The sequence below is a fragment of the Mesocricetus auratus genome, unplaced genomic scaffold (genome assembly GCF_017639785.1).
Source record: "Mesocricetus auratus isolate SY011 unplaced genomic scaffold, BCM_Maur_2.0 Super-Scaffold_100011, whole genome shotgun sequence".
In the NCBI taxonomy this organism is placed as follows: domain Eukaryota; kingdom Metazoa; phylum Chordata; class Mammalia; order Rodentia; family Cricetidae; genus Mesocricetus; species Mesocricetus auratus.
This window is the reverse complement of record NW_024429195.1, coordinates 39,976,398-40,048,486: the sequence shown is the minus strand read 5'-3', so window position 1 is coordinate 40,048,486 and position 72,089 is coordinate 39,976,398. Positions and strand designations below refer to the sequence as shown.

Sequence of the window (72,089 nt, the reverse complement as noted above, 5' to 3'; positions counted from 1 at the left end):
CAGAGGTATAGAGTCCATCATGGAAAAAATGTAACATGATGGCAGGAACAGGAGGCTGACTGATCATATTGTCACCTGCACAAAGGAAACAGGAAGTGCAGTGAGGTTATAAACCCTCAAAGCCTGTCTCCCAGTGATGCACTTCCTCTAGCAAAGCTACACCTCCTAAAGGCTCCATAACCTTCCTAAACAGTGTTACCAACTGGGGACCAAGTTCGGATACATGAGTGTATGGGGGGCATTTTTCATTCAGACAACTGTAGCCTGTTTCTATAGCTTTAACACTGCTAATAATGGGTATAAGGTAATTAAAAACTATTTTACAAGTTTTCTGTGCTAGGCTGGATAGTTTTATGTCAACTAGACATAAACTAAAGTCACCTGAGAGGAAGGAGCTTCAGTTGAGAAGTGCCTCCTTGAGAGGCACCTTTAAGGCTTTTTCTCAATTTGTGATCAATGGGGAAGGGCCCAGACCATTGTGGGTGGTTCCATCCCTGAGCTGGTTGTCCTGGGTCCTGGGTTCTATTATAAAGCAGGCTAAACAAGACATGGAGAGCAAGTCAATAAGCATCGCTCCTCTATGGTCTCTACAACAGCTCCTGCCTCCAGGTTCCTGACCTGCTTGAGTTCCTGTTGTGATTTCCTTCAGTGATGGACCATGATGTAAGCCTAATACACCCTTTCCTTCCAAGGTTGCTTTGATCATGGTGTTTCATCATTGCAGTAGAAATGCTAAGACACCTGCTTAGTGAGTTTTTAATTACAAATCTTTGTTTTAGTGATCTAGATTCTTTTTAATGTAGGGGCTCTGCCCCCTGCAGTGGATTCTTCTTCCTGGCCCTCTTTCTCACCAGTGCTCCAGTCACCCCCTGGAGTTAATATGATAGGGAGAGAGGAGCATACAGACAGCAGGACTGGTGATTTCAACAGTGGGCAGACGGCTGGTGCTAGTACCAGTGACCTGGGCTAGGCTCATCTGAGTGTCCTGCAGGGAGACTGTGGGATTGTGGGGTGGTCATGTGGTGAAGAGTTTGTCTTCTTCTCTTTGAACTACTGGTTGACACTGGAGCCTTTAAGAGGTAGGAAAGACATGGAACAGAAAAGAGTCAGAGGTTGTGCCCTTGAAGAAGGTCAGATATCTGGCTCTTCCTTTCTATGTTTGTCATGACTTGAGGAGTCTTTCTCTGTCACATGCTCCTGTCCTATCTATCACAGGCCTCCAGCAACCGGGTCAAAAATGCAAAACAAAATGTTTGAAACCATGAGCTAAACAAATCTTTCTCTTAAAAATGTATTACATTTTGTGTATGTGTATGTATCAGTATGAGAGTATATGCATTTAAGTGTAGGTAGCCAGAAGAGGGCATCTAGATTCCTGGAGCTACAGATAGTTTTGGGTTGACTGGTGTGGGTGCTTACAGTGAAACTATGACCTTCTAATAGAATAGTTTGTGTTCTTAATTGCTGAGCCATCTCTCTAGTCCCATTTCCTTTATGTTATTTCAAGTATATTGTCACAATGGTGACTGACATGCCCCCATAATATGTATTGGCTTCCTGATCTTTGGTATTTGATATCTGCTGCAATTATGGTTTCAGGCTTTAAGTCACATATCAAATTGAATTTCTTGTCTAAAAATTCTGTAGTCTCTGCAGTCGGACATCTTGATCAGACTGGTCTGTCACCTTTGAGTGGCTGTGGACTGTAAGGAGAAGTTCAGCTGAGTGAGGAAAGAATGAGTGTGCCTCGATGGGAGTGAAGCCCCACATATCAGAGCATTGAAGAGCCCAGAACCCAAATGTGGCAAGCAGTGAGTGCAGAATCCAGTGAGTGCAGAATCCCTCCCAGGGACAGAGTAGAAATGCAGGAGTTGGAGAAGATTATGTGGGCAGCAAAGCCCAGTTAAGGAACACTTTTGAAAAGAACCTTCAAATATCCAGTGGTATGAAAAAAATACAACAATACCGAAAAGACATATTGGCCTAGAGGGAGGTGTTTAGAAAACTTTTTGTTTGTTTGTTGGAGAAAGTGGTCAAAAGTAAAGTCATGATTAAAAAAAATAACTGAAGGATTCTGTTTATTAGAAAAATGTATTCAGCATCGAGGAGATGGTTTAGCAAGTGTCTCAGTTAGGGTTTCTATTTCTGTGAAGAGACACAATGACCATGGCATGTAATTGAGGTGGTAGCTTACAGTTCAGTGGTTCAGTCTTTTATCATGCCAGGGAGTATGGTGGTGTGCAGGCAGACATGGTGCTGGCTATACAGTGATCAGAAGGCAACAGGAAGCAGACTGTGACTCTTGAAGTATCCTATGCATAAGAGACCTCCATGCCTCTCCCAAGAGTGATACACTTCCTCCAACAAGGCCATACCTGCTCCAACAAAGCCACACCTCCTAATAGTGCCACTCCGTTTGTGGGTCATTTTCTTTCAAACCACCAAAGTGGGTAAGAGAACTTTCTGAAAGTACGAGGGCCTTCGTTTGAATTCCTACCACCCAAATAAAAGGCCAGGCAAGGCTGTTTGCCCCAGTGACAACAGCATTAGTAGTGGAGACAGGAGGATCCTGACAGCTCACTGGCGGGCTAGCCAAGCTGATATGGCAAGCTTCTAGTTCAGTGAGAGACCCTGTCAGAAGACAATAAGGTTGAGAGTGATAGAAGATATGTGAGACTCTGCTCTGGCTTTCCCATTTATGTGCACAATTAAGCGAATGCTGCATACACCATACACACACACAGACACACAGACACACACACCCATCTAGAAAAGAATATGATAACATGGATAGTTACTCTTCTTGTCTCTGTGTCACACCACTTATCAGAAACAGCTCAGGGAAAGAAAGGTCTACTTTGGCTCACAGCTGAAGGTATAGTTCATCATGGTGAAGAGGACATGGTGGTAGGAGCATGAAGTAGCTGGTCCCATTGCACACATAGTCTGGAGTCAGAGAATGGTGAGTGCTGGGACTCCACTCACTTTCTCCTTTTTATTGAATTCAAAGCCAGGGAATGGTGCCAACTACAATCAAGGTGGGTCTGGTCTCCTCAGTTAAATATCATTGAAAGTGCCCTCAAAGATCTCCCAGATATGTGTCTCCTAGGTCATTCCAAACCTAGTAGAGTTGACAAAGATGATGAAACATCACATACACATACAATAAATTTTTCTTACAGAACTGTTCTTGGTCCTAAGTTGTTAGTACTATCAATAGCTAGCTACTATTATTTATCACATTATCTTGCCAATCCCTCTTTGGTTATTGGGAGAGAACTGTTTTATCTTGCTGTAAGAGAGTAACAAATATGTAGGAAATGCAGTCCAACAAAGCTGGTGAGTTGGGTTATTTTACAATGTTGAACATGAGCTCCTCAAGTTTCTGTGAAGACAATAAGGATAAGCATAAGGAGATCTAGGGAGATTTGATGGAGGTGTACTTGTTTAATGTGCTCTTGGAAATTTTGTCATGTTCAACTTAATTCCACAGCTTGTCACATTGTTTCATGGGAATTTGGTATTTCTAGTAAAGTGCAAGAACCTATGAGCTAAGCATCCTGTAGATCTTGTATCAGGGATGAAATGAATGGAATTTGATCAGAATATTCCACACACAGCCCTTAACCCATCAGGATCAGAATTCTAACTAGCCTCTTTAAATAAGATTGGTTGTTGATAGTTTATTTTAAAACTTTGAGTGGAGGTATCTGTCTGAAAGAAAGATATATACATATATTAAAGACAACATGCTGAAGAATTAAGTATCAGAAAATCCCTATTTCACACTTTAAGCCTTCTATTTACAGATAAACATGGTAGAAGTTTGTTTGCCCTCCTCCCTTATACTTACATCCCATGCTTTGGTAAATATCCCTAGGCTGAGAACAGTGGGTACCTGTTATGCAGTTTCTTGTCAAGGACATTTATTATTCAAATTATTACTGTGGCCCATTCTTCATCTGTTAGTTATGTTTGATATAAAAGGGGAAAAGTTCCTTGTCTCTCATTCTCTATCAATTCTTCTTTGCAATCTAACAAACATGCAAACAAGTTTGAGATTGAGTGAATGTATTACTAACAATAGGGGATGTCTGGTGATTAAAACATTTAGGATTTGTAGTTACATTCCCTAATTGTTCAGGGAATTGGTTAGGAGGATGAGTGACAAGTGATGATCTCAGAAGTCCTCTCTGTGGTTCTTTGCCCTAGTTATGGAGATGACTTGTTTCAAAGGAGACACAGGTCAGTAAGCAGGGAAGACAGCAGAAAAGGACTCATAGAAGAAAGCCAGAGTTGGTTTCTACATCCATTTCATGTATGTTAGTGGTCATCTTTGCTGGGCTTACAAAGATGTAGTTCCTATCTCCTGGATGCCTAGTCTAGAGAGGGATAATGCTATAAAAAGACAAAAAAATTTCCCCCAGATGAACGCAATTTTAATATCAGTTAATTAACTATAGTTACAGTGGTCTTTATTATGTTTTATTTTTGTTTATGTTTTGATGTGGTCAAACAGACCCTAACCATACCTCATTGATAAGGATGATCATGAATTTCTGATCTTATTGCTTCTACCCTTTACCTGGAGGGTTAGGTATTGAATCCAACACTTTGAGTATGCTAGGCAAACACTCTACCAACTGAACTACATCTCCAGATACCTTCTCCTCCTTTGTTTTTGAGACAATATTTCATGTAACTCAGGACAGCATTAAACTCACCATGTAGCTGAAACTGGCTTTGAATTCTTGACTCCCCTGCCTCCATCTTCCAAGTGTAGGGATTACTGGCAGGTGCTGCCATGTGTGCCTACATTCCAGCACTGAGGAGGTGGAGAAGGACATCTTCATCATCACAGCAAGCTGGAGGCTAGCCTGAACTATGTGAGACCCTATCTCAGAGTTCCTTTCATTTTCCCTCTTCCCTCTTGAATCACACAATGTCTTCAATTCTCTTGTGTTTCCCAGGGCCAATCATTATTGTGAAAAACTCAACCCAAGTGCTATGACCCTAAATTCTGAAATCTAGAAAGATTCAAATTCCTATGACTTAAAATCCTTAAATATTACAGTCATGAGAGTTGAAACTCCCCAAACCATAATTCCTGTGGGGGATTTAACAGAGTCAGTCATTCAAATGACAGTTGTAATCTGATAAGCAATTGGAAACAACAAAAGTTACAGTTCTATGTATGTCATTTGTCCAGATGGGTCTCTAGTACTGATGATACCTAAGCTGAATCCCTTTTGCACTTTGTTGGTGCTTCTGTAAGCATGCACCATTCATGGTTGCTGTGGTTCTAAGGTGCATGTTACCCTTGTGCCTCCTCTTAGGATATTTGCTTTTTTTCTAGACATGAAGAAGGCCAGCCTAGCCCAGTACCCGGCACTCTAGAGGTTGCTATTCAATACATTCTGTTTTTGTTTATTTGGGGTCATCTCCCATGAGTGGGAATGGTGTTTCTTTGGAATACTGTATACCCCTTAAATCTGATCTTATTGGTTGATGATGGTAATGGTAGCATTGTAAATGTCAGAAATGTCCCAGATTATTTCTGGATGCTTTCATTAGCCAAATACATTTCTGTATCCTTTTGCAACTTAGCACACAGAAAACAATTATTTTTCTTTAATAAACCAAGATGATAGCTGTTGGCTATGGGACTCAAGGGTATAGTTTACATAAAATCAGAGACAAACTTGAGTAGGATGTCTTTTTGAATGAGGGCTACATGATAGTTTCTCTACAGGAATGAGTTTCTTTTATTTTTTTCTCCTTTTTTGTAGTTGAAAAAATTTGCTCTGTCATTCTGAGAGAGCTTTTTTAAGTAGATGTAAAAAGCAAAGTTTCAGGTTGATTTTTTTCAAAAAAATTATCCTTCTCTCATACACTACACCCTGATCACTTTTCCCTCCCTGTGTTTCTCTCAGTCCCCCTTCCCACATCCCCCACATCTGCTCCTCCTCCATTTCCCTTTAGAAAAGACCGTCCCTCCCAGGAATATCAACAGAACAGTGTAAAACAAGATACAATAAGACTAGGCACAACCTTCATATCAGGACTGAATAAGGCAACCCAGTAGGAGGAAAAGGGTCCCAAGTGTAGGCAAGAGTCAATCACTCCCACTCCCACTGCTAGGAGTCACACAAGAACACCACACTAAACTATAGTAACATATATGCAGAGACTCTAGTGCAGACCCATTCAGGCTCCATAATTGCTGCTTGCTTCAGTCTCTGTGAGCCTCTATGAACCCTTCTTAGTTGATTCTGTGGGCCATTCTCATGGTGTCCTTGGCTCCTCTGGCTCCTACAATTCTTCCTCTCCCTCTTCTGTGGGCTTTCCTTAGCCCAAAGGGGAGAGACTCATGGAGATCTGTAATTTGAGCTCTCTCTCTACCTAATGTTTGGCTGTGGATTTCTATATCTGCTCCTATCAGTTGCCAGCAGAAGCTTTTTTGATGACTATTGGATTAGGCACTGATCTATGAGTATGTAATAATATCATTAGGGAGAAATGGACTCATACATGCTGTCCCAGGGTAGTTTGTCTGGGATGGAAAAGTTAAGGGTCTGCATATTGCTGGTAGTCAGGCACTGCTATGGGAGGGAGAGACAGGCAGAGGTTCAGGTCTGGATCCATGACTCTGCTGTAGCTTCTGTAGTGTTGATATCAATGGTTCCTGTTACCACCTAAGGCCTGAGGACATCAGAGTTTGGGCTACCACATGTGACTGTGTTGGTGTCCAATGGCCTTACCACTGTAGGGGCCATCCCAATTTGAGTGACCTGGGTTGCCATCCAGAGCTATGGAGATAATCAGACTTGAACTGTGGCCAAGGTCCATGCCTGCATCCTTGACCCTATTGTAGCCAGAGTCTGTGTTGATATCCAAGATGCCCTTCACCATTGGGGGTTGTATGGATGCCCAGAGTCTGGATCCCATCTGGAGCTTTGTTGGTATCTAAGGACCACCTTGCAGCCGGGGTGATGTTGATATGAGTGGTCTGTGCTGCAACCTGCAGCTATGCTGGAATCCATACCCAGTCTGTTGCTGAGGACCATGTCTGGGTCTGTGGTCCTACTGAAGCTGGGGTATGTCCATGTCATCACCAAAGGCCACACAGATATCCTGGCTCTGGGCTACCACATGTGGCCATGTTGGTGACTGAGGAACATACTGCATCTGGGACCTGAGCGGATTGCACTGCCACCTGTGGTCACCTGTAAGCTGCTACTGGGGGCCATGTCTGGATTCATATTCCTACTGCAGGCAGTGTCTGTGCTGATGTCATTGGCTCCTGTTATATGATGAACATTTTCAAGGAAAGCTGTTTGGACAAAAGGGTATATTGCATGATGCACAGCAACTAGCTCTCAGTGCCACTAAGACGAATGAAGAGGCCACGGAGAGGCAAAGATGGAAGAGAAGCAAAGTGTTTTTGTCTGTGTTTTGTTTTGTTTGCTTGCTTGTTTTTATTGTGGGTTGTTTTTAAATTAATATTAATATGGGGGAGGGGAGAGGGACCTTGGAGAAAGAGAAGGGGAGAAGTGGAGGGGAGAGGAGGACATGGGAAAGCAGGAAGGTTGAGTCAGGGTAAGAATAGAGGAGAGCAGGATGAGAAATACCATAATAGAGGGAGCCATTATAGGTTGGAGGGGAGATCTGGCACTAGTGAGATTCTCAGTGATCTACAAGGATGACATTAACTTGCATCAGAGGCTACCTTAAATGCCCTCCTCTGATAATAAGATTGATGACCACCTTATATGCCATCCTAGAGCCTTTATCTAGTTGCTGATGGAAGCAGAGGCAGACACCCACAGCTAAACATTGAAGTGAACTCCAGGAACTCAGTTGCAAAGAGGAATGATGAGCAAAGCAGTCGAGATCTGGCTGGTGAAATCCACAGAGACAGCTGACCTGAACAAGGGGAACTCATGGATCCCAAACTGGTGACTGAAAGGCCAGCAAGTGACTGATCCAGACCCCCTGAATGTGGGTGAGGAGGCCTCAGCAATCTATGGGGCCTCAGACAGTAGATCAGTTTTTATTCCTGGCATCTGAATGTACTTTGGCAGCCCTTTCCACATGGAGGGATGCTCTCTCAGTCTGGACACATGGGGAGGGCCTAGGCCCTTCTCAGGATGATATGACAGACTTTGAAAATCCCCCATGGATGGCTTCCCCCTCACTGGGGAGCAGAGCGGGGATGAGGTGGAGAGTTGGGGGGGCTGGTGGAAGGCAGGGGAGGAGAGGAGAGGGAGCTGGGATTGACATGTGAAGTAAGCTTGTTTATAATTTAAATAAAAAGAAAAAAAACAAACCAAAAACCAAAAACCAAAACCAACCAACCAAAGTCTCTGTGTCTTGATTTTGGGGCCAGAGATCCAAAAAAGCCTACTGTACTTCTCTAGTCATGTACTGCCTCTTGATTCTTACTGCCTTCTCCAAACTATTGTCTTTCAACATCCTGTGACAATTATATTTCCTTTGGGAAATCTCCTCGCATTCTGAATAAAATTTGTCTTAACATTCATTATAATATGTTTACTCCTTTGTATCTTGGATGAGTAGAACTTCATGGTTCAATGACCAGAGTTGTACAGAAAGCCTCTTTAAAAAATTTCCTTAGAATTTTGTGGTGTACAAGAGACTAGGACATTGTGTGTAAAGTGGGCTTTTAGAATTGCATTGAAAATGTTTATAATGGCATATGAAACAAAATGAATGTGAGCTGGGCAGTTCTATTTTTAATTATCTGGTTTTTAGTAAATAGTTCCCTAAGATTCCAAGAAATAAAATCTCACAACCTGATAAAGGAATAAATAAAATATGGTAAGATCAGATGATATAGTTCACATGAAAAATGGGATGAAATTTAAATAAAAATATATGTAGTCTTGTAAAACAAACTTTATACACACACACACACAGACACTACTCAACTCTAGATAAATGAGTACAGTTGGTTTTAAAATTCACTTTACTATATTATCTTAGCTTTATGCCCAAACATAAATGTATTTATATTTGTTTTTATGTTTATTAATCCACTGAAGCAGGTTTCACAACCCCGATATGGTACACAGATGCTGTCTCCTTATAGAGGGAAGAATACATTTATGTATTGTGACATGGCTACATTATCTTTAATGAAGGCAGTTTTATTGTATAAAAAATTTCTCACTTTATATAACATATAGCCTCAAAATTGATAGAAACAGCTGCCCAAATAATAAGTAATATGTAGAAAAGTAGGTCACTTGGCATTAATTCACAAAGAAAATAGGTCTGCTTTGGCACAGGTCTGAGAGGTGTAATTAGTGTTAGTCACTTCTTCCTTGCTGGAAGGAGTTGTGACTGATGGCCGTCTTCCCTTTCCTCTCTGGCTGTCTGAAATCTTGTGTTAGCAAACACTGAAAAAGCAAATGAAAGAGTTACCTCAGCAGTTTTGAGAGATGTAGCCAGGTGAAGGTTAATGGTAGCTGTGTGTCTACACTCCTTCACAATGACAGACTAGTAAAAAGGTGGTAAGGTATGCCAGTTCCTCTACTCAGAGCAGGATACCTGCTGCCTTCCTTCCTCACGGAGGGAAACACATCTCAAAATGTAAATTGGAAAGGTGCAGCTTGACTGTGACACTCTCAGGTCTGGCATTTGTAAGTCTCAGAACTGCTACCGTGTTCCATTAGGACTCTTCTCTGTGGCCTTGAGCAAATGCTCTTGGGGGTTCATGATGGAGATAGGAAAGTATTTCTTTCATCTGGGGAAAATTCTGATGTGTGAGTCAGTGTATATAGAACAGAGGTTGCAAGCTCACAGTTCCATGAAATATTTTGATTAGGTTAGACATTTTGCATATTATTATTAAATGTTTTGAGTTATTCTTCAACACTTAAAAATCAGGAAATCTTACATTGAGATTGTTCAAGTTCCTGAATTTTCCTAACAAATTGGTGAATTGACAGTGGGCTTGGTATCCCTTTGACAACTGGCTGATGCTGAGTAGCAATAGTCCATAAATCTGCCACCTGAGACTACTTGTCTCCCAGCAGAGTGCAGCAACAGTCCTTACCAAAACTTCACTCACAAATCCTCACCACACCCTTAAGCTGACATCATCCTGTGGCCTTTACTTCTGTCTTTTACCTTTGTCTTTTTGGGTCAATGAACTTCAAAAATGGGAATGTATTAGAGCATTCTGTAGTTCTTTGCGGCAACCAACTGTACTCATTTATCTAGAGTTGAGTAGTGTGTGTGTGTGTATTGAATAGGCCAGAAGACAACTTCAAGTGCCATCTACTTTCTTGATATGAGTCAGGATATCTCACTGGAACTGAATATTTTAGGCTGGTTAGATACAATGTTAACTTTAAAAGTGTGCACCACCATGTCTGGCTTTTGGAGCGAGGTAGTCTTTTTTTTTGACTTTTATTAATTCTTTGTGGATTTTATATAATGCATTCTGATTCCACTTATCTCCTCATCCCCTCACATCTACTCTCTACCCTTGCAACCTCCCTCCCAAACCCCCAAATTTAAAAGAATAACCTCAAAACCAAACAAAACAAAGTAAAAACAAACAAACAAACAAAAAAACAAAGCCAAAACCCAAAGCAAAAACAAAGAAGAAAAAGATAAGAATCTTGTGGAAGCCATAGTGTGGTCATTGAGTCATGCAGTATACCCCTTATTTCATTCATCGTTACCTGCAAATGCTCATTGCTGTAAGTCATTGGTCTGGCTCGAAGCCTCTGGCTTCTGCTATACCATCAATAATGGGCTGTCAATGGGGGTTCCTTTTAGATATTCTGTTGTTCTGTATCATGGAGATTTTGCACTTTTGGATACATATGCTCATTCCCTTCACATGCTCCGAAAGTTTATAGATGAGAGGGATGTTGAGAGGGACAACTCATAGCCCTGTTTCTGGGCCTGTGTAGTGTCTGGGTTGGTCAGGCCCTCAGCTTTCCCTCACTGACACTACCCAGAAGACCTTCCCAGTACTGCCTTGTCTAGCTCATCCAATGCAATGTACAACAGGGAGCAGGGTCAGTTCTCCTGCTCTCTGGTCCTCAGATCTGGGTCACCCACACTTATGCCATCAGGACCATGTAACACAAATAATGCAAGACCCAGGGACAGATATTGGGGTTCAAGTGAAGATCAGGGAAGCAAAGCAGCCCTCCACTAGCTCTCAGCCACCCTTTAGCTCAGGCTGAAAGGGCTGATCAACACACAAGCTCTTCACCAAGTATCAAACTGCTGCCTTCCTCAGTGTGGCTGGAGAATGAATACCTCTAGTGACTCTTGATCTGGTCTTATATATCCCTCTATTGCTGGCAATAGAGGGGTGTGATCTGTTACTCTTTTAGACTGATTCAATCTCATGTATCCCTAAGTTGCCTTGGACTCACAGAGATTCCTCTATCTCTTAATCCCGAGTCCTAGAATTAAAAGTGTGTAACACCACAACCTAGCTTCTGACTGCTGGGATTAAAGGTGTGTTCCTGGCTTACATGGCTTGTGGCTGACTTTGCTTTCTGAATCCTCAGTCAAGCTTTAGTAAATCATAAATAATATATCACTACAGGGCTAGCACTACTGTTTTGCTCTGGTAAGGTGTAGGGTCTTCTCTCCTGATTGCTGTAGGGAATATATATAGGGGACAAGGTCAGCTCCCCATCTTTTACACCCTCAGGTCTGGCTCACCTGTGTCCTGAACAACAGTGTCAGCTCTAGTGTTCTGTTCTGCTGGGGTGAATGCCTTTGGTAATAGTTGGGGCCATCTTTCCCAAGTGTGGAGCCAGCTCTCCCCTAAGAGGTGGAGACAGCTCTCCCATTGCAGTATCTAGTGAGGGGCAGAGCCAGCTATCCCAGAGCCAGTGGAGGGTGGAGCTGGCTCAGCATATCATGGTTCCAATGATCCCCAGTTTGAATTTCCCCCCTTACAAGGCAGAGGGGAGAGCTATTTTCTGATACCCATGATCTTCCTATGTCTCTCTCCAGTACTGTACAAAGTAAGGACTTCTTGACTGGTAAAAGAAGATGCATTTGTAAAGTGTGCGTGCCATGAGAACATCCTTTGTAATGCCCATAAGAGACAGGATGTCAATTTAAAGCCTCATCTGTCACAAGCATTTTCAATCTTGCCATGATTTATGAAATACTATAAATTGCAATCACTTTGGACCATAATATCCTGGCAGCTACTTCAATAGCCAGACTTTTATCCCAAAATGTGATGTACAAGCAGAATAAAAGTTTCAGAGATGGAGTGTCATTTAATAGGCAGAGCTATTATCTGGTGCTCACAAGGGAAAGTTGTCTCAAAGATGGGTGTTTCATTATTACTCATAGACCCTGATTCTTGAACAGACCAGCTTAGGGGGGAGTGCTGGCTTGCAGTTTTATGGGCATCTTGGGAGGGAGTTTGAGGAGGATGTGTAAAAATGTACAGTGGGAGAAAAGAAGTTTTCCTTTGCAACCAAATGGCCAAGCTTCTCTGTGCTGTTGTTTAAGTTTTCTCCTATAGGAATACATGAATAGTTGTGTGGGAAAAGACAGCTCTGACCATCAGTCAGGAGGGCTGGTGTGATATGAGGTGGATTGGCAAATTTAGAATGATGAAAAAGAGAAATGGGAGAGAAAAGAGAAAGGAGAAGGGAAGGGTGGTGGGAGGGATAAAGACTGTTAAGTGAGGCTGTGTCCTACAATATTGTGAGAGTCTCCTGGACTACCCCACCAACAATGTATAATGGGGATTTTCATGCTTCCTATTGGGATTTTTGTTAGATTCAATATCATAATTTTAAAGCAAGATATCTTTGCCTATAAAAACCCAGCAGAAATGAAGCCATTTCTCCTTATGGAGGTTGGCACTTGCCTCACATCAGGTTTTCTCTTAGACTCAGTTGCTCAAGCCTTCCTTGTGGTCTTATGGAGATCAGGACCTCTCAACACCCAGGTAAGAGAGAGATCATAAGGGACAACTAGTGTGGAAGGGAAGGTGAATTTATGAGTTGTTAGACTTGTAAAAACTCTGAAAGTGATATATATCTAAAACGGGGAAGGATAATATACATTTGAAAGGATAGCAAATATACATTTGGGAAAAAAGAAGTACAGTGTTTGTTCTGAAGAACAGAAGGAATTATGGCATTGAAATTCTGTGAAGGAGTCATGATTGTCCAAGAAAGTAAAATCTTAAGGATAGTTTCGGTTAGTTGACCCTTGTGATAAGGTAAGCCTTTCCATTTGAGTGGGCTGACTCTCTTGCTCTATCTTAATCAGCCTGGTGTCACCTTCATGCGGTATTATGGAGTCTCTCTTGCCCTATGTTGATGACGTGTGTTCTCCTCCTTGCAGCCTCACGCAGAGAAGCTACTTGCAGAACACTTTTGTTGAGTAACATTTTGCTTCCTGGAAGAAGGAAGTTTGATTTAAAAGCAGTAAATTACTTGATGCAGCCCACTGTGGGAAGCCATTTCTTTTGTTGTGTGCTCTGGAAATGGTAAACTTTACTGAGACTTGATTTACAGATGCCACTGACAATTAAGTAATTCTGTCCCATATTGGTGTCCTAGAAATGGCTAACCTGTGTTAAAGAAAAAACTGTACTGACAGAATTAAATTGACAAGGACAACTTTATTCAAGAAACAAGAATCAAGACAGCAGAGTCAGAATGAACTTAGCTGTGAATATAAGAGGAGCATCTGGGGTCACAGATGGAGAGAAGCAGAGAGAGAGAGAGAAAGAGAAAGAGAGAGAGAGAGAGAGAGAGAGAGAGAGAGAGAGAGAGAGAGAGAGAGAGAGAGAGAGAGAGAGAGAGAGAGAGAGAGAGAGAGAGAGATCTAGCCACAAATGATGCAGTGAGTGGGTTGTGGCCTGATCTTCCAGCTTGTGGGTTCTGGCTGCTTAGGATGACCAGCATCTTAAAGGGAGGGCCATGGTCTAACATATATAAACTTTCAAGAAAAATTTGTTTGATTTCAGGTGAGGCAGGAATTGCAAGTCTGACATAGGAGGACAAACCTATTGGAGAAGAAGACGCCTGGAAACAGCACCACTTTCATCCACCAGGCATATGAGAACTGGCTTGAATCACCAGCACAGGTGTGTTCAAAGTATTTGCTATGGCTCATTATAGTTATAAACTGTATACTCTTGGGTGGAGATTTAAGATGCTAATGTTGTGCATACAGTTGTATTAAATGCATGTAACAGAGAGAACAGAGAATACATAACTACGCAGGTGACTCTTAGGTCTCACACTGCCTGGCATAAGAGCTCCATCTTTACAGTGTAGTCATTGGGTGTTTCATTTATCCCTCTGATTCTTTCTTTTTTTCCTATATCTTTGGAAATGTTTTATCTCTTATCAAACCATATCCTTTTCTGTTCCTGTCCATACATCTTTGTCCAATTCCTTTTTCTGGAGGTGCCCACTGAAAACTGGTATCTGTTGATATCAAGGGCAGCAGAATGTTGTGGGATATTTGATCACACTGTGAAGATGTATCTCTGTCCTTCCTTGCCTGCCTTCTGGTTGGTTTAATAAATAGCTGAATGACCTATAGCTTGGCAGGAGAGGATAGGTGGGACATCTTGGTAGAGATAGGAACTTGGGGGAAGAATCTGAGGTGGGGTATTCACCAGAGAGATGTGGAGGAAATTGGACATATATTATGGAGGAGAGGTAAAGAGCCATGTGACATATGTAGATTAATATAAATGGATTAATTTAAACTATAAGAGATAGTTGGGAACAGGCCTAAGCTAAGGCCAAGCTTTCATACTTAAGAAGAAGCAGCCATGTTATTATTCAGGAGCAGGTGATCCAAAGAAAGATCTGTAACTGGGGAATTCTTGCTGAATTGAGCAAGGTCCTAGTTGAGAAGGAGGCCAGAGCAGCCTAACTAAGGTTAAGGAGTGTGTCCTTGTCTCTGAGAAGAAACCCATGCCATCCATCCTGGTGACTGCCCTCAGGTGATGATGCCCTTTTTCCTCCCATTATCTTTGGAACACTCTTGGTTAATGAGTGCTCTTCTTGTTGCCAGAACCTGAGTGAAAACCACCCTCTCAGTTGTACAGTACAATCTATCCATCATGTTGTTGGAGATGTGCTTGAATAACAGTAGAATAGTCTTTGAAACCAGTTTTTTCTTTTTAAAATGTATGATTAATTAATTAGCTTATTGGTTTTGTATGTGGTACACACATTTGTGTATACCTGTGTGTCTGTGTGTGTGAACCCATGTTCCAGTGCACAAACATGTTGATGGAAAGGGAGGATGCTGAATATCACTTGCCATTCTTTGCCTTATTGTGTTATGGCAGGGTCTATTACTGAAACTAGAGATTGCCATTTGTGGGTAGGTTGGTTGGCCAGTAGCAGCAGTAATCTTCCTGCCTCTGGCTCCTTGAGGGCAGGGCTTATAGGATGCATGGCCATGTCTGGGATTTTACATGGGACTTGGGGCTCTAGATTCAGGTCTACATGCTGGTATAATATATTACATTTACTATGCCATTGCCACAATCCCTGTGAAACCTGTCTACCCCATTGTACTGTCTAGTTTTGAGTGTCAACTTGATGCATAATGAACCATCAGAGAGGAAGGAGCCTTAGTTGAGGAAATGCCTCTGTGAGATCCAGCTGTAAGGCATTTTCTCATTTAGTGATCAATGGGGGAGGGCCCAGCTTTTGGTGGGTGGTACCTTCCCTGGGCTGGTAGTCCTGAGTTCTATAAGAAAGCAGGCTTAGCAAGACCAAGGAAGCAAGTCAGTAAGCAGATCTCCTCGGTGGTCTCTGCATCAGCTCCTGCCTCTAGGTTGCAGCCCTGCTTGAGTTCCTGTTCTTACTTCCTTCAATGATGATGAACTATGATCTGGAAGTGTAAACCAAATAAACCCTTTCCTTTCCAACTTGCTTTTTGGTCATGGTATTTCATTACAGCAATAGAAACCCTAACTATGACACCCATTCAGACAATGAGATTTCTAGGGCCCCACATGCTCATTCCTGAGTGACAACCGGGAGACTCCATGGTCAGATTCCATAATTTTAACACTGAGTCCTAAATATCTATTACATGCAGAACTGTGCTTGAGATCTATAGGTCTTATGAAAAAATTTTCCTTCATTTTACAAAGGGAAAGGTGCTAAAAATATCAGCCTTATTAGACACATTATTATCAATGAGTTCCCTGGGAAAAGCTGGTAATCCAGATTAAATTTGTTATTAATGTGTGTTAGAAATTACATGCTGCTAGGGGCTAGAGAGCTGGCTCAGCAGTTAAGACTGTGAACTGCTCTTTCAGAGGATCTGAGTTCAGTTCCCAGCACCTAGATTGAGTGACACACAGTTGTATGTAAGTCCAGCTCCAAGGGATCTGACATCCCCCCCCCCTCTGTCTCTCTCTCACACACAGGGACATCACAGACACACATTAAACAGGAGGTAAATCTTACAAAGGCACAGCTTTGCCAGCTAAAACTTTATTTTGAATGACAAATAAAATACAATGGAACCCCACACACATTTTTATTGCAATTTTCTACTGTTTCCTCTGAAGGGAGGTCCTTTGTATCTTCAGGTTCATTGGCTGTTTGTTGGAAAATGGACATCAACCTGGTAGGAACTAGTGACCCCTCGGTCAGCACACTCTTTATCTATTTGATGATGCCTGTATAAAATCTGCTACTTTTGTTCCTTTGATCTTCTTTCTGGTCACTTTAAATGCCATTCTTTGAAGTGCCTCCCAGAGAAAAATGATTACATTAGTTGGAAACACCTAGACACAGCAAGCTCTGAATGATACAGTGGTTAGATTTCACACTTTACCTTCACATGACTGTCCCTGGATATTTTTTTCAGCTGATAATTAGGTTTCCAGAGTTTGCTTCCTCATTAATGGCTCCAGTACTGTCAAAACCCCTATTGAGAGTTAGATTTATTTAAGAGAGAATTAAAATCCAATATAGAGAATAAGGGCCAGGAATCCCTTCCACATTACCCAGAGATAAAAGTATCTTGGCAGTCCAGTTCCTTGGTAGTGATTTAACAAAAGTTTTGCAGTTCAGGCTCAATTTAGGACTTTCATACTGAAATTGTTCTGTGTTGGTTACAATAATCCATTCTTACTTTTTTTCTTTGGATTTGAGTGTGGAGCTGTCTTCTGAGCAGAATCTCTTGAGCATCATGGGAAATGGAGGCCTTCAGGCATGGCAAGGGAACTTTCTGATCTTTAGTGGCAGACTTGGATAGGGAACTTCCTTGAGATGGGCTGTAAGTGAGAGGAGATGAGATCATGGAGTGAGGTGGAAACTCTAGAAGAGGACACTCAGTTCCTCTTCTAAGAATCATTGCAAGGTCTCTAGAAAAACTGTATCTGGCCCCTCATCATAGAATGTGGATAAGACTGGGCTAGGCAGGGGTGATAGGTGAAAGGGCATTACAGGTGGAGGAGAGCAGTTATATCTGAATTAGCAAAATTAGTGACCAGTAGAGGGTGGCTGTCTCAGGAGACACAGTAGGTGGTCATGAGAAGCTGTGAGGGACTCAGAGTGGATGCTCACTCCAAAGGTTTTGCCACTTTTGGCTCTTTCATTGCATTCATAAATAGCTTTTGAAAAATGCTAATATTTTTGGGTAATCATTTACTCTTTTATTGTTGTTTTAAAATACCCTGTTTGGAAGAAAGGGCTTATTTTGGCTTACATTTTCTGAGGGCATATAATACATCATGGTAAGGAAGGCATGGCATTCACACAGGAAATATAGGACAGAGAGAAAGAGAGAGAGAGAGAGAGAGAGAGAGAGAGAGAGAGAGAGAGAGAGAGAGAGAGAGAGAGAGAGAGAGAGAGAGAGAGAGAAAGTGGGGTGGGGCAAGACCTCTGATCCTGGTACTTCTAGCAAGTCTCTACCTCCCAAAGGTTCCATAACTTCCCCTGAACAGTACCATTAAATGGGGACCAAGTGTTTAAGAACATGGGCTTATGGCACGCATTTCTCATTTAACCCAGCACAACGGGGTTCTAGAATTCCTCTTTGAATAATATACTGAGAAGAATGAAGTGGAATAAGAGAATTGTTGAGTTTTCTGTGGGGATACAAGTTCCTACATCTATGCTGTCTCACTTAATTCTCAGAATGATATGGATCTTGAATATTGCTGCCTATTTACCTCTTTGTCTCTTTCTCTCTCTCATATGGAAATAGAATCTTATTTATTAAGCAGTTTTTAGGCTATAGACCTGGCTCATTGTTTAATGAGCCCCACTACAAAAGCTTCAGCAACGGTGTTAATGGGCTTAGAGAATACCTCCTTTCATAGAACCTCAAGGAAAATTGTTGTCAGTTATAGTAGTAGTAGAAGAGATACCTGGAAATAGAATAGGTTATGGTTGTTCAGAGAGGAAAGATAGGACAAGACTCAACATTTTTGATGAATCTTCAGAGTACCTTATGCTCACGTTGAGTGATCATTGGGTGTCTATATATGTAGCAAGTGATATGCTGGGGGTTGGAGCGACAAGTACAGGTTGAGGTCACATTACCTCTCTATGGGATTCACAGTCTCCTCAAGATATCAGCAAAGATGCCGTAATGTTCATTGAAAGAAGATAGGATATGCAAGATCATGTGAGTGTGAAAATGAGGACAGTGAGCTGAGTAGAGGTAGGGGACTATAAGTCATCTGTGTTTGAAGTCATTCTACTCTGCCTCTAATACTCAGGCTGCAGCTGTAACTTTTCTAAAACACTCTGAGATGTCACTCCTTATACAGTTGTTTGCCAGGGACACCTCTCCTTTTTGTCAGTCTTGCAAACCCCTCTTTCCTTTTCAAAGTCCAAGCATACAATACCTTCTTTGAAAACTTCTTATCTTTGCCCATACCTGTCTCCTCCACTCTTGAATCTTCTTTCTAGTTACGCATTTCCAATAGCATTGTGGGTTTATGTTAAGTTTGCATTTTTTAAAAAAAAATTTAAGTTACATGCCAGGTGATGACGAGGAAGCTTGTAATTCCAGCCATTGTGAGGCAGGAGAAGAGTCATGGGTTTGAGGTCAGTCTTGTATATACATTGAGATTGTGCCAAGTCCATACAATAAGACTCTAAAACAAAACAAAACACCCCCTACAAGAAAAACCCAACTAAACAAACAACAAAATATGCAAAACAAAAAACCAGAACCAAGTAAAATAAAACAAATTAATAAAAAAGATTCTGTTATTCTTTCCCCCTTTTCAACTAACCCCCTTTCAACTTTCATATCTTTTTTTTTGACCCAATGTATTTGATGAGAGGAACATATGTGAGGAGTTGTTGACAGCAACCTGAGCAACTAAAGCAAGTCTCTCCTCCCACAGCAACCATAACTCCTCAAGGAAGGATAGGACCTCATGAGTTCCCACATGCCTAATGGCTTAATGTTGGTAGTCCCAATCTTGTACAGGTATTGTGTAGATAATCCTAGCCATTGTGAGTTTCAGATGACAGCATTTCAGCTCTTATTTTACTTCAATACTCTCTTCTGTATTGTCTTGTTCTTTGAGCTTTGTAGTAAATGGTGTCTTTTATATAACCTAACCTTAAAGAATAGAGTTACCATTTATTTATATGTTTTTTTTATTAATATTTTTTTTATTTTCCATTTTAAATTTAGATAAGAAACAAGGTTGCTTCACAAGTCAGTACGAGGGCCCTCTCCCTTTCCCTCCCCTCCTCCTGTGCCCTCCCCCCATCCCCCCCCTGTTATCCCCTCATTCCCCCAGGGAGGGTGAGGCCCTCCATGGGGGTGTCCATAGTCTGTCATTTCATATAGGGCAGGGCCTAGACCCTTCCCCAAGAGTTCAGGGTGAGAGTGCACCTCACATTGTTCTATGGGAGTCCAGAGACCGTATGTATACTTGGGATGGGTACTGATCTGCTGTCCAAGGCTCAATAGATTACCTAGGCCTCCTCACTGACACCCAGATTCAGGGGGTCTTGATCAGTCCCATGCTGGATTCCCAGGCTGATGCCTGGGATTCAAGAGTTAACCTTTGTCTGGTCAGCTGTTTCGGGGGGTTCAACCAGCCCAGTCTTAATCCCTTTGATCATCAGTCCTTCCTCTCTGATACTGGCTTTCTTGAGTTCAGCTCAGTACTTAACCAGCCAGTAAATGAAGTTTCTGTTTCCCAGACTCTCTGGCAATAGGATTGTAGGCTGGCACTCCCCAGATCTATGTCTAAAATCCATATATGAGAGAGTACATGCCATGTTTCTCTTTTTGTGACTGGGTTACCTCACTCAGGATGGTTTCTTCTAGTGTCATCCATTTGCCTGCGAATCTCATGATTCCATTATTTTTTTCTGCTGAATAGTACTCCATTGTGTAGATGTACCACATTTTCTCTATCCATTCTTCGGGTGAGGGACATCTAGGTTGCTTCCAAGTTCTGGCTATTACAAATAAAGCTGCTATGAACATAGTGGAACAGACATCTTTGTTATATGAATGGGCATCTTTTGGGTATATGCCTAAGAGTGCAGTTGCTGGGTCTTGTGGTAGGTTTATTCCCATTTTTCTGAGGAATCTCCATACTGCTTTCCAAAGTGGCTGAACCAGTTGGCACTCCCACCAGCAATGGAGGAGTGTCCCCCTTTCACCACATCCTCTCCAGCATAAATTGTCATTGGTGTTTTTGATTTTAGCCATTCTGACAGGAGTGAGATGGTATCTCAGAGTTGCTTTGATTTGCATTTCCCGGATGGCTAAGGATGTTGAGCACTTTCTCAAGTGCCTCTCAGCCATTTTAGACTCCTCTATTGAAAACTCTCTATTTAGTTCTGCAGCCCACTTCTTAATTGGGTCCTTTGCTGTTTTGGAGACTTGCTTCTTGAGTTCTTTGTAAATTTTGGAGATCAACCCTCTGTCAGATGTGGGATTAGTGAATATTTTTTCCCATTCTGTGGGCTGCCTTTTTGTCTTGCTGACTGTGTCCTTTGCCTTACAGAAGCTTCTCAGTTTCAGTAGGTCCCATTTATTAATTGTTGATCTCACTGTCTGTGCTACTGGTGTTATGTTCAGGAAGCTGTCTCCTGTACCAATTCTTTCAAGGGTACCACCCACTTTCTCTTCTAAGAGGTTCAGTGTGGCTGGATTTATGTTGAGGTCTTTGATCCATTTGGACTTAAGTTTTGTGCATGGCGATAAACATGGATCGATCCGCATTTTTCTACATGCCAGTCTCCAGTTATGCCAGCACCATTTGTTGAAGATGCTTTCTTTATTCCATTGTATATTTTTAGCTTCTTTGTCAAAGATCAGATGTTCGTACGTGTGTGGGTTAATACCCGGATTTTCAATTCGATTCCATTGGTCTGCCTGTCTATTTTTGTGCCAATACCAAGCTGTTTTCAGGACTATAGCTCTATAATAGAGCTTGAGGTCAGGGATAGTGATGCCTCCGGACGTTGCCTTGTTGAACAGGGTTGTTTTGGCTATCCTGGGTCTTTTGTTTTTCCATACAAAATTGATTATTGTTCTTTCAAGGTCTGTGAAGAATTGTGCTGGGATTTTAATGGGGATAGCATTGAATCTGTAGATTGCTTTTGGCAGGATTGCCATTTTTACTACATTGATCCTACCTATCCAAGAGCATGGGAGATCTTTCCATTTTCTGAGGGCTTCTTTAATTTCTTTCTTTAAAGTTTCAAAGTTCTTACGATACAGGTCTTTCACTTGTTTGGTTAGCGTTACCCCAAGGTATTTTATGTTGTTTGTGGCAATTGTAAAGGGTGATGTTTCTCTGATTTCTCTTTCAGCCCTTTTATCATCTGTATATAGTAGGGCTACTGACTTTCTTGAGTTGATCTTGTAACCTGCCACTTTGCTGAAGGTGTTAATCAGCTGTAAGAGTTCCCTGGTAGAGTTCTTTGGGTCACTGATGTAAACTATCATATCGTCTGCAAACAGTGAAAGTTTGACTTCTTCCTTCCCAATTTGTATCCCCTTGATCCCCCTTTGTTGTCGTATGGCTATAGCTAGAACTTCAGGTACCATGTTGAAAAGGTATGGAGAGAGTGGACAGCCTTGTTTTGTTCCTGATTTTAGAGGAATTGCGTTGAGTTTCTGTCCATTTAGTTTGATGTTGGCTGTTGGTTTACTGTATATGGCTTTTATTATGCTTAAGTATGTCCCTGTTATCCCAGATCTCTCCAAGACCTTTATCATGAAGGGGTGTTGGATTTTGTCAAAGGCTTTTTCAGCATCTAGTGAGATGATCATGTGATTTTTGTTTTTCAGCTTGTTTATATGGTGGATTACATTGATGGATTTTCGTATGTTGAACCATCCCTGCATCCCTGGGATGAAACCTACTTGATCGTGGTGAATGATTGTTTTGATGTGTTCTTGGATCCGATTTGCCAGTATTTTATTGAGTATTTTTGCATCAATGTTCATGAGGGATATTGGTCTGAAGTTCTCTTTCTTGGTTGTATCTTTGTGTGGCTTGGGGATCAAGGTTATTGAAGCCTCATAGAAAGAGTTTGGCAAAGACCCTTCTGCTTCTATTGTGTGGAACACTTTGAGAAGAATTGGTATAAGCTGTTCTTTGAATTTGTGGTAGAATTCTGCACTGAGGCCATCTGGACCTGGACTTTTTTTGGTTGGGAGACTTTTGATGACAGCTTCTATTTCCATAGGGGTTATAGGTCTATTTAAATTGCTTATCTGTTCTTGATTTAGGTTTGCCAAATGATAGCTGTCCAGGAAGTCATCCATTTCCTTTAAATTTTCGAATTTTGTGGAGTACAGGTTTTCAAAGTATGACCTAATGATTCTCTGGATTTCCTCAGAGTCTGTTGTTATGTCCCCCTTTTCATTTCTGATTTTGTTAATTTGCATGTTCACTCTCTGCTGTTTGGTAAGTTTGGACAAAGGTTTGTCTATCTTGTTGATTTTCTCAAAGAACCAACTCTTCGTTGCATTGATTCTTTGTATTGTTTTCCTGGTTTCTACTTTGTTGATTTCAGCCCTCAATTTGATTATTTCCTGGCGTCTACTCCTCCTGGGGGAGTTTGCTTCTTTGTGTTCTAGCGCTTTTAGCTGTGATGTTAATTCTCTGGTATAACTGTTTTCCTGTTTCTTCATGTGAGCACTTAGTGCTATGAACTTCCCCTGTAGCACTGCTTTCAAAGTGTCCCATAGGTTTGGGTATGTTGTGTCTTCATTCTCATTGAATTCGAGGAAGTCTTTAATTTCTTTTTTTATTTCCTCTTTGACCCAGGGATGGTGCAGTTGAGCATTATTCAATTTCCATGAGTTTGTAGGTTTTCTGCATTTTGTGTTGTTGTTGAATTCTAATTTTAAGGCATGGTGGTCTGATAAGATGCATGGAGTTATTCCAATTTTTTTGTAGCTGCTGTGGTTTGATATGTTGCCAAGTATGTGGTCGATTTTTGAGAAGGTTCCGTGTGGTGGTGAGAAGAAGGTATATTCTTTTTTATGTGGATGAAATGTTCTATAGATATCTGTTAATCCCAGTTGGGTCATTACTTCTATTAGACCCTTTGCTTCTTTGTTGAGTTCCTGTCTGGTATTCTTGTCTAGTGGTGAGAGTGGTGTGTTGAAATCTCCCACTATAACTGTGTGGGGCTTTAGATGAGATTTAAGTTCTAATAATGTTTCTTTAACGAATGTGGATGCCTTTGTATTGGGGGCATAGATGTTCAGGATAGACACTTCGTCTTGGTGGGTTTCACCTGTGATGAGTATGTAATGACCTCCTTCATCTCTTTTGATTGATTTTATTTTAAAGCCTAGTTTGTTAGATATTAGGATTGCTACCCCTGCTTGTTTCTTGGGTCCATTTGATTGAAAATTTTTTTCCCAACCTTTAACTCTCAAGTAATGTCTGTCTTTGAGGGTGAGGTGTGTTTCTTGTATGCAGCAGAAGGAAGGGTTCTGTCTTCGAATCCATTCTGCTAGTCTATGTCTTTTTATGGGTGAGTTAAGGCCATTAATATTGAGGGATATTAATGACCATTGATTGCTCATCCTTCTTCGATTTGCGATGGTTGTTGTTGGTGGAATTATGGGTGGAATTTCGCCCCTTTGTTCTTTTGGCTGTTGGTAGAGAGGGATTGTCTAATGCTTATGTTTTTATGGTTGTAGTTAGCTTACTTGGGTTGGAGTTTTCCTTCCAAAATTTTCTGTAGGGCTGGGTTAGTGGACACATATTGGTTGAATCTAGTTTTGTCATGGAATATCTTGTTTTCTCCGTCTGTAGTGATTGAGAGCTTTGCCGGGTATAGTAGTCTGGGCTGGCATCCATGGTCTCTTAGTGTAGGTAGAATATCTATCCAGGACCTTCTGGCTTTCAGAGTTTCCATGGAGAAATCAGGTGTAATTCTGATAGGTCTGCCTTTATATGTTACTTGACCTTTTTCCTTAGCTGCTCTTAATATTCTTTCTTTATTCTGTATGTTTGGGGTCTTGATTATTATGTGGCGAGGCATTTTTTTTGTGGTCCACTCTATTTGGTGTTCTGTAGGCTTCTTGTACCTTCATTGGCATGTCTTTCTTAAGGTTGGGAAAGTTTTCTTCTATGATTTTGTTGAATATGCCTTCTGCCCCTTTGAGGTGGATTTCTTCTCCTTCTTCTATACCTATTATTCTTAGGTTTGGTCTTTTCATGGTGTCCCATAATTCCTGGATGTTTTGTGTTAAGGATTTGTTGGATTTAAGGTTTTCTTTGGTTGATAAATCCATTTCTCCTAATGTATCTTCAACACTTGAGATTCTCTCTTCCATCTCTTCTATTCTGTTGGTAATGCTTTTATTGGTAGTGCCTGACTGTTTGTCCAGCTTTTCTATTTTCTGCCTTTCTTCAGATTGTGTTTTTTTTAGTGTCTCTATTTCAGTTTTCAACCCTTGCAGCGTTTGCATTGCTTCTTGCAATTTTCTGTTTATCTGTTCGTCCGTTTGTTGCCTTTTATGAATTTTTTGGTTTGTTCTTTCTTCCATTTCTTGCATTTTTTGGTTTGCTTTTTGTTCCATTTCTTGGATTTTGTGCTTTGTTTCTTCTTCCATTTCCTGCCTTTTTTGGTTTGTTTCTTCCTCCATTTTTTTCATTTTTTGCTTTGTTTTTTCTACCATTTCTTGCATTTTTTGCTTTGTTTCTTCTTCCATTTCCTGCCTTATTTGGTATGTTTCTTCTTCTAATTCTTGAATTTTTTGCTTTGCTTTTTCTTCCATTTCTTGCATTTTTTGCTTCATTTCTTCTTCCATTTCATGCCTTTTTTGGTTTGTTTTTTCTTCCAATTCTTGCATTTTTTGGTTTGTTTTTTCTTCCATTTCTTGCATTTTTTGGTTTGTTTTTTCTTCCATTTCTTTGAGGGATTTTCCAATATCCTCTTTTAGGGCCTCTATCATTTTCATGCAAGTGCTTTTAAGGTCGTTCTCTTCTGCTTCCTTCGCGTTGGAATATTGGGTTCTTGCTGGTGTGGAGTCTCTAGAATCTGGCGGTGTCATATTTGTTTTTCTGTTGCTGACTGTGTTTTTGTATTGTCTCTTTCCCATCTCTTCTTTTAGTGGGTGCAGAAAGAGCCCCTTCCTGGTCTGGGGACCAGAGTTCCCTTTTGGTGGGTGCTAGTAAGTCCAGTAATCTGGTGGTTCTTCTATGCCTTGTCCAAATGCTGGTCCGTGGGTAGAGAAGAAGAACAGGAATCTGGGGCGCTTAGCCTCCTACCTGGTCCCCTGGACCCTATGTTGGGTCCTGTTGTACCTGATCCGGAACAGCTATTCCCCTGGTCTTCCTGGCTCCTGTAGTTTCCTGGTCTCTTTGGTGGGAGAGAAGATCTGGAGTCTGGGGTGCTTGGCTCCTGCCGGGATTGGGAGCTCTGTGCAGTTCCCAGGCGATCTGCAGGCTCTGGAACACAGGCCGGGAAGCTGGCCTGTTTACCTGATGCTCCTGCCGGGATTGGGAGCTCTGTGCAGTTCCCAGGCGATCTGCAGGCTCTGGAACACAGGCCGGGAAGCTGGCCTGTTTACCTGATGATGCCAGAGGGACAGCTACTTCCCTGTACTCCCAGCCTCCTCTCCTTTCCTGGAATCGTTTGTGGGAGAGAAGATCTGGAGTCTGGGGTGCTTGGCTCCTGCCGGGATTGGGAGCTCTGTGCAGTTCCCAGGTGATCTGCAGGCTCTGGAACACAGGCCGGGAAGCTGGCCTGTTTATCTGATGCTCCCACCGGGATTGGGAGCTCTGTGCAGTTCCCAGGCGATCTGCAGGCTCTGGAACACAGGCCGGGAAGCTGGCCTGTTTACCTGATGCTCCCGCCGGGATTGGGAGCTCTGTGCAGTTCCCAGGCGATCTGCAGGCTCTGGAACACAGGCCGGGAAGCTGGCCTGTTTACCTGATGATGCCAGAGGGACAGCTACTTCCCTGTACTCCCAGCCTCCTCTCCTTTCCTGGAATCGTTTGTGGGAGAGAAGATCTGGAGTCTGGGGTGCTTGGCTCCTGCCGGGATTGGGAGCTCTGTGCAGTTCCCAGGTGATCTGCAGGCTCTGGAACACAGGCCGGGAAGCTGGCCTGTTTACCTGATGCTCCCACCGGGATTGGGAGCTCTGTGCAGTTCCCAGGCGATCTGCAGGCTCTGGAACACAGGCCAGGAAGCTGGCCTGTTTACCTGATGCTCCCGCTGGGATTGGGAGCTCTGTGCAGTTCCCAGGCGATCTGCAGGCTCTGGAACACAGGCCGGGAAGCTGGCCTGTTTACCTGATGATGCCTATTTATATGTTTTTAAGACAAGAAAATTGAGAGAAAAAGACTTTTATAACTCATCTACAATAAAAAGTAGAGGGAAACAGAAGACATTTAGCTGAGTCCTATAATTTTGCAAATAGTTAAGCTCAAGTTAAAAGAGTTTAGCTGTCTTCTTCTGAATCTTCAGGAGTCAGAGGCTTAGCTGAACAGTAGACCCCTATCTCTGGTTCTCAACTATGTTTGTTATTCAGATAAGTTTTGGCTCACTGGTCTTCTAGTATCACTCCTAGAGAGATCCCATTTATTCTAGGAAGCCACAAGAACAAGTTTACTAGTCTACGGAGAAGCTGTAGTTCTTGGAAGTAAGTCCCAAGTTCCTACCAAGATGGTCAAAGAGAGCCACACTAAATGTCTTAGGGTTTCTATGAAAAGACATCATGACCATGGCAAGTATTATAAAGGAAAAATACTTAAGTGGATGGCTTACATTTTCAGAGGTTTAGTCCATTATCATGGTAGAACATGATGTGCAGCAGACATGGTACCAGAGAAGGAGCTGAGAATCCTACATCTTGACTCATGACAAGAGGAATTGGTCAGAGATACTGGGTGCAGCTTGGAAATGGAAGACCACAAAGCCTACCCTTCAGTGACACACTTTCCCCAAGAAGGCCCCACCTCCTAATAGTGTCACTCCCTTTGGGATCTATTTTCTTTCAAACCACCACATTCCACTCTATGGCCCCCAAAGGCTTGTAGTCTTGTCATAATGCAAAAATGCATTCAGTCGAACTTCAAAAATCCCCACAGTCTATACAGTCTCAAACTTATTTAAAAGACTAAAGTTCCATCTGTTCAAGTATGTTCATAGCAGCATTATATGTAACAGCCAAAACCTGGAAGCAACCTAGATGCCCCTCAACTGAAGAGTGGATAGAGAAAATGTGGTACATTTACACAATGGAGTACTACTCAGCTGAAAAAAGAAAATGGAATCTTGAAAATTTCAGGCAAATGGATGGCACTTGAAGAAACCATTCTGAGTGAGGTAACTCAGTCATAAAAAGAGAAACATGGTATGTACTCACTCATATATGGCTTTTAGACATGGAGCAGGGACTTGCCAGCCTACAATTCCACTGCCAGAGAGTCTGGAAAACAGGTAGGACTGTAAGAAAGATATGCATAGTACCCTGCAGCAGGGGAATGGGGCAGGATCTCCTGGGGAAATTGGGAACATGGGGAGAGGAGGGGAGAAGGAGCTGGGAGAAAGAGATGGGGAGAAGAGGAGGGGAGAGGAGGACATGGAGGAGGAGGACGGTTGAGTCAGGGTAAGAATCGAGGAGAGCAGGATGAGAGATACCATAATAGAGGGAGCCATTATAGGTTTGAGGAGAGATCTGGCACTAATGAGATTTACAGAGATCTACAAGGATGACACCAACTTGCATCAAGGCTACCTTAAATGCCCTCCTCTGATAATGAGATTGATGACCTTCTTATATGCCATCCTAGAGCCTTTATCTAGTTGTGGATGGAAGCAGAGGCAGACACCCACAGCTAAACACTAAACTGAACTCTTGGAACCCAGTTGCAGAGAGGGAGGAATGATAAGCAAAGGGGTCAAGACCAGGCTGTTGAAATCCACAGAGACAGCTGACCTGAACAAGGGGGATCTCATGGACCCCAGACTGATGACTGAGAGGCCAGCATGGGACTGATACAGACCCCCTGAATGTGGGTGTCAATGAGGAGGACTCTGCAATGCATGGGACCTCAGGTAGTAGATCAGTATTTATCCCTGGCATATGAGTGGGCTTGGGGAACCCATTCCACATGGAGGGATGCTCTCTCAGTCAGCACACATAGGGGAGGGCCTAGGCCCTGCCTGGGATGATATGACAGACTTTAGAGATCACTGGGGAGTGGAGGGGGTGGGGTGGGAGGTTTGGGGGGTTGATAGGGGACAGGGGAGGGAGAGGGACCTTGGATTGACATGTGAGGCAAGCTTGTTTCTAATTTAAATAAAAAATAAAAGACTAAAGTTGAAAGTCTCTTCTGAGATTCATACAATCTTATAACTGTAATCCCCTGTAAAATCAAAATCAAAAGCAGATAACATACTTCCAACATATAATGACATAGGGTATATGTTAGCATTCCAAAGCATAGGGAAGGGAGCATAGTGAGGAAACACTGGTTCAAGCAAGACAGAAAACAATCTGGGCAAACTCCAAACTCTGCATCTCCATGTCCTATGTCAAAGCGCTCTTCAGTTCTCCATCATCTTTCAACTTTGTTAACAGCAACAACTGCTTCCACTCCCTGTTAGCAGCTCTTCTCAGGAGCCATCTCACAGCTTCATCATCTCCAACTCTTGGGATCACCAAGGCAGTGCAGGCTTCACCTGCACAGTTTCATGCAATGCCTCTCTAGGCCTCCATTCAGGGACAACCCTGACACATGCCTGACCTCTGCAGCTTTCCTTGGTCACAAAGGAAGGCCAGAGGGCCACATGTACTCCAACAAGGGGTCACATCTCCTAATTGTGCCACTTCCCTGGGTGGGGGGGCTATTTTCTTTCAAACCACCCTACTAAGTAGAGAGCATTAAGTTGAGGGACTGGTCACAAAGGCATTGAAGATGTGAGGGAACAAAAAAAATTGTAGTATCCCACAATGAGGACTGCAGAGGAAGTCATTGTCCCTGAGATCAGGGGAAGCCAGAACACCCAGTGTTGTCACTAGAACGAGAACATGGCATAGAGGTCACATTTGTGTCTACCAGGCCTCTCAGGGGCTCGGGATTAGACCGATATACAGTGTAGCTGGTGCTCACATCTGCAAGATGCTTCCTGCCGTGATTTAAATGCCAAAGAAGGGTCTGACCCAGAAGCAATGTGGATTGTTTAGGAGTGTGGCTTAGCCCAGATGGCCATTTCTGAGTCTGGGAAGGAGCTTGTTGCTGTCCACTGCTGATGAAGGAGCTCATCTGTGGTGGGAGGCAGAAAACATGTTTCTTGTCTTCCAGCCCTCTTTCTAATTTACTGTTTGTGCAGAATTCAATCAGAACCTGAAATCTGTTCTTGCAGTATCCCAACCTAATTATGATCAAGCAGAGAGGAGCAGGGCAGGAAGCTGGATGAACACAAGAGTGTATATCTGCCTATGGCCTCCATGGGAGGAACTGGAGGCCTTGAACTCTTGTCTCCACAATACTACTTTATTATAGTTATTCTCTCCTTATCCTTCTCAGCCAAAAATATAGCATTTAAGCCAACATATTTAACTAGTTTCTATTTGGACTGAGGAGTTTCACTTTTTAGTGTCTATTTAATTGTTTGAGGTAGAATGTCAATCAGGCTGGCCTCAACTGCCATGTACGAAGAATGACCTTAATCATCAATAGCTATGTCCCATCTCCTGCTGGGATTGCAGGTATGAGCCACCAGACCCTGTTTATGAATTTGGCTTTTTAAACATTTGCAAATGAAAGGAACCTTCAGTTGTCTACTGGTTTTATAGGAGTCAGTTTTGAGAGGTCATCTCTATTTTTTCTTCTTTGTTCACTTGTTTTTCTTAAAGAGTCTCTTAATACCTTGGGAGAGGTATTTTTAAAACTAGTTCTGGAACTAAGAGGGGCAGCTATTCTTTTCTGAGAAACAGGACAGTTTTCTGAGAGTTCAAGCACTCTTGATTCTTTCTACTTTTACATCCTCATTTTATATTTTTAATATCTTTAATGGGTTTTGAGTGCCACACTGTAAATTTCCTGTATTTATGCACACAGTTTGACATACAGCTACAACTATTAAACCATTATATGATCAAGATATAGGCATAGCTATTGTTCCTGAGGGTTCACTGATACATTTAGTCCTATGGCTACATTTGTAGGCAGCTGCTAACCTGTTTTCCATCACTATAGAGTCACACAGTAATCTGGACTCAGAGAAAACTAGTTGCCAACCTGTATACCCATCCTCACCTAAAGATCCATTTTTATCCATACACTCATGGAGATCAAATATATCCCATCAGAATTTGTATATTGAAATTAATTCCCAAGGTGGTAGTACTTAAAATTAGGCATTTGTGAGACAGTGAGGTGATGGAGGCTTAGGTCCCAGGGGTAGTGATAGTTCTAGAAAGATAGTTGCCCTTGCCAATTTTAAGGACACTGACCATGGAACATGAATCTAGCTCTCTCCAGACCCAGTCATCTTCCATTGTCTTGTCCTTGGACTTACGAGCCTTCAGAGTGGGAGAAACAATGTTTGCTTATAAGCCACCCTGGTAAAGTCTCACAGTCTAAATGGACAAAGACATTGCCCCTTTCCTTTTACATGAACCTTGATCTATATTAGAAATGGCCACGAAGTCTCTAAAGGACTTCTCCAAAGCCTTTTGTGCAGCTAAGTATTGCTATGTGCTTAAGTTCCTCGCAATTGCCTACATCATCACATAATTTCCTTCTCTTTATTCACTGGCAAGGAGAAGTGTTGTCGGAATCTTCTGGAAAGATGCTTAAAGGAGGCCAACTTAACTGTGAAAGGGTCTTTTTCCTTTTCTTAGTCTTTCCCTGCTGTGTGTAATCTTCCTGTAATAGCTGGGGTTGGACTGCAAGGTTACTTTAAATTGAAGCTTTTACTGACTTTGTGAGCAGAGAGACAGGCCTGCATCTCTGATACCACTGAGAAGCATCTGCTCCCATTCTGTAACTTTCCTATCTGGACCTCTTTTATGTGAGAGTGTCATTAATTTATTGTTTGCTTAAATAGCTCTCATTTTCTTTATTTTTACATGCAATTGACTGTGTCCTAATAGAAATATCCATGTTTCTATTTTGAGCATTCTTGAAGGAATCCCACAAGTGCCCTCTGCTCTTATTTCCATTTGCATTAGCTACCTGACATAGATCCTCTTTTACTCAGTTAATTTTACTTATCTGCAACAGGGGATTGGTCACTTTGCTGTGGTGAAGCCAATGTCCTAAAAAAATAGTGAGCAAGTTATTAGAGGTGCCTTGATCCCCCAGACTCTGGCACAGAAATTTCTCTAATGGAATAGACTTATTTTTGTGGAGGTAACCCCTTCCTTACTTGGTGGAGTTTTGGGAGCCATAGTGCCTTCACAATATTCAAAGTGAGCAGGGAAAATTTACCAGCCAATCTTTCCTACATGCTAAGAAAAGAAGGAAATAAAAATCTCTAGACCTCCATGAAGATGGTGTAAGGAAGTCCATGAACACTCGAATAAAGAATAACAGATATTTATTTGGGGAACACTCACACAATGAAGGTAAGTGACAAACACAAGTCTTCTGCCCCTGGTGGTGTAGGATGCTGTGATGCAGGATGCTCAGGTCACAGCTCAAGAGAGAAAGAGAGAGAACACATGTAAGAACTATCCTTTTCCTTATAAGGGATTACATCTATACACTGAAGCCCCATCCTAAGGCCAGGATCTCAAATCTATTGTCGGAACAGGAGGCCACTACACTTTCCCTTTTTGTCTAAATAAGTGCATTGTATACAAAAGCTATATACAGTGATAACTGATACCAAGAACAGTCAAGAAGAAAGAAAGGTAAACACACAGAAATTTAGACCCTACAACCATCAAGAACAACATGATGCATGAAACACATACTAATGTCCAGGCCAAGGGTAAATGGCATATTACAGAGTTTACTCAAACAGTTGTTCTATCCTGGTAAGTCCAAGTCTTGTACCCGTATGTTCTAGCTAAGATAAGAGAGGGTACCAGCTGAGATTGTCTAGTCTTCAACCTCATCAAAGACCTGAGAAGGAAAATAACATTACTTGGGTAAGCAGCAAGTGCAAGCAGCCAACTTCCTAAAGGTGCAAGAAAGGACAGAAACAGTTGGCTACCTGGACAGTTACCCAAAGTCTCACAAGGCAACCAATTTTGGATAAGGCATAGACTATCTGAAAGACCATTTTCAGAAACAAGAAAGACTGTCTTGGCAAGTTTCAGAAGTCTCTTATTGCTCATATACTGCTTGTCCAGTTGTGACAGCATGTCCACTGTCAGCAGTCAAAGCAAGGACAGTTCTTTGCCCAATAGGCCAGTTTTGCCAAGAAGAAAACAAACTCAAATTGGAGGGTCCCCGGTGCCCATAATTCTCTCAGGAAGAGCTTGGTGATGCCAGGAGCAATTGTGTCTCATGTCAATGGAGTTCTAAATTATTAAAACATTTAGATGACATGTTCTGTAGGGCTTTGAAATGTTTGAGGATTAAATATGTATCTCTAGTCATTTAGAGAACCTGGCTAATATAACTAGGTATGAGAAGCATGGGTGACTATAACCTGTAATTCTCACAAACATATGTTGCTTACTGACTGAAGCTTCCAATATAAAAATAAACAATCTTTAAACAGATGTGCAGCATGAGGACAATGACCTCAAAAGTGTAACTACAAAATACATATGTAAATATTTTGATCAGAGATAGAACTGTATAGTGCAAAATGAGAAAACATCCTTAAATTGTATCAATATACAAAATATCTTAAGCATGTATACAAACATATATACAGACAATATGATAAAAATAACTTTACATTTGTGTGCAAAAACATTGTAAACAGAAAGAGGAACCTATACAATATGACAAATATAATTTCAAATTTGTAACAGCATACAAATTATCTAAGACAAGAATACAAATTTAATTTTACATAAGTATCAATATACAAGAATCTAGATCAATGTAAATTGTCTATAGCTAATAGTTGCTAAAATAGTTCACAAGAAGATATATTAATCCACCTACATCCCATCCTATCTATTCACCTTTATTCGTTTTCAAAAGAGATTCTGAGTCTGAACTTCAGAATCCACCCCAATACTATGCAAGTTATAATCAACTCCAAACAGGTGACAATTATCCATAACCTTGAGAAAAACCAAAACCCCATCCATTCCACCTATTGGGAAAGGGGGTATCATTTTCTAGGAATTATTTCCAGCTTCCTTGGGGTGATGTTTTTCTCTATGGGATCCTGTAAGGAAAACTAAGACAATGGTTAAATCTCAAGAGGGCCAGCTGTAATATATGTAGTTGGTCTCTGAGTAGCAGGTGAGGCATATCTGATGTGAAACTGTAGCCAGAATATTGTAAGATGATGGACCATCTTAGCTAGCAAATCTGGAATTGTCTCGAGCAGTTTTATTCCAAAACTGGTCCTTGAGTGGTGTTTAATAGTTCCATTACATTATATGAACCAACCGAAATCAATGTTGTGTGGCTACATATTCTTTCTGGAGACTTCAGAGGTTGATGTTAGGAAATTTTATTGTTCACTGTGGAATATTTAAACATTAACATCAAAATGGAAAGTTTAAATTTTATAAATATACGGACAAGGAAAGGTACCAATAAAGATGAAAATAAGTATGGGGAGATAACAGAGTTTTGACAATAATAGTCCCTAGATTTTTGGTTTTCTTCTATCTCAAACAAGGTGGCTCTACTGACCTGAGACAGACACTCTGAAATTTTCTTTTAACAGCATGCTTGGATATAGGGAAGGAGAGAACTCCACAGTCAGCTTTGATTTCTAAGTGAGTCGTGACTACCACTATACTGGCAAGCAAGAAGGTATAGGTGTTTAGGTAGTGAGACTTTATCATGTATTACTTATTGGTAGCATAAGTCAGATTCTTCTTTGCTTGGTGATTCTTTCTGGATGACTATCCTTTCTTCTTTTGGCAGAAAGATGTCCAATGTCTTCCGGCTTCTTGAAGATGGGTATTTCTGTTTTCCTGCAAAGGCAAGAACACAACTCTGCCCCGACCTTTGGGAGTTTTCCTTACAACTTGTAGTATTGTTACATTGGTTGCTGAGCTATCATTTTCCTTCATCAAGAGTTTTCTTCTGTTCAAACTGAGTATTAATTAGCTTTGATGGTATCCATAGCTTTTCTTCTCCTGTGGAGACATAAGTGAAATACCTTCCCCAATGTAGCACATATCTTGGTTTCCATTCTGAGATCATCACATCCTTGAAGTACACCTCTGACTTAGCTCAGAAGTTTTTCTATTGTCCAATGTTCTTCTACAGTTGTTATGCTTTTTTCATTAGCATTAAGAAATTTCAAGGTTAGTAAGGCATTATTCAATCTGTTTTTGTGGGTCTTGGTTCCCCCTACCTGTTTATAAAGCATTTCGTTTAAGGTCTGATTAAATCTCTCAACAACTACTTGTCCTGTAGGGTTGTGTGGCATACCTGTAGTATACTTTGTGTTATAATATTTTACAAAAAGTTCATCTTATTAGAGGCATATGCTGGAACATTGCCAGTTTTGATTTGTGCACGTATACCCATGATAGCTATTACTTCTCACCCCTGTGTTATTACAGAATAAGTTTTTTTCAAAGCTCAAGGCAGTTGCCCATTGGAATCCTGAAAATGTGTCTGCTGTATGGTGTACATATTTTAATTTTTCAAATTCTGCAAAATGAAATATCTATTTGCTAAATTTCATTTCATTTTTTTTTTTTTGGTTTTACAAGACAGGGTTTCTCTGTATAGTTTTCCAGGCTGTCGGTCCAGCCTAGCCTCGAACTCACAAAGATCAACCTGCCTCTGCCTCCCAAGTGCTGGGATAAAAGGCATGCGCCACCACCGCCCAGCACTAAATTTCATTTCTATGCATACCTTTAGTGTTACTTCCTACAGGTACAGGAAAAAGTAGGACTTTCGTTTAATGATTTCCTTTGCTTGTTCCCAAGGGATGGAAAAATCCTTTTTTAAACCTTTGCTATTCACATGGTGTTTGTTTTGTGAAATTCTGAAGCCTCCATTATACTTCCTATTAATAATCAACCAATTTCCTCATTCTGCTAGAGGACCTGGCAGATCTATATGGGATCTAATGTCTGATGTGTGTATGTATGTACGTATGTATGTATGTATGTATGTATGTATGTATGTATGATGATTAATATTCCTGATTATTTCCTGTAATTGTATGAATAACAAAGTTAATTCCTGTATCATAAGGAATAAATTCATCTGTTTCAATGTGTAAGACAATTCTCTCTGCATATTAAGAGTCAGTAACTGTATTGAGAGGTTCTGTAAAGTCCGTAAGTACCATTAGAATGGTATTATAAGGGTTTTGAACCACTTTAATTGTGTCTCCTGAATTATATCCTGCTTTACCTGAATTGTTTGTATCAGTGTAGAATGAAGAGACTCCAAAGATTGGTATTTTCATTACAATGCATGGAAGTATCCAAATGTTTTATTAAAATGAATTTTATTCCCTCACTTTTGTGATAATTGTTGCTAATCTTTCCTAAAAATTACTGCAAACTCTTTGCCAATATTTATTATTTTCACATAAAGAGGAAAGATTTCTCATTATGCAAAGGTACTCTAATTTCTGCTGGGTCCATTCCTGTCAGTTGACAAAGTCTTAATTTTCTTTTTAAAATCAAATCAGAAATATTTCTTATATATATTTTAAATTTCTTATTCTGCTTCTGTGGTAGAAATATCCATTCCAATATAATATCTTCCCTCCCCATCAAAATCCCTGAAAGGTATTCCCTTGAGGGTAACATAACCAGAATACAGTTAAACTTTGGATTCATGTGATCCACATGTGCTTCTTGTATTTTTTCTACCAAATCAAGTTTCTTTTAAGCTTCAGCTGATAATACTCTTGAACTATTTAAGTTCTTTTCCCAATTTAGGGTCTTTTTTTTCAAGACCGGGTTTGTCTGTGACTTTGGAGGCTGTTCTGGAACTAGCTATTGTAGACTAGGCTGGCTTCGAACTCACAGAGAACTGTCTGTCTCTGCCTCCTGAGTGCTGAGATTAAAGGTGTGCACCACCACTGCCTGGCATGAGTCTTTTTAAAAGTATTCAGATCATATCCTTCAACTCCAATAATGATCTGTAGCTAGGAAATCTCTCCTAGTATTTTTTTAGATCATTAAGAGTCTGATTTGATCTCTCCTGATCTGTACTTTCTTTAGTGTAATTTTCTATAGACTTGTTTTGTATCCTAAGTAATTAATAGAATTTCCTCTCTGTATTTTTTTAGGAACAATTTGTAATCCCCAGTGAAGTAAAACTTTCTTTACCTCCTCGAACATTTTTTGTAACATCTCTTTTTTTAAATTTTTTTTTATATTTTATTTTCCAGTTTAAATTTAGATAAGAAACAAGGTTGCTTCACAAGTCAGTTCCAGGTCCCTCTCCCTTTCCCTCCCCTCCTCCCGTGTCCTCCCCCTAACCCCCCTCCCCCCGTTATCCCCTCATTCCCCCAGGGAGGGTGAGGCCCTCCATGGGGGTGTCCATAGTCTGTCATTTGTTTTTGAATCAGCCAATAAAATGTCATCCATATAATGGCAAATTATATATTGGGGAAACCATTCAGGAGTTATTTCCAATGGTTTTTGCACAATATAGTGGCACAAAGTGAGGCTCTTTAATGTTCCCTGTGGGAAGATGTTCCATTAATATTTCTTGGCAGCCTGAAAATTATTTTAGGTAGGCACCATAAAGGCAAATTTTCCCCTATCTTTTTCTTGTAAAGGTATAGTAAAGAAAAAGTCTTTTAAGTCAATAACTGTAAGTCATTCTTTGGCTATCATAGAAGGCAAGGGCATTCCAGGCCATAGAGAGCCCATTGGCTAAATTACTTTATTAATGGCTCTCAGGTTTGTAAGCATTCTCCATTTTCCAGGTTTCTTTTTAATAACAAATAGAGAAAAATTCCAAGGGCTGGTTGATTCTTCATTATGTGCAGCCTTTTGCTTTTTCTGAACCACCTGTTCTAGAGCTTTAGCTTCTCTGAAGTCAAGGGCCATTGCCCCACCCATACACATTTGTTGATTAGCCATTTTTTCTTAATCATGTTAGTAAAATGCCAATCTTTTATTAGCCATTGCTTTCAGTCATCTTTTGGCCCTAAATACACATTGAATGTCATGTATCATGCTAATAACACTATATCAAAATATCAAACATAATTTTAATAATACCAATTAAATGCTACAGCTTTAATGTAAGTAAAAAATGAATCCTCACAAAATTTTAATGCCAGAATAAATATTTCAGAAATGCATAGCCTTAAAAGTTAATACATATTTAAAAATCTTTCTTTAAAATGGAAGACAGATTCAGTGAATAATGAACAGAATAATGGTGACATTTATACTTTGGTTTAGTTAAAAGTTCCCTTGGGTAGGTCAGCTAAACACAATATAATAGCTAAAACTTTCATTAGTGTAATAATTATGTGAACCACAAAATAATTTCCAGAGGAACAGAAAACACTTTCAAATAATAATACAGCATCTTTTAGTTTGAATGTTGAGAAATGCAAATATGAATAAGAAAAATAATTTTTATATATGTTCCTTTGGTTCACTAACTCTCGTTCTTTTTGTCACCGATTCTTCACTAGAAGATTCTGAGAAATGAAGGACTGTTTTCACTGGCTGACTAAGACTTCTCTTTGATTTTCTTTAGAAGTTTGTCCTTGTTGACTTCCATTTGCCATTTTACTCTGAAAGATTTTTCCACTTAATGTTTTGCTTTCAGACACATCAAGTACAGATGTTGTACTAACTGTTCAACACAACAATGAGAAATTGAAGGACTTGGGTTTTTTTGAACTGCATAGTGTCTTCTCTCTTACAATCTAAATTTGGTTCTTTAATTTCAGAAGCTCCCAAGTTTTCTTTCTGTTCATCTATTTTTAGCTTTAATGTCAAAATCATTATGATTTTCACCTTCTCCATCATCCTTGTCCATTAGACTTTTTTGAAATGGTATTTTTGATTGTTTTGGTGTTAATATGGTTGAATCGATATTTTCCATTCTGTGTTTCTCAGAAAAGGTGTTGGAACTTCTCCCACATTTTAGTATGTAAGGTTGCTATCAATCAAATATTACTCCTTCACAATCACCATCCTTAAAACCCGGAGGTTGGTAATCTGGGGGCGAAACTTCATCATAGTAAAAATGTTTCATGGTCAAACAAATATCATTGCATAAAGGTCCTAGATTTTGCATTAGGACATAAATCTTCCCAATGAGGAAAATACTTGCTTTCTTGGTGTAAGCAGATGTTGCACTAGATCTATTGTTTTGATTTTTGCTTATAAAGTCCATGGTTGGGACATTTTTTGTGTACTTGAACTTTTTTTTTTTGGTTTTACGAGACAGGGTTTCTCTGCATTGTTTTGGAGGCTGTCGGTCTAGCCCAGCCTCGAACTCACAGAGATCTGCCTGCCTCTGCCTCCCGAGTGCTGGGATTAAAGGCGTGCACCACCACCGCCTAGCTGTGTACTTGAACTTAAACTGGTAACATTCTGAAATTGTCTGAGGATCTTCTGGATTGGTGTATATGGCTAGAATGATGATCCTTAGATATTTCTTCTGTAAATCATCCTAGCATACTAGCATCCACTTCACTAGCTTTGAAGAACCTGGGCAGTTTTTATCTTCATTCAGAATTTTGACACAAAGGTCATCCTGATATCTTGTCCCATAAACATGTTCTGGAAATATCCCTCTCAAATAGGTGATGCAGGATACTGAAACTGCCACGAGCCTCTTTGCAAACATCAAAGACTGGTGCTCAGTTGATATCTTATTGGGAAATATTAATGCACTCATGGAAGCCATCCTCCACATCTGCATAGTGGCCGTATCCCAAGAACATGTTTTGCAATGCCTGAGAGATGTGAGCAACAGCAACAGGAAGCCTGGGTAGACATTTTAAGAGTAGGGCTTTTGTTTTTACTGTGAGTTTGACACTAGATGTATTCTGCTTTTGTACCACCTTGATGGTTGGCGTCTTTTTAATATCGTGCCTTACAAAATTTTTCCATAAGCCTGAGTTGGTTTATGGTTCATTTATGATACTGGAGAAATGTTAATCTGGGTATTCCATTGCTGCAACAGATAACAACCTCATAGATTTACTGCTATATTACCCATATATGGCTTCAGCCCTCCAATTGTCCTTCTGGCCCTATACTCTCAAACCTATATTGTTCTTTGTTTTATCTCAGACAGGGTTCCAATCCCCAAGGACTAAACATCTACCTACCAAAGAGGCCAATTTGGATGCCAAGATTCTGGAGTGATAATGGTGACATCTATAACTGTGTCCAGTAATCCTTTAAGTATAATAGTATGTATTTGCACTCTTAGTTTTGGTCTTTGGTCATTTATGGAAGTCTGCCCAAACATCCATTTTCTGTTTCCTCCTTGATTTTTTTAGGTATTTTTTTCATTTTTTAAAATGTAAATTAGAAACAAATACTCTTCACATGTCAATGCCAGCTCTCCCTCCCTCCACTCCTCCCGTGCTCCCCACAAGCCCCTCAGCTCCCCACCCAATCACCACTCCACTCCACAGGGAGGGTAAGGCCCTCCATGTGGGATCTCCAAAGTCTGTCATATTACCAAGGGCAGGGCCTATGCCCTCCCCCATGTGTCCAGGCTGAGAGAGCATCCCTCCATGTGGAATGGGCTCTCAAAGTCCATTCATATGCCAGGGATAAAATCTGATCTAATACCTAAGGCCCCATAGATTGCCGAGGCCTCCTCACAGACACCCAAATTTAGGGGATCTGGATAAATCCCATGTTGGTCTCTCAACCATCAGTCTGGCGTCCAAGAGATCCCCCTTGTTCAGGTCAGCTGTTTCAATGGGTTTCACCAACTCATTCTTGAACCCTTTTCTCATCGTCCTCCCTCTCTGCCACTGGGTTCCAGGAGTTTAGTTCAGAGTTTAGCTGCGGGTGTCTGCCTCTGCTTCCATCAGCCACTGGATGAAGACTCTAGGATGTCATATAAGGTAGTCATCAATCTCATTATCGGAGAAGGGCATTTAAGGTAGTCTCTCCATTATTGCTTAGTTTGCCAGTTGGTGTCATCCTTGAAGATCTCTGGAACTCTCACTAGTGCCAGATTTATCCTCAAACCTATAATGGCTCCCTCTATTATGATATCTCTCATTCTGCTCTCTATTCTTCCCCTGACTCAACCTTCTTGATCCTCCATGTCCTCCTCTCCTCTTGTCTTCTCCCTCTCTCTTTCTCCCTGCTCCCTCTCCCTTCCTCCCATGCTCCCAATCTGCTCAGGAGATCCTGTCCCATTCCCCTTCTTAGGGGTACCATGAACATCTCTCTTAGGGTCCTCCCTGTTTCCCAAACTCTCTGATGGTGTTATTGTTGGCTGGTAATGCCTTTCTCTATGTCTAAAATCCATATATGAGTGAATGCATGCCATGTTTGTTTGTTTTTTTGTGACCAAGTTACCTGCTCAGGATGGTTTCTTCTAGTGTCATCCATTTACCTACAAGTTTCAAGATCCCGCTGGGTTTTTTTCTGCTGAGTATTACTTCATTGTGTAAAATGTACCACATTTTCTGTATCCACCCTTCAGTCGAGGAACATCTATGTTGCTTCCAGATTCCAGTTATTACAAATAATGCTGCTATGAACACAGTGGAACAGATGTCCTTGTTGTATGAATGCGCATCTTTTGGGTACCCAAGAGTGGAATTGTTAGATCTTGTCGTAGGCTGATTTCCATTTTTCTAAGGAATCTCCATACTGATTTCCAAAGTGACTGTACCTGTAGGTACCCTTACCAGCAGTGGAGGAGTATTTCCCTTTTTCCACATCCTCTCCAGCATAAACTGTCATTGGTGTTTTTGGTTTTAGCCATTCTTACAGGAGTAAGATGGTATCTAAAAGTTGGTTTGATTTGCATTTCCCTCATTGCTAAGGATGTTGAGCACTTTCTTAAGTGTCTATCAGCCAATTTAGACTCCTCTATTGAGAATTATCTATTTAGTTCTGTACCTCACTTTTTGATTGAATCTTTGGTGTTTTGGAGAGTTACTTCTTGAATTCTTTGTAAATTTTAGAGATCAGCCCTCTGTCAGATGAAGGGTTAATGAATATCTTTTCCCATTCTGTAGGCTGCCTTTAGGTCTTGTTGACTATGTCCTTTGACTTACAGAAGCTTCTCAGTTTCAGGAGGTCCCATGTATTAATTGTTGACCTTAGTATCTGTGCTTCTGGAGTTATGTACCAATTCATTCAAGGGTACCTCCCACTTTCTCTTCTAAGAGGTTTACTGTGGCTACATTTATGTTGAGGTCTTTGATCCTTTTGGACTTAAACTTTGTGCATGGCGATAGACATGGATCTATCTGCAGTCTTCTACATGCCAGCATCCAATTTTGCCAGCCCCATTTGCTGAAGATGTTTTCTTTTTTCCATTGTATAATTTTAGATTCTTTTTCAAAAATCAAGTGTTCATAGGTGTGTGTGTTAATATCAGGGTTTTCAATTCGATTCCATTGGTCTGTCTATTTTCATGTGTATAGCAAGCTATTTTCAGGACTATAACTCTATAATAGAGCTTGAAGTCAGGAATGGTGATGCCTCTGGAATTTCCTGTGTTGTACCGGGTTGTTTTGGCTATCTTGGGTCTTTTGTTTTTTCCATAATGTTGATTATTGTTCTTTCATGGTCTGTGAAGAATTGTGCTGGTATTTTGATGGGAATTGCATTGAATCTGTAGATTGCTTTTGGCAAGATACTATGTTTATTCTACCTATCCATGAGCATGGGAGATCTTTCCAGTTTCTGGTATCTTCTTTCATCTCTTTCCTTAAAGGCTCAAAGTTCTTCTTATGCAGGTCTTTCACTTATTTGGTTAGGGATACTCCAAGATATTTTATGTTGTTTGTGGTTATTGTAAAGAGGGATCTTTCTCTGATTTCTTTCTTAACACATTTATTGTCTGTATATATGAGGGCTACTGATTTTTTTTGAGTTAATGCTGTGTCCTGCCACTTTGCTGAAGGTGTTCATCAGCTGTAGGAGTTCCCATGTAGAGTTTTTTGGATCACTTATGTAAACTATCATATCATCTCTAAATAGTGAAAGTTTGACCTCTTCCTTTCCGATTTGTATCCCTTTGATCTCATTTTGTTGTCTTACTGCTCTAGCTAGAAACTCAAGTACAATATTGAAGAGGTATGGAGAGACTGAACAGCCTTGTCTTGTTCCTGATTTTAGAGGAAGCACATTGAGGTGTTCTCTGCTTAGTTTGAATTTGACTGTTGGTTTACTATATATTGCTTTCATTATGTTCAGGTATGTTCCTGTTATTCCTGATCTCTCCAGGACCTTTATCACGAAGGGGTGTTGGATTATGTCAAAGGCTTTTCAGCATCTAGTGAGATGATCATGTGGTTTTTCTTTCCCAGTTTGTTTATATGGTGGATTACATTGATAGATTTTCATATGTTGAACCATCCCTGGATCCCTGGGATGAAGCCTACTTGATCATGGTGGATGATTTTTCTGATGTGTTCTTGGATCCGATTTGCCAGTAGTTTGTTGAGTATTTTTTACATCAATGTTTATGAGTGATATTGGTCTGTAGTTCTCTTCTTAGTTGTGTCTTTGTGTGGCTTAGGTCCTAAGGTAATTGTAGCCTTGTAAATAACTTTGGCAATAAACCTTATGCTTCTATCGTGTGGAACACTTTGAGGAGTATTGGTATTAGCTCATCTTTGAATTTCTGGTAAAATTCTGCACTGAAGCCATCTGTGCCTGGGCATTTTTAGTTGGGAGACTTTTGATGACTGCGTCTGTTTCATTAGTGGTTGTAGGTCTGTTTAAATTGCTTATATGTTCTTGATTTCATTTTGGCAAGTGATAGCTATCCAGAAAATTGCTCATTTCCTTTAATTTTTGAATTTTGTGTAGTACCGTTTTTCAAAGTATGACCTAAGGTTCTCTGGATTTCCTCATTGTCTGCTGTTATGTCCCTGTTTCCATACCTGATTTTGTTAATTTGCATATTCTCTCTCTGCCTTTTGGTAGTTTGGATAAGCTTTATCTATTTTGTTTATTTCTGGAAGAACCAACTTTTTGTTACATTGATTCTTTGTATTGTTTTCTTTGTTTTGACTTTATGAATTTCAGTCCTCAGTTTGATTATTTCCTGGGGTTTACTCCTCTGGGATGAGTTTGTTCTTTTTGTTCTAGATCTTCCAGTTGTGTTGTTAATTCTCTATTGTGACTATTCTCCAGTTTCTTCACATAAGCACTTAGTGCTATGAACTTCCTATTAGCACTGCTTTGAAAGTGTCCCATAAGTTTGGGTATGTTGTGTCTTCATTTTATTTGAATTTTAGGAAGTCTTTAATTTCTTTTTTTATTTTTTTCCTTGACCCAGGAATTGTGCAAATGCCCATTATTCAATTCCCATGTATTTGTAGGGTTTCTGCAATTTGTGTTGCTGTTGAATTTTAACTTTAAATCATGGAGATCCAATAAGTTACAGGGGGTTATTCCATTTTTTAAATATCTGTTGAGGTTTCCCATGTTGCTTATTATGCTGTCGATTTTTGAGAAGGTTCCATGTGGTGCTGAGAAGAAGGTATATTCTTTTGTGTTTGGATGGAATGTTCTATAGGTGTCTGTCAAACCCAATTGGGTCATAACTTCTGTTAGTTCCTTTGTTTCTTTCTTAATTTTCTGTCTCGTGGTCATGTCTAGTGGTGAGAGTGGGGTGTTGAAGTCTCCCACTATAAGTGTGTGAGGTCTTATTTGAGATTTGAATTTTAGTAATGTTTCTTTTATGAATGTGGGTATCTTTGTATTTGGAGCATAGATGTTCAGAATTGAGATTTCTTCCTAATGAGGTTTTCCTGTGATGAATTTGAAATGACCTTCTTCATCTCTTTTAATTGGCTTTAGTTTTAAATTTGTTGGATACTAGGATGTCTACACCAGCTTTTTTCTTGGGTCCATTTGAATGGAAAATCTTATCCCAAACCTTAACTCTGAGGTAATGTCTGTCTTTGAAGTTGAGGTGTGTTTCTTGTATGCAGCAGAAGGATGGATTTTGTCTTCATATCCATTCTGCTAGCCTGCGTTATTTCATAGGCAAATTAAGACCATTAATATTGAGGGAAATTAAGGACCATTGACTGTTAATTCTTGTTTGTTTTTGATTTGTTGTTGCTTGTGGTATTGTTTGTTGATTTACTCTGTTTTTGTTTTGGCATTTGATAAAGTGGGATTATTTATTGCTTGTGTTTTTGTGAGTGTAGTTAACTTCCCGAGGTTGGGTTTTCCTTTCAGTACGTTCTGTAGGGCTGGATTAATGGATATGTGTTGTTTTAATCTGGTTTTGCCATGGAATAACTTGTTTTCTCCATCTATAGTGATTGAAAGCATTCCTTGGTATAGTAGTCTGGACTGACATCCATGATCTCTTAGTATTGGTAGAATATCTATCCAGGACCTTCTGGCTTTCAGAGTTTCCATGGAGAAGTCGGGTGTGATTCTAATAGGTTTGCCTTTATATGTTACTTGGTCTTTTTCCTTTGCTGCTCTTAACCTTATTTCTTCATTCTGTATGTTTTGTGTTTTGATTATTATGTGGTGAGGGGACATCCTTTTGTGGTCCACTCTATTTGGTGTTCTGTAGGCTTCTTGTACCTTCATTGGCGTGTCTTTCTTTAGGTTGGGAAAGTTTCCTTTTATGATTTTGTTGAAAATGTTTTCTGCGCCTTTGAGTTGGGTTTCTTCATCTTCTTCTATACTTGTTTTCCTTAGGTTTGTCCTTTTCATGGCATTCCATATTTCCTAGATATTTTGTGTTAGGGATTTGTTGGACTTATGATTTACTTTGGTTGATGAATTTATTTCTCCTAGTGTATCAACACCTGAGGTTCTCTCTTTTATCTCTTGTATTCTGTTGGTTTCACTTGCAACTGTAGTTCCTGATCATTTGTCTACTTTTTCTTATTCCAACATTCCTTCAGACTGTGTTTTATTTTTTTTAATTGTCTGTATTTCAGCTTTCAAACCTTGCACTGTTTGAATTGTTTCTTGTACTTTTTGGTTTGTCTTTTCTTCCATTTATTTAAAGGATTTTCTCATTTTCTCTTTCAGAGTCTCTATCCTCTTCATGCAGTTGTTTTTTTTAAATTTTGGAGATCAACCCTCTGTCAGATGTGGGATTAGTGAATATTTTTTCCCATTCTGTGCGCTGCCTTTTTGTCTTGCTGACTGTGTCCTTTGCCTTATAGAAGCTTCTCAGTTTCAGTAGGTCCCATTTATTAATTGTTGATCTCACTATCTGTGCTACTGGTGTTATGTTCAGGAAGCTGTCTCCTGTACCAATTCGTTCAAGGGTACCACCCACTTTCTCTTCTAAGAGGTTCAGTGTGGCTGGATTTATGTTGAGGTCTTTGATCCATTTGGACTTAAGTTTTGTGCATGGCGATAAACATGGATCGATCCGCATTCTTCCACATGCCAGTCTCCAATTATGCCAGCACCATTTGTTGAAGCTGCTTTCTTTATTCCATTGTATATTTTTAGCTTCTTTGTCAAAGATCAGATGTTCGTACGTGTGTGGGTTAATACCCGGATTTTCAATTCGATTCCATTGGTCTACCTGTCTATTTTTGTGCCAATACCAAGCTGTTTTCAGGACTATAGCTCTATAATAGAGCTTGAGGTCAGGGATGGTGATGCCTCCGGACGTTGCCTTGTTGAACAGGGTTGTTCTGGCTATCCTGGGTCTTTTGTTTTTCCATACAAAATTGATTATTGTTCTTTCAAGGTCTGTGAAGAATTGTGCTGGGATTTTAGTGGGGATTGCATTGAATCTGTAGATTGCTTTTGGCAGGATTGCCATTTTTACTACATTGATCCTACCTATCCAAGAGCATGGGAGATCTTTCCATTTTCTGAGGGCTTCTTTAATTTCTTTCTTTAAAGATTCAAAGTTCTTACGATACAGGTCTTTCACTTTTTTGCTAAGCTCTCATTACCAGTCTATAAAGTCTATCATTTCTGTAAGTTCCTCCTTCTTAGGTATATCATCAAGCCATTTCTTTAAGGATGTGATATGGGTTATCAAGATGATAGCAACTATGGCTAAGAGTGTGTACATCCCAGGTAGGTCATATACCTCTTCTAAAATTCTTTCCTTAGTAGAAACAAAGAAGGTTTAAAATTCCTTCATAGTAATACGATCTGCCATTGGTGTGGACTACTTAATTTTATTTATTCATTTATCAGCTTAAATTGCAAAAATATTCAGTAAATTACCTCATATAAACCCCTGGAAGATAGAGCGATCTGGGTGCTTTCTGATTTGCTTGTTGACTTTAAGTTGTGATAGCTATGTTTGGCCAGCAGGTGTTACGTGTGCCACTGAAGCAAATCCAGGGACACTGAAACTCTGTTCTGACTTGTCTCAAATGTCTCCTGACCTATAGATTCCAAGCAACATTCAGCAAACTCAAATGGTAGTGCTGGGCAGAGCTTGAGAGAGGCGTGCGAGGGTGGGAGGAAAAACTGCAGCACTGGGAGTGAGGATGCTGGCCGGGCTGCTCCAGGGAAGTGAGGAAAAGCTGTGGCAGCCAGTGGCAGCTACTACAGGCCATGCATGTGGGGCCACCATGATCTGGAGCAGGCATGGAACTGTGCTCTGCTCCAGGAAATTGGGGATAAGCTGAAGCAGTGGTGGTGGCAGGCTGGGGAGGGAGCTGGTCACTTGGAGGAAGTGATGTCCAAAGGCTCTAAGTTCCATGAACACTGGTAGCCATAGCCTTCCCAAGTGGGCCATGGCAAGTACTGGGGGTCGGCATGTTGGGCACCAAGTGAAGGTGGGACATGTGTGTTTTGGCATGAATCCTTGAATTTCTCTTTCTCTCCTTCTTTTAATCTCTCTCTCTAACATAATATATCCTCTAACACCCCCCACACACCCATAATAAATAAAACTTTTAAAAGAGGACTATCTATGACACAGGTACTTTTTAAACACAGTGTAAGTGGTTTGCACTACATTGAGTGAGGTGTAAAAGTATGGTCTTCTGCCTTGGCCATCAGGCTCAGGATCCCTAGCCATTCTGGACTGCCATTGGTGGACTGTCTTCTGAGACCCCAGCCTTTATCTTCCTCTTTTGCTTTTCATAGTCTTGCTCTTATCAACAATCTCAGTCAAACTGAATGTGGTTTATTCCATAAAATATAAACTTAAGTGCTGTTATTTCAGGACACACTGATAATTAAGCTGCAGGCTTAAGTTGCAAGGACACAGATCATACCTATTTTGTTCTGTTAGTCAATGCTGCAGCCCTGGGATCTGGGCCCCTGAAGTTTGTGTAATATGATATTTTTCCTTCACAGCAATACCACTAGAGTCTACATGCTTCTGTAATTTCTGTCATATTATCCCAGTAGATTTTAGTGATAAGACAAAGGTGGGTGCTCTAAAAAGTGCTGTGGTTTAAGGAAAATGTCAGGCATGTTTACAAAGACTCGATGATCTTTTCCCAATTGTCAGTATTTTAAAAACATGGCGAATAGTTTACTTAAGTCACAAAGTTATCTGAACACTTTGGGATCTGTCTGTCTGTCTATATTTCACTTATATTTATCTTCAATTATATAAGGTCTTGTTTTAAAATCCACTTTCTAAAATCTTCATTGTTTTTCAACTGAGAATTTTTTATACAATTAAACTTATTTAAGTATTGAATTTGCCTTGTTTTTTTTTAAATAACATTTTCTACCCTAGAGGATGAAGGTATTTAACTTTTCTTGATTTTATTCAAACTCCCTTTCATTTCCTTCCCTTGGGAGCTCACATAACAGCTATAAAAAAAGAGAACACAGAATATTAATCTATTGATTTTGACACTGCAGTGAATGCCATGCCTGGGTATGAAATATCCCAACACAAGACGTGGCTTCTTCTGTGGTCACGTCCTGCACACAGCAAACACTTGGTATGTATGTATTTATTACATTAGTTTGAAAGCAAGAGATTCAACAAACAACTTCCTGAATTGTGCCCACCAAAGCCATGTTTATATAGCCTAGTTTGATCTAATGATTTAAAAAATCTAATTGATTAAACTCAGCATTTTATAGTAATAAAGGGACAATCTTTTGTTCATTTGATTCCTTGCACCTGAGTTTGTCACAAGGTGAGGTTTAAACTAGGGAAATAAAATGATGTCCAGTTGTTTGGCAATTAGTCAATGGCCTGCTTGTCACAGGTCTCCTCATACCTGTGAAGTTCTAAGGTCAGAGAAGGTCATGTCAGTTTCTGCAGTCTGGCACTTCACCCACACACAGTCTGTCTGAACAGTCCATGCCTATTGAATAAAGGATTGAAAGAGATAGGTTAGATGGCATGAGCTTGAACAGGGTACAAAACTGATTTCCAAGGTACTGATTGTTGTTGTTACTGCTATTTTGAGATAAGAACTTACCATGTAGCTCTGGCTGGCCAGGAACTTTCTATGTAGACCCAGCTAGCCTTATACTCGCAGACATCTGTCTGCCTCTGGCTCTTGAGAGCTGAGATTAAATGTGTGTACCATCAGATTTCTGGGGGTTCATGTTTATCTTTTTCATATGTTCATTCTAACTAGAGTGAGAGGAAATGGGTTTGCTTTACATTTCCCTGATAGGTAGTGATGTTTGGAAGTTTTGACATACTTGATATCCATTTGTTAATACTTGTGAGAAATGTTTGTTCTGGTTATGAGTTCATGGTGTGTATGCGTGTGTGTGTGTGTGTGTGTGTGTGTGTGTGTGTGTGTGTGTGTGCGCGCGTGCGCATGCATTTGCACTACCTCACCTAGCTTGTCTACCCTGGTGACCCTGCATGACCTCTTTTGTTTATTTCCTTTTGGTTTGGACTTGTCTTTTGCCTGCCGGTTTGGCTTAGACAGTGTTTTGATTCATGACTCTGGCCTCACCCTGGATGTCCTTTAGCCCCAGAATTTGTAGCCTGAAGATAAACCAGCTGTATGTCCCTATTAGGAGCTTGCCTATTTCTGGTGTTCAGGGACCGGCCTGAGGTAGCAGGGGAATTCAAGGTCACAGTTCTTTGTGGAAATGCTGACACACAGTCCTGGTGCCTGAGGGAGAAATATGCTTAGGTTTACGTTAGTCTATTTTTACACAGGTGTATATTCATGTGTATGGTTTCAGTGAGTTTTCTAGGAGGCAAATCTGTCATATCTTCAAATTTCTTGTAGAATCTTATTTTTAGTTACTGTGACAAAACACTTGTAGATGGTTAACTTTTTTATCATTTATGGAAATTTGAATTAGCATACCTGGTGTTAACTTTCACTATGATGTTTTTTGACAAAATTTGTTTTTGTTGACCCCTCCATTCTCCTATGTCCTTTTCTCTCCACACACTTCCTACCTCCCTCCTTTGTGCTTTCATGCACATGTGTCCCATCTCCGCTTCCTCAATGATTGCTTCTGCCCTCTCCTGTTCTCTTTTCTAATTTTGCAGCCTGTACCAATAATCATCTCCCATATCTCAGCATATGAGAAAGCACATGCAATTTTTGTCTTTCTCAGTCTAAGTTGCCTTGTTTAATACTCCCAGAGTCATCCATTTTCCTACAAATGCCATGATTTATATTTTCTTTCCAGATGAATAAATTAGTGATGTGTGGCATGGTAAGTGAGAGTGAAGAGGGCACTCTTTCACAACAAAATACTATCTGCGTGCTTTACTTAGGTTCCACATGAACTACATTATCTCTTCCAACAGTAGCCCTACCAGTTACTAGCCACTTCCCAAACTCTTCTAGAAATTTCCTTTTCCCTCTCTCTACTTTGACCCTATCTCCTTTCCTTCTTTTATCTTAACCTCTCTTCCTCCTTCCTTCCTTCCTTCCTTCCTTCCTGTTTTCTTAAACTATTTTTTGGTTTTGTGTGGCAGTATTGGAACTCACATCTGCTAGGCAGTGCTCTGTCACTGTCTCTGGGTCAATTTTGCCTCTTCCCCAGGCACATTGTGTAGTTCCTCAAACTGCAGGTGTGACTTTATTTGGGATTAAGGTATTTACAGAGGCAATTAAATTAAAATGTGGTCATTAGAGTATCCTCAAATCCAATGTAATGTCCTTATAGAATGAGGTGATGGGTTTATAAGGTAATGAACTGGAAAGCCAGGAGAATCTATAAAAGAGACAAGGGAATTTTTCTCCCAAGTAATCTCCCAAAGAAGGCAGACTTCCAAACTTCCTTCTGGGGATTATGCAGACAACTGTTACATCACTCTGCCACTGAGAGAAATCAGGACAGAAACTCAAGGCAGGAAGCTGGAGGCAGGAAATGAGGCAGATGACATGGAGGGATGCAGCTTACTTGCTTGCTCCTCATGGCTTGCTCAGTCTGCTTTTTTTTGTTTATGTAATATTTTTAATTTAATACTTTTCATTTTACGTACTAGCCCCAGTCTCCCGTCCCTTCCCCTCTCCTTTCCCCACCTCCACTCATCCTGCTCCCCCCCATCCACCCTTCAGAGGGCATAAGACCTCCCTTTAGGGTCAACAAAGTCTGGTATGCTAAGTTGAGGCAGGACCTAACCCCTCCCTCTTTCATCCAGTCTGAGCTTCATATCCCACCATAGGAATGGGCACCAAAAAGCAAATTCATGTACTCAAGATAAGTCCTGGTTCTCTCCAACAGATCAAGCCACATAACTATCACCCACATTCAGAGTGCTTAGTTTAGCGCTATTAAGGATTCGTAGATCTCAGTCCAGTGTCTTTGAGCTCCCACTAGTTCAGGTCCATGGTCTCTATGGTTTTCCCAATCATGGTCTTGACATCCTTTGCTCATGTGATCCCTCCTCCCTATCTTCAAGTAAGCTCCAGGAGCTCACCCCAGTGCTTAATCATGTGTCACTGCATCTGCTTCCATTAGTTATTGGATATAGGTTCTATGATGACAGTTAGGGTGGTCACTAATCTGATTATAGGAGAAGGTTGGTTCAGGCACCATTTCCACTGTTGGTAGGAGTCTTAGCTGGGGTCATCCTGGCGGATTCCTAGGAATTTCCCTAGCACATGGTTTCTCCCTAATCCCCTAATGCTTCCTATAAAAAGATATCTCTTTCATTGCTCTCCCTGTGTCCTTCCCCCAGCTCAGCCATCCTGAGTCCTCGTGTTCCCATTTCCCCATCCCCTGCCTTGTCCTCCCCTCCCCATTTTATCCAGAAGATCTTAACTATTTCACTTTTCTGGGGCGCTCCATGTGTGTCCCTCTTAGGGTTCTCCTTTTTACCTAGCTTCTCTGGGGGCTGTGAATTGTAGTCTAGTTATCTTTGTTTTACATCTACTATCTACTTATGAGAGGGTATATACCATATTTGTCTTTCTGGGTCTGGGTTACCTCACTCAGAGGATGTTTTATTCTCTATTTCCATTAATTTGCACGCAAAATTCAAGCAGTCATTGTTTTTTTTTCCCCACCGAGTAATACTTCATTGTGTAAATGTGCCACATTTTATTTATCCATTCTTCAGTTGATGTGTATCTGAGTTATTGCCAGGTCCTGGTTATTACAGATAAGGCTGCTATGAACATAGTTGAGCTAATGTTTTTGTGGTATGATTGTCCATCCTTTGGGTATATGCCAAAGAGTGGCATTGCTGGGTCTTGAGGTAGATTGATTCCCATTTTTTTCTGAGAAACCAGCATACTTTGCAATCCCACCAGTAGTGGAGAAGGGTCCCCCTTACTTCACATCCTCTCCAACATAATTTGTCATCAGTAATTTTCATCCTAGCCATTCTGACAGGTGTAACATGGTATCTCAGAGTCATTTTGATTTACTTTACCTGGATGGCTAAGGATGTTGAGCAATTCCTTAAATGTCATTTGACCATTTGATTTTCTTCTGTTGAGAATTCTCTATTTAGATCTGTACCCCATTTTTTAATTGGATCATTTGGTCTTTTGATGTCTAGTTTCTTGGGTTCTTTATATATTTTCAAGATTAGCCCTCTATCAGATGTGGGGTTAGTGAATATTTTTTCCCATTCTGTGGGCTGCTGTTTTATATTGTTGACTGTGTCCATTCCCATAAAGAAGCTCATCAGTTTCAGGATGTCCCATTTATTAATTGTTGATCTCAGTGTCCATGCTACTGGTCTTCTATTCAGGAAGTTGTCTCCTGTGCTCTTGTGTTCAAGGCAACTTCCCCCTTTCCTTTCTATCAGGTTCAGTGTAACTGGGTTCATGCTGATGTCTTTGATCCATTTGGACTTGAGGTTTTTGAATGGTGATAGATGCTGATCTATTTACATTCTTCTACATGTTAGAATCTTGTTATGCCAGAACATTTGTTGAAGATGCTTTCTTTTTCCATTGTAAAGTTGTGGCTTCTTTGTCAAAAACCAGGTGCTTATAGATGTGTGAATTAATATCATTGGCTTCAATATTATTCCACTGGTCTATGTATCTATTTTTATGTCAATATCAAGCTGTTTTTATTACTATAGGTCAATAGTAGTGCTTGAAGTCAAGGATGGTCATGCTTCTGGAAGTTTTGGCTATCTTGGAGCTTTTGTTTTTCTCTATTATGTTGAGTATTGTTCTTTAAAAGTCTGTGAAGAATTGTGCTGGTATTTTGATGGGAATTGCATCAAATCTGTAGATTGCTTTTGATGATTGCCATTTTTACTATGTTGATCCTACGTATCTGAGAGCATGAGAGATCTTTACATTTTCTGATATCTGTTTTTAACTTCTTTCTTTAAAGACTTAAAGTTCTTGTCATATGGGACTTTCACTTGGTTGGTTGGAGTTACCCTAAGATATTTTATGTTATTTGTGACTATTGTAAAGAGTGATGTTTCTCTGATTTATTTATAAGCCCATTTACCATTTGTGTATAGGAGGGATAGTGATGTTTTTGAGTTGATCTTGTATCCTGACACATTAATGAGGTGTTTATCAGTTGTAAGAGTTCCCTGGTAGAGTTTTTGGGACTTATGTATATTTTAATATCATCTGAAATTACTGAAAATTTATTTTTTTCCTTTCCAATTTGTATCTCCTTCTATTGTCTTATTTTTCTAGCTAGAACTTCAGGTACTATATTGAATAGACATGGAGAGAGTCTTGTCTTGGTCTGATTTTACTGTGATCAACTTGAGTTTCTCTCCATCTAATTTGAGTTTGGCTGTTGGTTTGCTATACATTGTCTGTATTATGTGTAGGTATGTTTCCTGTATCCCTGATCTCTCCAAGACCTTTATCATGAAGGGGTATTGGATTTTGTCAAAGGCTTTTTCAAATCTAGTGAGATGATCATATGTTTTCCCCCTTCAGTTTCTTCATATTGTGGATTACACTGATTAATTTTCGTATGTTGAACCATCCCTGGGTCTCTGGGATAAAGCTTATTTGATGATTATTTAAAGGTTATTTTGTTGATATGTTCTTGGAGTCAGTTTGCCAGTATTTTATTGAGTATTTTTACATCATTGTTCATGAGGGAGGTTGGTCTGTATTCTTTCTTAGTTGTGTAGTTGTGTGATTTGGATATCAGCACAACTGTAACCTCATAAAAAGAATTTGGCAATGATCTTTCTGTTTCTATCGTTTGGCAGAATTTCAGGAGAATTTGTTTTAGCTCTTTCTTGAAATTTTGGTAGAATTCTGTGCTGAAACCATCTGGTCCTGGAGTTTTTTGTTTGTTTGGGCGACTTTTGACGACTGTTTCTATTTTCTTAGGGGTTATATGTCTATCTAAATTATGTATCTGATTCTGATTTAAATTTGATGTACAGTACCTATCCATAAACCTGTCCATTTATTTTACATTTTCCAATTTTGTGAAGTACAGGTTTTTGAAGTATGACCTAATGAGTTTCTAGATTTCCTCATTATCTGTTGTTGCATTCCCCTTTTCACTTTTGATTTTATTAATTTGCATATTCTATCTTTGCCTTTTGATTAGTTTGGATAAGGGTTTGTCTATGTTATTGATTTTCTTGAAGAACCAACTCTTTGTTTCATTGATTCTTTGTATTGTTCTCTTTGTTTCTATTTATTGACTTCAGCCCTCAATTTGATTATTTCCTGGTATCTACTCCTGGGTAAGCTTGCTTCTTTTTTGTTTTATAGCTTTTAGGTGGGCTGTTAAGTCAGTAGTGTAAGCTTTCTCCACTTTCTATATGTATGCATTTAGTGCTATGAACTTTAATCTTGGCACTACTTTCATAAGGTCCCAAATGTTTGGGCACGTTGTGCTGTTTTTTGTTGACCTGTAGCAGGCCTTTAATTTCTTTCTTGACTGAGTTCAACAGCCTAACTGCAGAAAGCCTGAAATGTCATAGAGATTGAGCATTGCTCAACTGAAACCCTGATCTGATAAGATACAGGAGTTGTTCTAATTTTCTTGTATCTGTTGAGGGTTCCTTTGTTACTGAGTACGCGGTTGATTTTAGAGAAGTTTCCATGAGGTGCTGAGAAATAGGTATATTCTTTTGTGTTTGGGTAGAATGTTCTATAGATATTGAATAAGTCCAGGATAACCATAACATCTGTTAGTTCCCTTATTTGTCTGTTAAGTTTCTGTCTGTCTGACCTGTTCATTGAAGTCTCCCATATTAATGTAAGGGCTTTGATGTGTGATATAAGCTTTAGTAATGTTTCTTTTACAAATGTATGTGCCCTTGTGTTTGGGGCATAGTTGTTCAGAGTTGTTGAATATGTATTGTCCTTCTCCATCTCTTTTGATTAAATTGAGTTTGAGGTCTATTTTTGTTGGGTATTAAAATAATTACACCAGCTTGTTTCTTAGATCCATTAGATTGGAAAATCTTTTTTTTTATTACTTTAATTTTAAATAGCTTGCTTCACATGTCAATCCCAGTTCCCTCTCTCTCCCCTCCTCGGGCAATTCCCCAACCATCCCCCCCAGCCTCCCACCCTATCCCCACTTCCTTCCACATAGGGGATATCTAGAGTCTGTCATTTCACTCAGGGCAGAGTCCAGGCACTCCCCCTAAGAGTACAGGTTGAGAAAGCATCCCTCTTTGTGTTATGGACACACTAAACCTGTTTATATGCCAGGGATAAACACTAATCCATTGCCCAAGGCCCCATAGGTTGTCCAGGCCTCTTCACTGACTCTCACACTCAGGGGGTGTGGATCAGTCCCATGCTGGCCTCCCAGCTGTCTCTGCTGGTTTTGCCAGCCCATTCTTTGACAATTTGCTCATTGCTCCTCTCTCTCTGTCACTGCGTTCCATGGGTTCAGTTCAGTGTTTAACTGTGGGTGTTTGCCTGTGCTTCCATCAGTCACTGGATGAAGGTTCTAGGATAGCATATATTGTAGATGTCAAGTTCATTATCAGGAATGGGCATTTAAGGTGGTCTCTCCACTATTGCTTAGCTTGCCAGTTGGTGTCATCCCTTTAGATCACTAGAGGTCTCACTGATGCCTGATCTGTCTTCTAACCTATGATTCCCTCTTCCCCCATCCTACCCCCCACTCAACCTTCCTGTTCCCCCATGACCTACTCTCTCTTCCTCTTCTCCCCAGCTCCCACGCCCCCTCCTACCCCTCTCACTGTTTCCAATCTATTCAGAAAATATTGCCTCATTCCTCTTCTTTGGGGTACCATGCTTATCTCTCTTAGGTTCTTTCCTGTTTCTCAGACTCTCTGTCAGTGGAAGTGCAGACGGGCACTATCCTGATCCATGTCTAAAATCCATATATGGGTGAGTGCATACCATGTTTCTCTTTTTGTGACTGGGTTACCTCACTCAGGATGGTTTCTTCTAGTGCCATCCATTTACCTGTGAATTTCAAGATTCTATTGTTTTTTTCTGCTGAGTAATACTCCACTGTGTAAATGTACCACATTTTCTCTATCCACTCTTCAGTTGAAGGGCATCTAGGTTGCTTCCAAGTTCTGGCTATTACAAATAATGCTGCTATGAACATAGTAGAGCAGATGTCCTGGTTGTATGAATTTGCCTCTTTTGGATATATGCCTAAGAGTAGAATTGCTGGGTCTTGTGGTAGACTGACTCCCATTTTCCTCAGGAATCTCGACACTGCTTTCCAAAGTGGCTGTATGAGTTGGCACTCCCACCAGCAGTGGAGGAGTGTTCCCCTCTCTCCACATCCTCTCCAGTGTTGGGGAAGTCCTGTGCATTTGTCAATAAAGCACTGTCTGGCCAATATGGAATCTAGATAGGTGGGACTAGGAGTCCAGGAGGATTCTGGGAAGGAGAAACACAAGGAGAGTCAACATGTAACGCCATGGGGTAGGAAGCCCAGAAACTTCTCCGGTAAGAGACATACTTAGATTAACAATTATGGGATAATTACTTAAGTCAGAGCTAGCCAGTAAGAAACAAGCAAGGCCAACAGCTTCATAATTAATATAGCCTCCTGTGTGTTTATTTGGGACTGATGCGGCTCTAGAACCAGGCTGGCGAGAAGGCTTCTCTCAAAGGAAAAGGTGTTGTTGATTTTAACCATGCTGACAGGAGTAAGATGGTATCTCAGAGTTGTTTTGATTTGCATTTCCCTGATGGCTAAGGATGTTGAGCACTTTCTCAAGTGTCTCTCAGCCATTTTAGACTCCCCTATTGAGAATTCTCTATTTAATTCTGTATCCCACTTTTTAATTGGATCCTTTGGTGTTTTGGAGACTTGCTTCTTGAGTTCTTTGTAAATTTTGGAGATCAGCCCTCTGTCAGATGTGGAGTTAGTGAATATCTTTTCCCATTCTGTGGACTGCCTTATTGTCTTGTTGACTGTGTCCTTTGCCTTGAAGAAGCTTCTTAGTTTTAGGAGGTCCCATTTGTTAATTGTCAATCTCAGTGTCTGTGCTACTGATGTTATGTTCAGGAAGTGGTTTCCTGTACCAACTCGTTGAAGAGTATCTCCCACTTTCACTTCTAAAAATTTCAGTGTGGCTGGATTTATGTTGAGGTCTTTGATCCATTATGGCAAGGCGATAAACATGGATCTATCTGCAGTCTTCTGCATGCCAATACCCAGTTATGCCAGCACCATTTGTTGAAGATGCTTTCTTTCTTCCATTGTATAAGTATAGCTTCTTTGTCAAAAATTAAGTGTTCATAGGTGTGTGGGTTAAAATTAGGGTTTTCAATTCAGTTCCATTGCTCTACCTGTCTATTTTTGTGCCAATACCAAGCTGTTTTCAGGACTATAGCTCTATAATAGAGCTTGAAGTCAGGTATGGTGATGCCTCCTGAAGTTCCTTTATTGTATAGGGATGTTTTGGCTATCCTGGGCCTTTTGTTTTTCCATATAAAGTTGATCATTATTCTTTCAAGGTCTGTGAAGAATTGTGCCAGAATTTTGATAGGAATTGCATTGAATCTGTAGACTGCTTTTGGCAAGATTGGCATTTTTATTATGTTGATCCTACCAGTCCAGGAGCATGGGACATCTTTCCATTTTCTGGTATCCTCTTTGATTACTTTCTTTAGAGACTCAAAGTTCTTGATGTACAGGTGTTTCACTTCTTTGCTTAACATTCTCACCAGATATTTGTTGCTGTTTATGGCTATTGTATAGGGTGATGTTTCTCTGATTTCTTTCTCAGCCACTTTTTTTAAAGTGCTAAATAATCTTTATTTGATAATATACATAGACCACAGTAAGTGCCTTTCAGTGGAAAAAGGCAGCATTGTTTGATTTAGGAAATTATAACTAAAATGACATCATCAAGTCAAGAACAGACAGTTACTTCCTGAGGATTGCCTGTAACAGACCAGTGAATATAAACTGAAACACAGGTGAGTCTTCTCATTTCTGAGACAGTGACAGGTTTTTCTCCTAGGGTTTAAACATACTCATATGCCCTGTCATATAAATTTAAGTATAAAACCATCAGATAGGTTTGAGGTGACACCCCCATTTTTGTGGAAAGTACAACTTTAATAATTAAGTCCAATCCTACATTGAGAAAGGGAGAGCAGTGATAGTATTTTTGCAACTGGAATTGTTATTTTTTTAAAAAGATCATATCCACTTTACTACAATTCATTTTTATTTAAATCGGGACTGTCCAAGAAAAACATTGTTAGCTATCCATGATCTGAATTTTGGTGTATGAATTAAATTATGGTACACATTAAAAGTCATGAGACATTTGTTTTGTAATAAATAAGGCATGGAATTACTCATTAGTAGCTTTTTTAAGATAAGCTATTAGGTCTGCCCTCTCTCCCTTCTTCTTAATTACAGTGAAGATCATTTTCGTTCCAGGGATGTACTTTTTGGGATTCTCCAAATAATCCATCAGGGTATTCTCTCCCCAGGTGATGCCTTTGTTCTTGTTGGCATCTGTGTAGGAGAATCCAGCAGCCTGACCTGTCTTCCTCCCGAACAGACTGTGGAGATTTGGTCCAGTCTTATGCTTGCCTCCCTTTTCCATGGTGTGGCACTGGGCACACTTCTAAACAAAAATCTTCTTGCCCTTCTCAACATCACCCATTTTTGATTCACTCACAGGGGATCAGCGCAACCGCTGCTGTGACCCAAAGATGGATGTCCCACTCTCTACCTTTCTCAGCCACTTTATCATCTGTATATAATAGGGCCACTGATTTTGTATGCCGTCACTTTACTGAAGGTGTTTATCAGCTCTAGGAGTTCCCTTGTGGAGTTTTTCGGGTCACTTATGTAAACTGTCATATCATCAGTAAATAGTGAAAGTTTGACCTCTTACTTTCCAATTTGTATCCCCTTGATCTCCTTTTGTTTCATGTTGCTCTAGCTAGAACTTCAAGTACAGTATTGAAGAGGTATGGAGAGAGTGGACAGCCTTGTCTTCTTCCTGATCTTAGAGGAATTGCATTGAGTTTCTGTCCATTTAGTTTGATGTTGGCTGTTGGTTTACTGTATATAGCTTTTATTATGTTCAGGTACATTCCTGTTATCCCTGATCTCTGGAGGGCCTTTATCATGAAAGGGTGTTGGATTTTGTCAAAGGCTTTTTCAGCATCTAGTGAGATGATCATGTGGTTTTTCTTTCGCAGTTTGTTTATATGGTGGATTACATTGATAGATTTTCTAATGTTGAACCATCCCTGAATTCCTGGGATGAAGCAAACTTGATCATGGTGGATGATTTTTCTGATGTGTTCTTGAATCCGATTTGCTAGTATTTTATTTTTGCATCAATGTTCATGATGGAAATTGGTCTATAGTTCTCTTTCTTAGTTGTGTCTTTGTGTGGCTTGGGTACCAAGGTAATTGTAGCCTTGTAAAAAGAGTTTGGCAGTGAGCCTCCCCCTTCTATTGTGTGGAATACTTTGAGTAGTATTGGACTTAGCTCTTTTAATTTCTGGTAGAATTCTGCACTATAGCCATCTGGGCCTGGGCTCTTTTTTAATTGGGAGACTTTTGATTACTGCTTCTATTTTGTTAAGGGTTATAGGTCTGTTTAGATTGTTTATCTGTTCTTGATTTAGTTTTTTTCCTTTTTAAATTTTTTTTATTATTTATTTTTAAATTTAAATTTAGATTAGAAACAAGGTTGCTTCACAAGTCAGTTCCAGGTCCCTCTCCATTTCCCTGCCCTCCTCCTGTGTCCTCCCCCCAACCCACCCCAATATCCCCTCATTTCCCCAGGGAGGGTGAGGCCCTCCATGGGGGTGTTCATAGTCTGTCATTTCATCCAGGGCACGGCCTAGACCCTCTCCCAAGAGTTCAGGGTTAGAGTGCATCTCACATTGTTGGATGGGAGTTCAAAGTCCATGTGTATACTCAGGATGAATACTGATCTACTGCCCAAGGCTCAATAGATTATCTAGGCCTCCTCACTGACACCCCCATTCAGGGGGTCTTGTCATGTCAGCTGTTTCTGGGGGTTAAACCAGCCCAGTCTTAATCCCTTTGGTCATCAGTCCTCTCTCTCTGTTACTGGCTTTCTTGAGTTCAGCTCAGTGCTTAGCCATGGGAGGCTGCCTCTTCTTCCATCAGCCACTGAATGAAGGTCCTGTTTCTCAGACTCTCTGGTCATGGGATTGTAGGCTGGCACTCCCCCATCTATGTCTAAAATCTATATATGAGAGAGTATATGCCATGTTTCTCTTTTTGTGACTGGGTTACCTCACTCAGGATGGTTTCTTCTAGTGTCATCCATTTGCCTGCAAATCTCAGGATTCCATTTTTTTCTGCTGAATAGTACTTCATCGTGTAAATGTACCACATTTGCTCTATCCTCTCTTCGGATGAGGGGCATCTAGGTTGCTTCCAAGTTCTGGCTATTACAAATAAAGCTGCTATGAACATAGTGGAACAGACATCCTTGCTGTATGAATGGGCATCTTTTGGATATATGCCTAAGAGTGGAGTTGCTGGGTCTTGTGGTAGGTTTATTCCCATTTTTCTGAGGAATCTCCACACTGATTTCCAAAGTGGCTAAACAAGTTGGCACTCCCACCAGCAATGGAGAAGTGTTCCCCTTTTACCACATCCTCTCCAGCATAAATTGTCCTTGGTGTTTTTGATTTTGGCCATTCTGACAGGAGTGAGATGGTATCTCAGAGTTGTTTTGGTTTGCATTTCCCAGATGACTAAGGATGTTGAGCACTTTCTCAAGTGCCTCTCAGCCATTTTAGACTCCTCTATTGAAAATTATCTATTTAGTTCTTCAGCCCACTTTTTAATTTGATCCTTTGGTGTAGGAGGAAGTCTATGCCGCCATTAAACATGTGACTTACTAAGTCTATGCCGCCATTAAACATGTGACTTACTAGAGGCGCATACAGATGAGGTAATAAAAGGGCGGTTTACCACACCGCTAACCACACCCACTTTAGGCAGGACTAAAGACGTATACGGCTGGACGTAAAGACGTATACGTACGTAGGCGGAACTACGTCACTAGCCAGGCCCACTTTTGGGCATGGCTAGGGGCGTTACGGGGGAAGGCATAAAAGACAGCGCACAGGAAGTCTCAGTCTCTCTTTTCCTGGAGTTCGGCTTCCGGTCCGGCTGCTAGCTGAGAACTAGATCCTCTGGGTTTGGTATCTTGTGAGTAATTTTCTATATTAAATACTTAGCCTTATTTTCAGTAATTGTGTGTCGCGTATAGTTACAGTGTCCATTGAAGCCAACAGTTTGGTGTCAGGAGTGGGATTGAAATCCGGATCCAGGCGCCCCGGAAAAGAGGCTTCTCTTGGCCCGATCAGGCACACGTGGACTCTCCTTTCACTAAGTTCCTCACCACTTCGCTCGGCAAGGCACGATTCCTGCCGCCAGGAACCAGCACCTACTACCTGCCGGTAAGGTTAGGCGATATTCCAAGATTTCTCTTGCGGCCACGTGCTGTTTTACTGGCGGCCTGTTGACTCTGGCCACGTGCTCTTTCGCTGGCAGCCTGTTGATTTCGGTCTGAATTACTCCATTGGTAACAAACGTAACTGCTTTATACAATGCCAACAGCTAACACTATGATGCAGGATGTTAAGAATTTTCTTGGTTTTTGTATGGATGGGATTTTAGAAAGGGTTGAGGACCTACCTGAAAGGTACTTCCTACCCACGATGGTGATTATTAGCTTCATAATCAATATAATTTTGTTAATGAAATGGCTCAAAAATAGGAATAAACTTATACAGGTCATACAGTCATCTCAGGATAGTTTTGAAATCTTAATACAAAGGATTCAGGAAGTGCAAAATTCATTGCAGGAGAGTAAGAAAGGGTTGGTAGATAATGTTCAGGATATTAAAAATGATAATGTAGGTCTGACGAACAGGTTTAAAGAGACGGAACACAAAATTGAATTACTATCAGGAAAAATGTGTTCCACAGATAGAATTGAAAAATTGGAACATAATGTGGAAACATTTAACGAAAAACACGGTTCCATGTTTGATGATTTCACTAGCAAATTACAAAGACTGGAACATAAAATTGAAATGCTAACAGAAAAGAATTGTTCCATGTCTGAGAGCAATGATAAACTAACTGATAGAATATCATTTGTAGAAGGCAGTTTACATGCTATTGAGGTACTTGCTAAGGATGAGAATATTAGAAATTTGGAATCACATGTAAATGATGAATGTAAAAAAATGAAAGATTCCATGACGTCCTTAGAAAATTATTTGTCCCAAGAACTTCAAGAGCTCAGAGAAACAATGATGAATAGACTGCAGGATTTAGAAGATGCTCAATCTGATACTTCAGAATCAGAAATACAGGCAACAGGTCAGGACAGGAGTTTCCCAAAGCTTCTCAAATGCCGGAATGATTTCCCTAAGGTTGCTATGCGTTCCCCTATGGTTTTTCCAGTATCTGTATCAGAAAAACCAGCAACGAAAAAACAATCAAATGGTCCCATTGCTTATCACTGGGAGCCTATACAGATGAAGGATCTAAAAAATATTAAGGAGGCCATTGTCATGTATGGTCTTCATTCTCCCTTTGTCAGGGAGCTCCTAACCTCATGGGCGACTGTAAATAAAGTAACCCCAAAAGACTGGGCCCAATTAGCCTCTGCAGTGCTCGAAAATTCTTGCCAAATTCAATGGAGAGCTTTGTGGAGGCAAGAAGCAAAAGCAATAGAAATTCAGGAATTGCAGAAGGGTCATGAAGTACCCCAAGACAAGATTCTGGGGGAGGGTCCTTACGCTGACACGCAGGTTCAATCTGCATATGACGAGCACATGTTGTCTTTGTGCCGTACAGCTGCTTTAAATGCCTTGGATAAGGTTTGTGAAACAGGAGAGATAATGCAACCCTACACCAAGGTATTACAGGGCCCAAGGGAAAGGTTCACTGAATTTTTAGAGAGATTATTCAGAGCAGTAGAAGTACAGGTAGCGAACCCAGAATCCAGGCGTCTTCTTATAGAATCTTTGGCGTATGAGAACGCGAATCCTCAATGCAGGCAGGTAATTTGGCCATTAAAAATAAGATCAGCGCCATTGGAGGAATGGGTCCTACATACAGCGAACCTGGAATGTAAAAGTCAGGATACAGGAGCTTGGGTAGGTGAAGCTATTTCTACAGGCTTGAGGAGGCACCAGGATGCCAAATACCCTACCTGTGATGATATAGAGGCATGGGTAGGGAAGGCAATCTCAAAGAATTTAAATAGGCGTAAAAATGCAAAATGCTTTAACTGTGGTAGAATAGGACATCTTAGTAGGAACTGTAGACAACGCATTCCTAGAAATAATGCTTTTACCAGGAATGTATCAAACAGAAGGCCTAAGCCTCCTGGTCTGTGCAGGAGGTGTGGGAAGGGGTGCCATTGGACTGATGAATGCTTTTCCACAATAGACAGACAAGGTAGATCTTTACAGCAGGGAAACGGGCTTCCGGGGCTCAATGGAGCCCCGAAAAGGAAGATTATCCGGTCATTCCCAGTGACAGTGGAGGACAGCCTCTCCCAGGACAATTAGAAGATCCACTGCCCATTGTAAATAATACGGCACTGGATAATACATTAGCTCCAGAGGATGAATCAATTACATCAGGAGGAGATACAAAACATATATTTTGGCAAACTTCTATACAATATCATAGACCCAAACTTCCGGTTAAGGTAAATAATAGGGTGATTTATGGATTACTGGACACCGGAAGTGACGTCACTATCCTTAATCAGCAGTCCTGGCCACAAAACTGGGCTTTAAAAGAGGTTAATGTTCAATTCTTAGGGATCGGAACCCTATCTGAAGTTAAACAGAGCGTTAGATGGATTGACTTTATTGGGCCAGAAGGACAGAGAGGAAGGTTAAAGCCATATGTTGCAGATATTGCTATAAACCTCTGGGGTCGTGATCTACTCCAGCAATGGAATACGCAGATTAAAATTCCTCCTGTATCAGCTAGGAATTATAGACAAGCTCTTAGTGGTAGTAAGAATATAGTAAGACAGTACAGAAAACAGATGCCAAATGTACAGGCTGTGCAGAAGCAAGATGCTAGTGCCAAACCTACAGAGCAACCAAAAGCTCTACCATTAAAATGGCTGACAGATGAACCCGTCTGGGTGGGTCACTGGCCTATGACATCTGAGAAGTTAGAGGCTTTGGAGAAGTTAGTTCAGGAACAGCTAGCTGCTGGACACATTGAGGAATCAACTAGTGCGTGGAATTCGCCTGTTTTTGTTGTCAAGAAGAAGTCTGGTAAGTGGAGAATGGTTACTGATCTTAGAGCGATCAACAAGGTAATTCAGCCTATGGAGTCTCTACAACCTGGGATGCCGTTACCTTCTCTAATTCCTAAGGATTGTCCAATTATAGTTATAGACTTAAAAGATTGTTTCTTCACCATACCGTTACAAGAAAACGACAGAGAAAAGTTTGCCTTCACAGTACCTACCTATAATAATTCCCGTCCGGTACAGAGATTCCAGTGGAAGGTACTACCTCAAGGTATGTTAAACAGTCCAACTTTGTGTCAATATTTTGTGAATAAACCTCTAGAAATAATTCGTAAAAAATTTCCACATTCGTTAATATATCATTATATGGATGACATATTATTGTCTGATTCAAATAAGGATACTTTGGAAAAGATGTTTGAGGCAGTAAAGGAAATTTTGCCTCGCTGGGGATTACAAATTGCCCCAGAAAAAATACAAAGAGGAGATTCTATTAACTATTTAGGTTATAAAATAGATGCTCAGAAAATTAGACCACAGAAAGTACAGATCAGAAGAGATCGTTACCGGACTCTTAATGATCTTCAAAAACTATTAGGAGAAATCTCTCAATTACAGACGATTATTGGTGTAGAAGGTCATGATTTAAAACACCTGAAAATGGCTTTAAAAGGAGATAAAGACCTAAACAGCCCACGAGTACTATCAGCTGAGGCTGAAAAAGAATTAGAATGGGTAGAAAAGAGAATATTAGAAGCACATGTGGACCGTGTGGATCCAAATCTGGACTGTATTCTGGTTATTTTACCATCTAGAGAATACCCCTCAGGAATATTAATGCAGAGGGACGACATCATTCTAGAATGGGTATTTCTGCCACATAAACAGAATAAAAAATTGAAAACCTATATAGAAAAGGTCTCAGATTTGATATTAAAAGGTAAATTAAGGCTTCAGTCAACTGACTGGGAAAGACCCAGCTGAAATTATTGTACCTTTAACGAATGAGGAAATTTCCTCCTTATGGAAGGATAATGAGTATTGGCAAATAGCTTGCAGTGACTTTTTGGGAAGTATTAGTAATAACTATCCCAAAACAGAGAGAATCAAATTCATAAAGAAAACAATTTGGATCCTTCCACGTATCGTGAGGCAAACACCTATTTCTGGAGTTCTTACCTTCTACACAGATGCAAATAAATCAGGTAAAGCAGGGTATAAATCAGGAAAAATAAGTAAAGTAGTTCAAAGCCCTTACAACTCCGTACAAAAGGCAGAGTTATATGCCATTCTCATGGTACTTAAAGACTTTACAGAGCCTCTCAATATAGTCACGGATTCTCAGTATGCAGAAAGAGTTGTCCTGCACATTGAGACTGCAGAATTTGTTCCTGATAATACAGAATTAACCTCATTGTTTTTACAATTGCAGGAAATCATCAGAAACAGGACTCATCCTATATATATAACACACATCAGATCCCATACAGGTCTGCCAGGTCCTCTGGCACAAGGCAATGATGAAATTGATCGTTTATTAGTAGGTAATGTGTTGGAAGCTTCAGAATTTCATAAGAAACACCATGTTAACAGCAAAGGTTTAAAGAAGGATTTTTCTATCACCTGGCAACAAGCCAAAGAAATAGTAAGAAATTGTCCCAGTTGCTCATTGTACACTCAAACTCCATTACCAGCAGGTTGTAATACTAAAGGTGTTCACAGAAATGAACTTTTGCAAATAGATGTATTTCACTTCCCAGAATTTGGCAGTTTGAAATATGTACACCATACTATAGACACGTACTCAGGCTTCCAATGGGCTACTGCCCTCAGCTCTGAAAAAGCTGACTCTGTTATTACACACCTCTTAGAGGTAATGGCTGTTATGGGTATACCTAAAACAATAAAAACTGACAATGGTCCAGCATATGTCTCCAGTAAATTGGAACAATTCTTCAAATATTATAATATAAAACATGTAACTGGTATACCTTACAATCCCACAGGACAAGCAATAATTGAAAGGTCTAACCGAACCTTAAAAGAGATGCTTCATAAACAGCCAGGGAAAACAAAGACACCTAGACACAGGTTACATAATGCTTTACTAACGTTGAATTTTCTTAATGCTGATGAAAAAGGACAAACTGCAGCAGAAAGACACTGGACTACAGAGAAGACTTCTGAACTGAACCAACCGGTGTATTTTAAGGATGTTATGACCTCAGTCTGGAAACCAGGATATGTGTTATGTTGGGGAAGGGGTTATGCTTTTGTTTCCACAGGAGAAGAAAAGATTTGGGTTCCATCAAAATTAATTAAAATTCGATCAGAACAGAAAACATCTCAGGAGGAGGAAGATAACAGCCCATCTACAAATTCATAGTCCACCATGGGTAAAGTGACCTCCTAAAAGGAAAGAGAAGTGTTTTGTTTTTTGTCTTCACAGGTAAACTCAGCAAAGAATACTGGACATATGGATTCCTGTAGAAGAATGAATAGCTACCCTGAGGACCATCAAACACACACTGTGTGGTATCAAAGTCTAAATCTCTCTATATTGCTTTTTCATAGTACACCTGTATCTTTATTTCTTCACATACCTCAGTTTCCATTCATTTAACTGAAGCTGGCTTTGGAGTTGGATTGGCTCTCCTACTCTAAACCCAAGCATGTCATTTAAATACAATTCAGAATTTCTGTATTATATCAAAGAGCCATTGATATAAGACAGAAGAAATAAAATGAGGGACTGTTATCTGTGGATTTCTTTTTCTGAACAGTCTAATTTCCTCCAGGTTTTCCATCTTCCCTATTGTCACCTCTTTTGTATGCATACATATGAAAGTTAAAATATTTCTTTGTTAACATTAATGTTTGAGTTTTCCAGAGAACAAGGGATTTCCTGACAGCAATCTTCAACTGCTTCTGAAAGAGAATGAGGATCCACTTCCTTGACTTACCTGATTCGACTGGAGGCATCTGAATTGCCCCACATCATTGACTCCACCTGACAAGCACTATCCTGAAACTGGCTTGAAACTACATCACTCTACACATCTCCGGACCAAGAAACTGAAACAGCACATCTTCTACAATCTTACCAGAGCTTCAAGATAAGAGCGTCAATCAACACTAGAACCCTAGTCAGGAACTTCAATCAAGCATCTCCTGCCATACTGAGACTGTCTGATCTACTGAGATTTTGTTATACTAACATTTTCTTTTCACAGGTCCCCATGAGATTATCATCGTCCCATCTCAGCAGGAAGTAGTTTTGAGAATTCCACGCCCCCTCTCCCTACTATTGATATTATAAGATAGTTTACACCTGTTAGTGTTAGTTTTCAATTATTTTAGAGTTGGGATTGGAAGGAGGTGTTCATATTTGGGTGTTTCTTTCAGATAAGTTTAGGTTTAGATAGAAGTTTGATACATCTTGTTCATGGACACAAGTTAGTTGTCCTTTTTTAGACTAAAAGGGAATTGTAGGAGGAAGTCTATGCCGCCATTAAACATGTGACTTACTAAGTCTATGCCGCCATTAAACATGTGACTTACTAGAGGCGCATACAGATGAGGTAATAAAAGGGCGGTTTACCACACCGCTAACCACACCCACTTTAGGCAGGACTAAAGACGTATACGGCTGGACGTAAAGACGTATACGTACGTAGGCGGAACTACATCACTAGCCAGGCCCACTTTTGGGCATGGCTAGGGGCGTTACGGGGGAAGGCATAAAAGACAGCGCACAGGAAGTCTCAGTCTCTCTTTTCCTGGAGTTCGGCTTCCGGTCCGGCTGCTAGCTGAGAACTAGATCCTCTGGGTTTGGTATCTTGTGAGTAATTTTCTATATTAAATACTTAGCCTTATTTTCAGTAATTGTGTGTCGCGTATAGTTACAGTGTCCGTTGAAGCCAACACTTTGGTGTTTTGGAGACTTGCTTCTTGAGTTCTTTGTAAATTTTGGAGATCAGCCCTCTGTCAGATGTGGGGTTAGTGAATATTTTTTCCCATTCTGTGGGCTGCCTTTTTGTCTTGCTGACTCTGCCATTGCCTTACAGAAGCTTCTCGGTTTCAGGAGGTCCCATTTATTAATTGTTGATCTCACTGTCTGTGCTACAGGTGTTATGTTCAGGAAGCTGTCTCCTGTACCAATTCGTTCTTCTAAGAGGTTCAGTGTGGCTGGATTTATGTTGAGGCGTTTGATCCATTTGGACTTAAGTTTTGTTTTGTGCATGGCAATAAACATGGATCGATCCACATTCTTCTACATGCCAGCCTCCAGTTATGCTAGCACCATTTGTTGAAGCTGCTTTCTTTTTTCCAGTGTATATTTTTAGCTTCTTTGTCAAAGATCAGATGTTCGTACGTGTGTGGGTTAATATCCGGGTTTTCAGTTCGATTCCATTGGTCTACCTGTCTGTTTTTTTTTGTGCCAATACCAAGCTGTTTTCAGGACTATAGCTCTATAATGGAGGTTGAAGTCAGGGATGGTGATGCCTCCCGACATTGCCTTGTTGAACAGGGTTGTTTTGTCTATCCTGGGTCTTTTGTTTTTCCATACAAAATTGATTATTGTTCTTTCAAGGTCTGTGAAGAATTGTGCTGGGATTTTAATGGGGATTGTATTGAATCTGTAGATTGCTTTTGGCAGGATTGCCATTTTTACTACATTGATCCAAGAGCATGTGAGATCTTTACATTTTCTGAGGGCTTCTTTCATTTCTTTCTTTAAAGATTCAAAGTTCTTGCGATACAGGTCTTTCACTTGTTTGGTTAGCATTAACCCAAAGTGTTTTATGTTGTTTGTGGCAATTGTGATGTGCGATGTTTCTCTGATTTCTTTCTCAGCCCTTTTATTATCTGTATGTAATAGGGCTACTGATTTTCCTGAGTTGATCTTGTAGCCTGCCATTTTGCTGAAGGTGTTAATCAGCTGTAAGAGTTCCCTGGTAGAGTTCTTTGGGTCATTGATGTAAACTATCATATCATCTGCAAATAGTGAAAGTTTGACCACTCCGTTCCCAATTTGTGTGCCCTTGATCCCCCTTTGTTGTCGTATGGCTCTGGCTAGAACTTCAAGTACAATGTTGAAAAGGTATGGAGTGTGTGGACAGCCTTGTCTTGTTCCTGATTTTCGAGGAATTGCGTTGAGTTTCTGTCCATTTAGTTTGATGTTGGCTGTTGGTTTACTGTATATAGCTTTTATTATGTTTAAGTATGTTCCTGTTATCCCAGATCTCTCCAAAACCTTTATCATGAAGGGGTGTTGGATTTTGTCAAAGGCTTTTTCAGCATTGAGTGAGATGATCATGGGTTTTTTGTTTTTCAGCTTGTTTGTATGGTGGATTACATTAATGGATTTTCTTATGTTGAACCATCCCTGCATCCCTGGGATGAAACCCATTTGATCGTGGTGAATGATTGTTTTGATGTGTTCTTGGATTACCTAGGCCTCCTCACTGACACCCAGATTCAGGGGGTCTTGATCAGTCCCATGCTGGATTCCCAGGCTGATGCCTGGGATTCAAGAGTTAACCTTTGTCTGGTCAGCTGTTTCTGGGGGTTCAACCAGCCCAGTCTTAATCCCTTTGATCATCAGTCCTCCCTCTCTGATACTGGCTTTCTTGAGTTCAGCTCAGTACTTAACCAGCCAGTAAATGAAGTTTCTGTTTCCCAGACTCTCTGGCAATAGGATTGTAGGCTGGCACTCCCCAGATCTATGTCTAAAATCCATATATGAGAGAGTACATGCCATGTTTCTCTTTTTGTGACTGGGTTACCTCACTCAGGATGGTTTCTTCTAGTGTCATCCATTTGCCTGCGAATCTCATGATTCCATTATTTTTTCTGCTGAATAGTACTCCATTGTGTAGATGTACCACATTTTCTCTATCCATTCTTTGGGTGAGGGACATCTAGGTTGCTTCCAAGTTCTGGCTATTACAAATAAAGCTGCTATGAACATAGTGGAACAGACATCTTTGTTATATGAATGGGCATCTTTTGGATATATGCCTAAGAGTGCAGTTGCTGGGTCTTGTGGTAGGTTTATTCCCATTTTTCTGAGGAATCTCCATACTGATTTCCAAAGTGGCTGAACCAGTTGGCACTCCCACCAGTAATGGAGGAGTGTCCCCTTTCACCACATCCTCTCCAGCATAAATTGTCATTGGTGTTTTTGATTTTAGCCATTCTGACAGGAGTGAGATGGTATCTCAGAGTTGCTTTGATTTGCATTTCCCGGATGGCTAAGGATGTTGAGCACTTTCTCAAGTGCCTCTCAGCCATTTTAGACTCCTCTATTGAAAACTCTCTATTTAGTTCTGCAGCCCACTTCTTAATTGGGTCCTTTGCTGTTTTGGAGACTTGCTTCTTGAGTTCTTTGTAAATTTTGGAGATCAACCCTCTGTCAGATGTGGGATTAGTGAATATTTTTCCCATTCTGTGGGCTGCCTTTTTGTCTTGCTGACTGTGTCCTTTGCCTTACAGAAGCTTCTCAGTTTCAGTAGGTCCCATTTATTAATTGTTGATCTCACTGTCTGTGCTACTGGTGTTATGTTCAGGAAGCTGTCTCCTGTACCAATTCTTTCAAGGGTACCACCCACTTTCTCTTCTAAGAGGTTCAGTGTGGCTGGATTTATGTTGAGGTCTTTGATCCATTTGGACTTAAGTTTTGTGCATGGCGATAAACATGGATCGATCCGCATTTTTCTACATGCCAGTCTCCAATTATGCCAGCACCATTTGTTGAAGATGCTTTCTTTATTCCATTGTATATTTTTAGCTTCTTTGTCAAAGATCAGATGTTCGTACGTGTGTGGGTTAATACCCGGATTTTCAATTCGATTCCATTGGTCTGCCTGTCTATTTTTGTGCCAATACCAAGCTGTTTTCAGGACTATAGCTCTATAATAGAGCTTGAGGTCAGGGATAGTGATGCCTCCGGACGTTGCCTTGTTGAACAGTGTTGTTTTGGCTATCCTGGGTCTTTTGTTTTTCCATACAAAATTGATTATTGTTCTTTCAAGGTCTGTGAAGAATTGTGCTGGGATTTTAATGGGGATAGCATTGAATCTGTAGATTGCTTTTGGCAGGATTGCCATTTTTACTACATTGATCCTACCTATCCAAGAGCATGGGAGATCTTTCCATTTTCTGAGGGCTTCTTTAATTTCTTTCTTTAAAGATTCAAAGTTCTTACGATACAGGTCTTTCACTTGTTTGGTTAGCGTTACCCCAAGGTATTTTATGTTGTTTGTGGCAATTGTAAAGGGTGATGTTTCTCTGATTTCTCTTTCAGCCCTTT

At 40.4% G+C, this 72,089-nt stretch overlaps 2 pseudogenes; both read right to left on the bottom strand.

Annotated features, from left to right (window-relative positions):
* Positions 1-38,160: 38,160 nt before the first annotated feature.
* LOC121143348 lies at positions 38,161-41,117 on the bottom strand (annotated as a pseudogene).
* Positions 41,118-58,742: 17,625 nt separating this feature from the next.
* LOC121143069 lies at positions 58,743-59,140 on the bottom strand (annotated as a pseudogene).
* Between the last annotated feature and the right edge of the window lie 12,949 nt (positions 59,141-72,089).